Genomic DNA, 72089 nt, shown 5'->3' on the forward strand with positions numbered 1-72089 from the left:
GAAGAGATGAAGAAGAGTCAACCTTTGAGTTTCCTATACATGAACCACAAGAAGATGATGAGATCAAAATGAAAAACATACCTCCATTCGTGCTACCAAACTTTTATGGTATGGCTTCAGAAGACCCAGACTCATTCTTGTTCCAGTTTGATATTGTATGTCGAACATACGGTTACACAGATGATGCCCATAGGCTTAGACTCTTCCCAGTGACATTAAAGGCATCAGCCTTAAGATGGTTCATGAGGCTTGGTGAGCATGCGATAATTGATTGGGATGGCATGAGAAGGATATTTCTAAAGAAATATCAACCTTATTGTAGATCCAAAGATTCCAAAGATGATATCTTTAGAATGAGCCAACAAGAGGATGAAACCTTAGAGGAATACTTAGAATGGTTTGTCTACAACTTACAAAAATCCAAACACCAAACTATGCCTCTTGATTTGATTCGCACAATATTCTTGAAAGGCATCCGAGAGGAATAAATGGATGATCTTAATTTGATGGGAAAAGGTGACATTTCTACCTTACCTTTTGAAGAAATCACTGAATTATGCGAAAAGTATTCAAGAAGCAAAGCTAAAATTGGAAAAAGAACCTTGTCATCCAAAGTCACAAAATCTGCTTCAACAAGTGTCACAAGGGCTGAAATAGGGAATCTGTTAGAAGAATTTAAAACAAATCTGTTAAGCACCTTAGGGAACCGAATTGACACTCTAAAAGCTAAGAAGAAACAAGAATATGAAGATCAGATAATGGCTATCTTCTGCACAAAATGCTAGAAGAAACATGCCTTAAAAGACTGCCCATTAGAAAACATCCAAGTTTGTGCCTTCTGTACTGAAAATCATGATATATTTAATTGTCCTAAAGTTAAGGTTTTGCAGAATTGTAATATGGCAGCTAATGAAGAGATGGAAAATGTGTATTACATGGGCACAAAGACACCATGGCAGCCAAGGCCAGCACCTCAAGGTATGTTTCCAAATCAAAATTTGCAATTTCCTGTAAATGACCAAATGTATGCTTAGAATTCATGGAATGTACCCATGCCATGGCAGCACCAAAATCACCCACAGCAACAATGGAGACCATCTCAACAATACTCTCAGTCATATCATACATATCCTCAATCATACCAACCATATTCGCAGCCATATCAACAATATCATTAGCCATACTCATCACATCCTCAACCATATCAGCAGTATCCTCAGCAGCAAGTTGTTTACCAACCTCAACCTACTCAACAAGCACTGCCTGTTGTCTAGTCAATTTAACGTCTTAAATTGCTCTACATAAATTATCAATCCGGGTATCGTAAACTGATGAAGTGTGGTGCACTATATGTGCTTAGTTAACCTTTCTCTTACTTCGTTGTTTTATAGTTTATGTTGTTTTTGGGGTTTTGTTGTTGTTGCTTTTCTAAAGTGTTTAATGCAACTAGTTCAATCGAAATAAAATGCACTAATCAAATAATGAGAGAATGACTATGAGACCCAGTATCCTTGCTGCTTCAGCAAAAGGACAAGATGATTCTATCACGTCATTAGTTCATTAAAAGGCTATGTGCATCACTAATCTACAATCAACTTGAAAGCAATTTATGTACAGCTAATATACATGGTGAAATAAAATGCAAAAATAAAATGACAACTATACAAGGCAGGGGCCCTCTACCACCTATGAAATCAAATGCTTAAAGGAAAAATAAAGACATCAAATAAATGACTAATGACATCAGCCCAGTATCTCTGCTGTTGATTTAAAATGAAAATGAAATCTATATTAAATTCAATTAAAAGTGAAAACAACTATCTAACTCTTCAACTTAATCTAAGCAATGTGAAATCTAAGTGACACTACATAAAGGAGACAAATCACACTACTTTAACCTTTTCTTAACCTTTTTGCCTTTCAGCTAGATTTATCATGTGAGAACAGTTATGAACAAGTCAGCAATGTGAGTCTTAAAGCAAACTAAACCAAGCTGTACTAAGTGATATTTTGGCTCCAATAAAGTTATTTGATTATGGAAAAAGAACCATCAATAGATGAACAACTTGATATCTAAGAGCAGAAAGTAAAGTACAAGTTAAAGAAATGATACTAATGAAAATCAAACTGCAGAAAAATAAAGGTCAGCAACATAGACAAGATGATCACACATGCCACTAGTCATGAAATCAAAGCAAAATTGAACACACTTGCATGAATTAAAATTGCATGAATGAAAAAAAATCTAATCTACCTTACATTCTACAAAGCAATATTTACAAAATGAAATCTACTCTACCTTACATCCTAATATGCTCCATGACATCTACTTCACATCTCCTTCCATGTTGAGAACATCAAAGCTTTATTCAATTTCTTCAAAAGTGCAAAGTACAACAAATTTCTCCAAAGCTTTCAAAAGCCATCAAGGAAGAACTACCAACTTAAGAACTAGGGACTAAAAAAACTAACAAATGAAGGAGAGAGATCTCCTATTTATACAAAAAGATGAGAGCCATCTCATTAATGAGAATCCATGAATCTCTCCCTCTACCTCTAGAGTCCTAATCAAAATAGGAACTGATAAGACACATGTCTTCTTAGAGTTATAATACAATTAAGAGATGTGACACATATCCTCATGATCCCATGATTCTTTCCAACCAAATTCGAATTTGGCCTTAGAGTGCCACATAAGGGTCTTCTAGAAGTCTCCTTTCAACCTACACATGTCAACAACCTCAACCCATTTGTTAGGTATAAGCATATGCACATTATTTTCTAATTTTTAACCACAAATTCACTTAAAAGGCTTAGAAATAATAAATATTGGAAAAACATAAAGGTGGCCCAATGATAATGAAAGTGAGATGAATGTGGTGACATAGTAGTGAAATGGAGGTGATATAATGGACATAATAGTGAAAGTGTAATGGAAATGAATGACATTTTCAAGACTCAACATACCCCCCAACTGAAGCTATTGCATGTCCTCATGCAATATATATTACATTAACTCTTTTGATCCTTGAGCTTTGGCTTAACTTTGCATGATATCATTTGATAACTTCATATTTCTGCAAAGTGTTTTACTTGAATTGCAACATGGTTGGTTCTTGTGTTACAACCATTTTTTTTTTGTTGCCTTCTACTTTGATCTTTGAACTTTGCATAATGATATTTTGATTATTGTTGCAAAGTATATCTTTATTGGATTGCATGATGGTTGGTTCTTGTGTGACAACCATGTTTTTGTTTGTATCCAATTTATCCTTTAAGCACTTTTTCAAAAGCCATTGTATGCTCATAATAGCAATGTAATAATTAATATATGTTGGAAGTATGTGAGCTCCTGAATATGATATGGACATGACAAGATATGAATATGAATGTATTCCTCCCCCAACTGATGGTATTGGCAATTTTATGAAATGAGGAAGATAAATGTTTTTCCAACAATTATCATTCTAGCTTTTATGGAATTCTATGGTCAAAAGTTAGAAAATGACGTACCTTCACTTACCCTTTGGAATGGATGAGTTGTATGTGTGGTGGCTGAAAAATTCTGATCATATTCTTCTTCAAGTGGCTGAACAAGAGGATCCATGGATAGAGAGATAAGATGACTTTTTATTGCTTCTACTAAAACTTGCTGAATCTGCTCCAAAATGCTGAAAATAATAGTCTTCACGTCTTCAAAACTCATTGGCACAATTCCTACTATGTGAAAATATGTTCTAATGTCGAACATAGTAGGAAATTGTTGGCTTAGTGGCCATTAATGGATGCCACTACTCAACACGAGAACTCTCACCATTGATGACAATGAGAGTCAAGATGCCCAAACACATCTTGCTAGGTACGAATGAATTTGCTGATGTCGAGTCACCTAGAAGATCTAACGAACAAGGGACATTAATGTATTCCCATTGTTTGTTAGCATGAGGACTTGCCATTAAGGCATGCAAGCCTCAAGGTGTTTTTACAAAGAACTTAGACTCAAAGGACTATGGACTCAATAATTTGCATTGAAGCAGGGCTTATTTGCGGAATGAAAATGACAGGAAATGGAAGATGAAAATGGAAGATGGCAATGGAGAGTAGAAATGGCAATGGACAATAAGCATATGAATGAGCCTCTTGCTTTTATTTGTGGGTTATGAATGGACAAAAAGAGATGGAAAGTGTATGTGAATGTAAGTGGAAAGTATGGAGTGGAATAAGGTGAATGGTTTATTATGAAGTATGGATGTGATGGATGGATGTGATGGAGACAATAGTATCTGAAAGTTTTTCAAGTGTTTGGATTTGATTTTGCATCAGCATATTTCCTCTTTGTTGCTGATCATCCTCTTATGAAACAAATTGGTCTCTTAGAGAGACACCATTCTCTTGTAGTCATTTGTCCTTCCTCCTGAAACCTGCAAAAAAAACTAATACTTCTTCTGCAATGGAATGTAAGATTATCAAAGGAGAGAGATGGCCAATCTCTCTAGTTATGATATTTACACACAAAACTAAGAATTTGTATTAATGAAACAAGTTCTCAAAGGAAAAATCAAAAGAATTTATACCTGATTTGGAATTAGTGCCTCAAGTTGATGTTGCTTCTTTTCAGCAATTTATTTCATTATTTGCCATTTCAAACTCAAATGATGGGTTTCTCATTGTGTAGATCTTGTTGAGATCTTTCCAATGGTACTTAAATCATCAAAATCTGATTTTGTATGAGAAAGATAAGCTGATTTGAACAATGAGGTTTTTCTGGCTGCGGAATCAGAGAACAGCTGCGGAATTGGACTTTAGCTGCGGAATGTGCACAGTTTCTGTAGCTAAAAATCTTGAATACAAAGTTAGCCATTCATCTTTCATCATCAGTCCAAAATTAATCAATACCTTCAGAAAAGTGAGCAAATAACTTGTTCATTTCATTGATTCAAAATTATTGTTTTTTTCTTGACATGTAGCGACTCAGTGTGGCGACTTAGTGATAACACACAATTTGACTTCCCTTTGACCGGGGTCTTTTTCATCAAATTTGATCGAATGAATAGGACACCATCCATGTACCAACATTCCCCCAGCTACCCATGTGACTTGTTTTGCTTGATGACACCTGCAACCTAGAGTTTAACAAAACAGCTGCGGAAAGTTGGGCTGGCTGCGGAAAGTGGCTAAAACAGTCGATCATCAATTTTGAATTTTTTTTTTTTTTCTCCATAAATATCGGAAATTTATTAATAATACCCAAAACCTTTTACAACAAAAACCTCAGATCATATCAGAGGATCATATGACAAAAAGTCCATAACAAAATTATTTTGATCCTTTGGAGTCCAAATCCTAATGTTTTGTTGTTTTTTTTTTCTTTGTGACATGAATTTCCTATATGGGAAGATGACCGCATCATTCTCTGCTCTCTCAAGGGCAGCAACAGCAGAGTATATCCATGCAGCACTCGCAGGTTTCGTAAGCAGCACATGGTGAATAGGCAGGCATACAAACAACCTTTCTCCTCATGGCGCTTCTGAACATGTTCATAGTAAGTCATTTCCTGAGCACTTGGTGGAGCATACATTTTCACCCCTAAATCACAATAAACGCAGAATGCAATAAAGAAATTGACACAAGTGGTGTATACTGATCTGGACTTTTAGGACGAGTAATCTGAAATGCGAGGGAATCCTTCATTTCCCTGAGTTCTTCAAACATGATTTTCTCCCAACATTTAACCGACAGCGACTTCATGGGATTTAATGGCAGAGAGTCGTGTTCAATTGGAACACGTCTCTAAACAGGTTTGAATTGAATAAGATGGAAGGCGTGTAATTGGTTTTAGATGCCAGCATGTAGTTGATCCCAATTAGAATTCCTTCCCTCAGGCACGCGGAGTTGAATCACGCATTCAAACTATCAGTTAATCAATTCAAATCCAGTTTTTTTTTCACGCGGCGGCAAAAAAGAGGCTCCAAAGAACCGAAGATTTCTCCCAGACCGCCACAAATTTCCTCAAACAGTTTCTGGGTTATCTAACTAACCCACCTGGAAAAAAAACCCATGTTTTAGTTTTTCTAAATTCGTCTCTGTTTGGTCAAATCGAATGTTTGAAGTTTGACGTTTTTTCTGCTGTTTACGCATTTTTCCTGAGTTAACAATTCTTTGTTCTGCATTCTTTCTGAGTTGATGTTTTTATTGCTGCATTCGTTTTTCTTGTTTGATCTACTGTTCTGCAGGAAGTCTCAAGTATAAGGTCTTGTTCAGAGTTCTGGGATCGTCCACTGCCCTGATTGTGTATGTTCCAATGTCTTCCTCCTTCACATACACAGCTTTAACATTTCCATCTCCAAAAATGACTACTTTATCCCTTGGAGGAGCTGTAAGGCCAGCTTGTGACAGTGTCGGAAGGAAATAACCAGCAAAAAAAAGTTGCTGGAGACATATGTATAAGTGATTCCCGCTGCCTCGATTGCCCTACGGATTTTGACTTTCAGCTCAAATGCACTCTTGGCAGGCTCCACTGCATGGACGTTATCAACATCATTCCCAAACTCAGATGGAAAAAACCTCTTGATGGTTCCAACTTCTTTAATTGCTTGGATAATATTCAACTGATTGGCTGTCTGTTCTCCTCCTACTGTGGAGATTACCACATCCACCTTCTTCAATGCCTCCACAAGGCTTGCATGATCCTCTAATGATCCATTGAGTATGTTAGCTCCTGAAGACTTGAAAGAGTCCAGAAGCTGGGCTCTCTCAGGCTTAGCAGAAGCCGGTGAGTCTCGGACGAGAAGGAAGGTGGGGTGGCCAAGAGCAACGCTGGCATTGGCGACATGACGACCAATGTAGCCTGTTGCTCCAATTATCAAAATTCGGCTGATGCTTCCCATGTCTACTTTCAAATTCTAACTGTTCTGCAACAAGATAACGACAAGTGCAGTGGGGAATATAAACTCACTTCTATATGCATTTTTTTTCTCTGAATTTTTGAATTTTTATATTGCTTAGTCATACCTGCATTTTCATTTTATTGCACTAACATCTTGACTGTAAGTTTGAAAAACAGAGTGGTGGCTGCGGAAACCGGTGTCAGCTGCGGAAACCGGTATCAGCTGCGGAAACCAGTGTCACAGCAACCACTTAGCTAAATAGAGATAGTTAGGCAATCTTAATGGAAATGATCATGGGGAAATAACTTTTATTGATGAAATGGATGGCATGGAGTGAAAATGGAAATGAAATGAAGTTTATTTTTTCTCTTCTCCCTTTTTTTTTCTCTCTTCTTTTTTTCTTGAATCAATTGAAGTGATGAAGTTTATTTTGTCTCCTATTTTTCTTAACAATTCTTTTTCTGATCCTCCAGATCACACAAAGTGCAGGAGGAGAGCATACTCAAGAATTATTAACCTTTTTTTTCAGATGTAAGAAATAAGGTCTCCTAATTACACTTCCCCGGCAACGACGCCAAAATGTCTAGTCAATTTAACGTCTTAAATTGCTCTACATAAATTATCAATCTGGGTATCGTAAACTGATGAAGTGTGGTTCACTATATGTGATTAGTTAACCTTTCTCTTACTTCGTTGTTTTATAGTTTATGTTGTTTTGGGGGTTTTATTCTTGTTGCTTTTCTAAAGTGTTTAATGCAACTAGTTCAATCGAAATAAAATGCAATAATCAAATAATGAGAGAATGACTATGAGACCCAGTATCCTTGCTGCTTTAGCAAAAGGACAAGATGATTCTATCACGTCATTAGTTCATTAAAAGGCTATGTGCATCACTAATCTACAATCAACTTGAAAGCAATTTATGTACAGCTAATATACATGGTGAAATAAAATGCAAAAATAAAATGACAACTATACAAGGCGGGGGCCCTCTACCACCTATGAAATCAAATTCTTAAAGGAAAAATAAAGACATCAAATAAATGACTAATGACATCGGCCCAGGATCTCTGCTGCTGATTTAAAATGAAAATGAAATCTATATTAAATTCAATTAAAAGTGAGAACAACTATGTAACTCTTCAACTTAATCTAAGCAATGTGAAATCTAAGTGACACTACATAAAGGAGACAAATCACACTACTTTAACCTTTTCTTAACCTTTTTTCCTTTCAGCTAGATTTATCATGTGAGAACAGTTATGAACAAGTCAGCAATGTGAGTCTTAAAGCAAACTAAACCAAGCTGTACGAAGTGATATTTTGGCTCCAATAAAGTTATTTGATTATGGAAAAAGAACCATCAATAGATGAACAACTTGATATCTAAGAGCAGAAAGTAAAGTACAAGTTAAAGAAATGATACTAATGAAAATCAAACTGCAGAAAAATAAAGGTCAGCAACATAGACAAGATGATCACACATGCCACTAGTCATGAAATCAAAGCAAAATTGAACACACTTGCATGAATTAAAATTGCATGAATGAAAAATCTAATCTACCTTACATTCTACAAAGCAATATTTACAAAATGAAATCTACTCTACCTTACATCCTAATATGCTCCATGACATCTACTTCACATCTCCTTCCATGTTGAGAACATCAAAGCTTTATTCAATTTCTTCAAAAGTGCAAAGTACAACAAAGTTCTCCAAAGCTTTCAAAAGCCATCAAGGAAGAACTACCAACTTAAGAACTAGGGACTAAAAAAACTAACAAATGAAGGAGAGAGATCTCCTATTTATACGAAAAGATGAGAGCCATCTCATTAATGAGGATCCATGAATCTCTCCCTCTACCTCTAGAGTCCTAATCAAAATAGGAACTAATAAGACACATGTCTTCTTAGAGATAATACAATTAGGAGATATGACACATATCCTCATGATCCCATGATTCTTTCCAACCAAATTCGAATTTGGCCTTAGAGTGCCACATAAGGGTCTTCTAGAAGTCTCCTTTCAACCTACACATGTCAACAACCTCAACCCATTTGTTAGGTATAAGCATATGCACATTATTTTCTAATTTTAAACCACAAATTCACTTAAAATGCTTAGAAATAATAAATATTGGAAAAACATAAAGGTGGCCCAATGATAATGAAAGTGAGATGAATGTGGCGACATAGTAGTGAAATGGAGGTGGAATGGAGGTGATATAATGGACATAATAGTGAAAGTGTAATGGAAATGAATGACATTTTCAAGACTCAACACCTGCTCCTCCACCAATAAATCCACCACAATTGCAATTTCCATCTAACTCACAACCTCCCAGACCTACTCAAATTCCTGCTCAAACTGTTCCAAATCCAAATAACAGAGCAGAGAGGCCAGCCTACAATGTAGAAGAGGGAACCTCATATCTCACACTACCCTTGCAAAATATCAACTTGAGGTCTGGTAGGGTACTCCACAAAGATTCTCCAATAACTGATAAACAAGAAGAAAACACAGAAAATGAAAACAAAATGACAAATCAAAGAAAACTAAATGATGATACCAAAGATAAGCAAATGCAACCATCGCATCCACCTTTTCCAAACCGATTGGTCCAAATGAAACTTCCAATGTCTATACCACAGTTTGATGTTTTAGATGAGCTCAAGAATGTCTATATAAAAATTCGCTACTGCAAGCCATAAAAGACATTCCCATATACACTAAAGCAATCAAAGAAATGTGCCTTAAGAAGCCCACTAGGAAAAGGATTGATCCACAAACCATTCATGTTATAGGACATTTAGCTGGCCTTATGACAAATACCATCTCGATGGAAAAGAATGTTGATCCTGGTATCCCTAGAGTTACTACAATCATTAACAACATACATATTCCAAACACTTTAATAGATCTTGGGGCCGTAATAAATGTCATGACTCTTGAAACCATGAGAACACTCCAGCTCATAAATTTGCAACACACAATGATTGTTCTAGAACTAGCTGATAGGTCTAAAGTGATTCCTGAAGGGATTTTGGAGGACATAATTGTTTCACTAGACTCTTGGGAGTATCCAGTGGACTTCTTAGTTCTTCAACCCAAATCCAATTTAGGACGGCACCCTATCATCCTTGGTAGACCATGGTTAGTGACTGCTGATGCATTCATAGGGTGTCGATCGGGCAACATGATCATTTCAAGAGGGACCGAAAAGAAACAACTCACTCTTTATCCATCGGCACAATCACCAGCAGTAACACACAATTTATGGCTTGATGATAAATACAATGATAAAGAAGAAGTACAATCTATTTTTAGCATTGACCAAATCTATGGTTTCCAAGAACAAAATAATAATGATTTGGTAGAATTGTTCCTTTCTCAACCTGATATTTCTGAAAATTTGATAAACGACCAATATCATGCTGCAGATGTACTTTCAGCCCAAAATTTTCAAGAAACATGCACCATTCAATCTTTGCAAACCACATTTCACGATATTTTTCCAGTTCAATCCATCACAAACACACAGAGTCAGATCATAGAGATTAGTCTAGGGAAAACTCTGAACATAGGCAATCACCTAGACTCATCTCAGCAAGAGAATTGATTCGACTATTGAGAAAATACCAGAAAGCATTTGCTTGGGACTACACCGATATGCATGGGATTCACCCCGACACATGCACTCACCATATTTATACAGATAGTACTATCAAACCAGTGGGGAAACCGCAGAGAAGAATGAACCCCATGCTCCAGGATATTGTCAGAGAAGAATTGCAAAAACTGTTGAGAGTTAATTTTATATATCCTATTTCTGATAGTCAGTGGGTATCCCCATTGGTTATAGTGCCCAAGAAAAATGGTAAGTGGCGCATTTGTGTTGATTACAAACAATTGAACAAAGCAACGCTCAAAGATTACTTTCCACTGCCATTTATTGACCAAGTGTTAGACACATTAGCTGGGAAATCATCATTTTCTTTTCTTGATGGTTTCAGTGGCTACAACCAGATCAGGATAGCCTCAGAAGACCAGGACAAAACCACATTCAATAGTCTTTGGGGCACTTATGCTTATAATGTTTTGCCATTTGGACTTTGCAATGCTCCAGCTACATTTCAGAGAGTTGTATTAGCTATTTTCACTGATTTAGTTCATGATTGTGTTGAAGTTTACATGGATGATTTTTCAGTGTACGACAATTCATTTGAACATGCATTAGAGAACCTTGAAAGAGTTTTGAAAAGATGTATTGAAGCTAATCTGTCCTTGAGCAATGAAAAGTGCTTTATGATGTTAAATGAAGGGATAGTATTAGGCCACTATATTTCTTTTCAAGGCATTAAAGTTGATCCAGCAAAAATCCAGATCATTGTTGATTTGCCAATTCCAAATAATCAAAGAGAGGTAAGAAGTTTCCTTGGGTATGCAAGCTATTACAGAAGGTTTATTGAACATTTTAGTAAAATATCTTTACCTTTGTTTAAGCTTCTAACAAAAGATGTACTTTTCAACTGGAATGAGAACTACCAGCAATCATTTGAAGCACTCAAAAAGAAGTTATCAACCGCACCAGTCTTAAGAGGGCCTAACTGGAGCCTACCATTTCATATCTTTACAGATGCATATGACACTGCAGTAGGTGCCTCATTAGGCCAAAAAGAGGAATCTTGTAACTATGCCATTTATTTCATTAGTAAAAATTTAACACCTGCAGAATCAAACTACACAGTCACAGAAAAGGAAACACTTGCCATCATATATGCTGTGAATAAATTCCGACATTATATAACTGGTTATGAAGTCTTTGTACATACTGACCATTCTGCCATTAGACATTTAATGAATAAACCAATAACTAGTGGCAGAGTTACCAGATGGTTATTATTGTTACAGGAATTTAACAACACTGTGTTAGATAGACCAGGTAAAGAGAATGAGGTGGCAGATTTTCTTTCTAGACTGCAAAATCCAGGTGAGGTTGTTCCAGTTGAAGATTCTTTCCTAGATGAAAATTTATTTGCAATTTCCATAGTGAATCCTTGGTATGCTAACTTGGCCAATTATTTGTCTACAGGAAGGACACCTCCATACTTTACTCCAAAGGAAAAGAAGAGACTAGTCAAACAAAGTGCTCGATACTCATGGATTAATAGCGATTTATTTTACATTGGTTATGATATGATTATTAGACGATGTGTAATAAATGATGAGATAATTGATATTTTGAAATCTTGCCATGATGAACCGTGTGGTGGGCATTTTGCAGCTAAGCGAACAACATTCAAAGTTCTTAGTCTTTGATACTACTCGCCATCCATTTTTAAGGATTCCAAGAAGTATGTGAAGAGTTGTGACAGCTGCCAAAGAATGGGCAGGCCAACAGCTACAGATGAGATGCCACTTTAGCCACAAGTTCACCTAGAGCCATTTGAAAAATGGGCTCTAGACTTTATAGGACCCATTAAGCCAACCTCCAATGGTAAGAAGTACATCTTAGTATGTACTGATTACGTCACAAAGTGGGCTAAAGCAAAAGCACTAGTTAGAGCCACCGAACAAACAGTGGTAAACTTCCCTTTTGAAGAGATTTTTGTAAGGTATGGAGTACCAAGAGAAATAGTGACTGATCAAGGTACTCAATTTACTTCAAAGTTAGTGAAGGACATCACAGACAAATACCAAATCAAGCGCAGAAGAAGTACACCTTACCATCCACAGGACAATGGGCAGGTGGAATCCACAAACAAAACTTTGGAAGGGATCATCACTAAAACTGTGGCAATGAACATAAAGAATTGGGAAGAGAAGCTCAAAGATGCACTCTGGGGTTACAGAATTACGTGGAAGAATACTACAGGATTTACACCATATCAGTTGGTGTATGGAAAAGAGGTAATGCTTCCTATTGAGTTTCAAATACATACTTTTAAACTGGCTGCAGATTTGCAAATTGACCCGGACCAAGCACAACAAGAAAGAATTCAGCAGTTGAACCAGCTGGATGAAATGAGGCAGCAAGTAGAAGAAACCACAATCCTCATGCAAAAAAAAGGAAGCAGTGGCATGATGCACATATTAAGAAGAAGCAGTTCAATGAAGGAGACTGGGCTTTACTTTTTGACTCTAAATTCAGAGATCATAAAGCCAAGTTTACCAGACATTGGATGGGCCCATACCAAATTATTCAGGCTTACGACAATGGTTCAGTCAAGCTCAAAACTATTGATGGAGAAGGTCATTCCTTTACTGTCAACGGTCATCGCCTGAAACTTTACACTAAGCCCATCAGCAAGCAAAATTTTCTCCAAACAGTATCTCAACAAAGAGAGGTTGAGATACTGCAGCCTTCAGCTGCAGTATCCCTGCCTTAGTTCATTTCATTTCAATTTAGAAATTCAAAAGAAATTAAAAAAAAAAAAAAAAAAACAAAACAAAATCTAAAAAAAAAACACACACAACAAAAAAATAATAAAAATGGGTTAGATGTGAAAACCAGACCCTGGCACACTCTAACCCCGAATTCTTACTTGAAAACCAATTCGTTGGCGGGTATGAATTCCTTTTCTTTTGTTTCCTGTTTGATTTATCAACTGAATAATGACTTGAGGACAAGTCAAAACTTTAGTGGGGGAGAGAAGCATCAGCATTTTGTTTTCTTATCTCTCCATTGTAAATTCTTAAAGATTTCTTATCTCATCTCCTCACTGTAAATTTCCAAAGAAGTTTGTTTAAGCACTGCAGATTTCAATAAAGAAGTTGTTTTGTCATTGTTTTATCTCAGAGGGACCTGGTTAAAAACATTATGCAGGGGGACTTGTTCTGTCCAGAAGACCATGTTACCAACACTAGCAGTAATGGGACCTGTTTAAGACACATAAAAGGGACCTATTAAGAGACTGTTACTTCAAGATTACTTGAACAAAGCTTCATCAAGTTTCAACAAGGATCCATAGGTTGCTGGGCACCAAGACTTCATCAAATACCAAAGATCAAGGAACCTGTATACATATAATTCTTTTTCCGGATTTCAAAGACGCTGCATGAACATTTTCAAGATCTCAGAGGGACCTGTTGCATTCGAATCTATCTCATGGGACCTGTTATGAACAACAAAGAATAGTCAAAAGAGACTAGTCCTACCTAGCATGCCAATGCAACGCTTGAACAACCAACAAAAGTGTAATGTATTCCTTATTCTTAACATTTAAATTCTTAGATTAATTTTTAATGTTAAATTTAATAACTGTGACTGCTACGATCAATTTCAAAGACACCTCCATACCTATCACTCCTTATGCTATTGTTAATCCCTATCATCTTCCAATACTCCAACCCATCTCATACTTATATGATTTTGTTAATCCCCTCTCATATCACCTTTTCAATCTCTATTACCAACCAATTAGACCCTACAACCATCCCAACATTTCTATTTGGTCGGGTACCAATAGAAGCAGGACACGTGGTGAATTGTTTGGAAACCAAATGTTATGCGGGCTTGTTCATTATGTTTGAAACGGCCAAATTATGATTTAACCACCCGACGAAGCCAAATGATGCAAATGACTACCTGAAATCATATCCCAGTACTTCATATATGGTTCTCGTGCTTCTATGATGGCATCCATACTACCAGTACATCCATTCCTCTATTTCAAAAGATGAATATGTTATGAATTGAGTTAATTCAGTTATTTCATTATCATTTTCAGTTGTTCTATGTTAGCATTCGACTCCTGTGACTTCAACAGTAAAGACTGAAAGTAGCAAGCGCCACGAAAGGAAAATGTAGTTAATTGGGTTCGACCTCCATTACAAGACAGTCAATCGAGCATCGCTTGGGTTACTAAAGGAGCTAGTGTTAAAGAGTCGAGGACGCCACCAGGTCAGCAGTATTGGGGCGGAAGACAAAAGGTAACAAATCAAAACTTCTTTGTTGAATTTGCAAAACATAAACAAAGAAGAGTTAGAGCACAACTCTCTGCCAAAATGACCAATAGGGTCGAACCAAGCATATTCGACAGTTCCCAGTATCACGAAGATTGCATTTCAATTCTTAAAGAAATACAGTGGCTGCCCTTTTTAGAGAAATTTCGTGGAAGTAATGAAGAGGTCACCAAACAGTTCGCTTTTACATTCAACGGAGAGAAAGCTCTGATAGGTAATTTTTCATTCAGAGTTTCGGAAGACACCATAGCTCAGTCCCTAGGGATCAGCCCAGAAGGGGAGAAGTACTTCAAGACAAAGCAATTTAAAGAGAAATCATGGACTCAATTTATGTCCAGATCCAGGGTTTCATCCGTTAATTGGAAGAAAGGCGTCCCAAGGAGTTGGCTGGTGCATCCCTGGGACGAGATGGTCTATATCATCCAAAAGTTTGTGACTTGTGAAGGCTGCTATAGTATTGTTTACTTGTACCATATCAAGTTACTGTTACATTTGAAAGGGCAGTGTGTTATCAGTTTGCCATGGTTCCTCTTGCAAAGCCTAACCAAAATGTCGAAGACCATCCAAAAGCAGAAAGGTAACGAAGACAAGAGCTTATATCACTTTGGGCTAATTAAAATTCTTATTGAGTATGAATTACAGAGAATAGGGAAAATGTGGAAGGAGTTCTTGGCTGCTAACCAAATTAAAGACGAAGAGGACAAGGAAGAACCACAGGAAAACTCAGGATTTATGAATGATATCGATGAAGAGATTCCTATACACAAAGCAAGCAAGGTACCTCCACCTGTTAGCAGTATAAGGACGAGGAAAATGAGAAGAGAGGATGCTCGGAAAGCAGAGCAAGATAAAATTTTTACCACCTATTCAAGAAGAACCAGGAGAACATCAAAGGCTCAGCTACAAGAAGACCAGCCTGAATCAAATGCACCTATGCCGATGGATATTGAAAGTAGTGCCCACTCACAACCTGGACCAGGAGCTGAGATGGAGGTTGAAAGCAATAACAAGCAAGAAAAAGATTCACCACCTGCCATAAAGAAACTGGAGAAGCAAATTGAGAAGTTAAAGGAAGAACTAATGGAGGCCAATATGCTAGAAAAAGTTATCAAGAAAGAAAATGAAATGCTCAGAGCACAGAGTAAAGAGACTCAATAGAAAAATGAAAAGTTAAGGGAACAAATTAAGGAACTTGAAGTTGAACAAACAGATATTTGTAAGTGGGCCACTAAATGGTACAACCAAAAGAAGGTCCTCAAGGAGAAGTACAAGAGTTTAAAGCATGAGCTCCATGGTCAGAAAGATGCCCAGGTGAAGAAGAATGTAGATACATTGCTGAAGGTAGCAGAGGTACAGGCAGGGAAAAAGTTCAGAGGAAGCACATCGGGGTTAGCATGAGATCATGCTAATTCATTAAGTCGGGGAGAGATGTTGGTACCATTCCTTGACCTCCTTTTTCCTCTTGAAACACATCATTTGCATACCTTTTTCCTTCATACATCTCTTAGACCCCTTGAAATTGATTAGTTAACAGTATTATAGTTGTTAAATTCATTAGAATTGATTTATGAGTTTTATGTTAAAGAATTAGGGATTTTTGATAAAAATACTACACGAAGTTGCAACATCTTGTAATTGGTTTATTGTTTGACATATGGCATGATAGCTAAGCTAGAGCAAAGGGTAGAGATGAAAAATAGAATGTACAAGCATGGACGAACACCTATCCTACAATAGAACCAACACTCCTGAATGCGCGGTCAATGATGGTCAAAGCACAGCATGTTGGCGACAAAAGCAGCAACGGCATAGGGTTCTAAACCGATTTAGTTTTGTTCCTTTTTGGAATCGGTTCAGAATGGAAACAACTTAAAAACTATGCCATAGCAAAAGCAGCAACAGTCGCATCATGAATGTACATTCGTTCCGAAATGTAAACGTTGTAAAACATATGTAAACACAGTTATGTGTTGTTAGTTAAGTTGTTATCAATGTATCATTCTGAAAAACAGAGCTTTTGAACTAAATACTAGAACTCAGTTGCAGTCACGATTTTGTTATTACGTTGATTCTATAGTTGCTTGAGCGCAGTCCAGTATACCTTTGAAACGCGGACGGGCCCTGCGTGGAACGGGTATACTGTCATTTCATTTCATTTGCAACTTCTGAATATTCAATAGTATGCACAGTGATTAGAGTTTGGTTTATGCTTTCATTGATTTAATTAGAAATTTGTATGAGTAATGTTTATGATGGTAGCTTGAAGGATTCATCGCTGAGATCGTTGAATTGTATCCTATAAGGGATCTGATCTTTTGTTATTTTTAAGAGCATCTTCATGAACCCTGTTTCTCATATATTTGAATTTTAAGTGTGCTTATGATTTTAATATGTTTCAATCTTTCATGAATGATAAACATTGAATGCTGAGTGTTCACTGAACAGGGGTTTTATGCATAGCATACTCGTAAGGGGATTGAAATCTTGGTTTAAGTAATACACAGTGTTTTTAGAATAGGTAGATGAATTGAGTGACCTGAGTGTCCAGGTGATAGGGAGCATACCTCAACCTTCCGTAAAGAAGTTCTGTAACCTACCATCATGAACACTTAGTTAGGAATCCTTTATGTCTATAGATTGTAGACGCATGCCTCGAAGTTTACTGATCTTGGTCGATAATAAATATAGCCTAATCTAGCACCCTAGATAGGACACTACAAGGGCATCTAGAATGTTTGTAAGTCAAATGTTCAGTTCATAAACTTCAGGCAACATTCATCTACTATGCAATTGTAGAGCAACAACAGTTTGAAGGCTATCTGGCTAACTTCAGGCAATGCCTATAGGTTATAAAACAAACAACAATAACAAATAGCATCTATTCAATCCCCAGTGGAGTCGCCATTTTGTTTCTCGGAAGGCTAATGTATTTTTGATCGACTATCCCTCTAGGATTGGCAGCTACCCTAGAAACAAATAGTTTAAAGCAATTTAGGATTTGCTCTATGTATGATAGATAAGAGAGAGGCAAAGGAACCAACCTGGATCTTTGGCTTAACTCCTTGCTTGATCTCTCTCCCCCTTGACAGAGCTTGCAACTTCTCTTTATACTTATCCCACTTGGAGAGTACCTGTAGAAACACAGTAACAAAGAACTATCAAAGCATCTCGATCTATTATATCATAAGCATTGCAGAATTAGAAATACAATGAACATACAATGGCATTCGCAAATACAGGATTATATGGAGGAAAACTCAAAGAACTTTATTAAATAGAACGGAGAATTACAACCCATCTGTCTAATCCAGCATCATCCTCCCAGCATGAAAGCCCTCTTCACTTCATGGAAATCAAGATCACCCAACAATACAATGGTATTTCTCAGACACAAACTATTAGCACTTCCTTACAAATTACAAAATTTCGGCCTCTAGATCACTCAGATGAGGGATCCATTTATAGATGTGTGCAAGGGTGTCAGTCATGTCTGGGTTTTTTGATTATTGTCATTCCACTTGTTGTTTTTGGTTCCACTTGGAGATTTCTTGGATCTCTTACTCATCCCTGGGCAAATTCAGAGAGGCAAGTGTCATAGGAGAAGTTTCTAGAAGATTCCATGAGCATCGACTTACCAAACTATCTCAGACATTTGTCCATCCTCACTCATCACACCGTACAGAAGGCCTCATCGGTATGCATCACACCTAGATAGTGTAGAAGTTAGTATGCATTGCATCCTGACAGTGGAGCAGTCAATATGGTCCTGTTTTGGCCAGTTCTAGTTGGTTTTTTAGGTGGACCTTTTGGGGAATGATGTAATCAGTTGACCAGGATGTTTTAGGGCATGAAGCAACACTTTTAGGGGTTGAAGAGCCCTATTTTATCGACAAATAAGATTGGGGTTGAAATTCCCAAATATGTCTATAATAATGGGTTAATTAAAATTTTAGTGAAAGAAGCCCTCCATACATTCGCAATCCCCATAGTGTGGGAAATTTTCTGAAACATGATAGTAGAAGATGACATCAAGGCCCTCACCTATGATATCAGTCCTTCTAATAGTGAGGAGGAAGTGCAACAAGGGGGAGAAGAAGAAGAAACTAAGGAACAAGAAGGGGAGAAGAAAGAAACCAAAACAGAGCAGGGAGATACAAAATAAATAGAGACAGAGGAAAAGACGGAAGGAGGAGAAAGGGGGGCAGAAAAGATAGAAGTGTCTCCTGAGACCCTAGAAAAAGAGGCAGTTGCTGCTCTCACTACCCTCAGCACCCCAATTAAACCAAAACAAAAGAGGAAGAGGCAGAACTCAATGTATTTCACGGCTAGGAAGAGAAAAAGGATCAAAACAGGGAAATCCCAACCTTCTTCTAAAGTGCCTATTGTTATTGAAGATTCACCATCTGCCCAAGGAAAGGAATCCCCTTGCAAGGCACCTATCACTTATGAAACAGGGACTCCTAGATCTCCCACATGGAAGGAAAAAGTAGAACTACAGAACTCAAAAATAGTTCTATAGGAGGCACAGACTATTCTACAGGAGACCTTGTAAAGACTACAGGAGACCGAAAAACTTGAAAAAAGGATATAAGGATAGCCACAAGGGAAGGAGGAAGCAATAGAGGAACAAGAACCTGACCCCTAGCCTAGTCTTGGCTCTTACTAGAATCTTCTTTGGGGGGGGGGAGAATCATTCCACAAAAATTTGCAATCCCATTATTCTTTGAGTTGGAGAAAGAAAGAATAAGGGACCATAGGTGGATGCAAATCACTAAATCCAAGGGAGTTAAGGATATTGGCCATATGGATAATAACTTAGAGAAATGGGCATGGAGTTAAGTACTGTCAGACATAGAGAAGCAGTTGCAAGGAGCCAACTTGAAACAAAAAATGAATTACTAAGGAGGCAGCTATAGGAGAAAGACACCCAAATGGCACACATGGCCGGCTGGTCCATGGAGGCATTGCAATGTAGGCAACCAACAAAGTCCTAAGCCCTATATATGAAGGACCAGTGAATGAAATTTTAGATCAAGACCTTGGCATAAAGAGGCACAATTCCTTTTCAAGATTACAGAAAATTTATGGGCCTGTGTGACCAAAGTACAATAGAAGATAAGGAAAAAACGGTAGAATTTTACCTGCATAATATGGCCCTCACAGGGATAAATGTGTGGGACCCCAATGCTAGGCTAGGGGACCTACAACTAATGGCCATGGCTTCCTGGATGAACCATGAGGAGTTAAGGGCAACTGAAGTAAAAATGTTGATGATCAAAGAGCAGAATGAGCCACTAATGATTAGAGTTGAGCCATCAGATCCCATGGCTCTCATCAACACACACCAGTTGCTTGCAATAATCCTGAAATCGGCCCTAAATACATAAGTGATCAAGCACAGGCCATTGCACATTTTGAGGACATGGAAAGGTTACTTGGGGATGATTGTGTGCATGCATGTATGAGGAGATGGAACACCTTACCACACAATTTGAAGATCAGGGAATATCATTCCCCAATGAGGATGGAGGCACTAAGGAGAGTGCCAATGTATAAGCACTCAATGCAAAGGCTACAGATCAATTGGATTGGCCTCAAACTGAGTCTGCCACTGCTGTTAGGCATGCTAGAAGGGAGAACCGAAGAGGAAGATTAGAGGCAGTGGGAAGAGATAGATAGAAAAGCAAGCTTCTATGACAAGGAATAGGAAACAACATCAGAAGCTTGGGATGCTAGAGAGGCCTCCAGGACCATCAAAGATGAGGAGATGGACTAAGTTGCTCAGAGCATGAGAAACACCTTCAGTAGGGGGGTGATGATGAGCACCATAAATGGGTAATTATATGGCCTCATTTTGCCTCCTGAAATAGTTAAATCAACCATTCTCTTAGCTTACTGCATTTTTTTTTATTATATTTATGCTTATGGAGTGAGATGGGTTAGTCATGATGCCATGAGGTCTAATATGTGTTTAATGCAGATTTTGTTGAATTTTGAAGACAAATTCAAAGATTCAATGGACAATTGGCAGCAATAATTCGAAGTGGACAAAGGAGAGGATTTATAGGAGGGAATCCCCTTCATTTATTACTCCCCACTTCAAATTCTCCTTCATGCAGCTTGGAGCACAAACAACCAAATCAATGCACTAGGAGGTAGCCTAGCAAGTGGAGGATAACTTATGTTTATATCTAGTTTTGGGAGCCAAACCTCCTTGAGTTTAAGGAAGTTGTTGGGAGCTTCATTTGTATAAGTAGAGAGGCCTAGGGCCTCATTAGGGAGTTGGTCAAATTTTTTTTGAACTTTTGTTGCAATTTTTCTCTGCTCAACTTCGAGCTTACTTTTGGTGACAGTTTCATGTAATCTTATTACTATTTTGATAATAAAGATGAGATTCTTCTTGCGCTAGCACTAAGTTACCTCAGAGGGCTGAAGCTCTTGGGTTAGGGCCCAATCCATGTAGCCAAGCTCCTCTTCTTTAGATTTATATGCTTTGTTTCAGTTTATGAATTAGTTGTTGTTAAATGAATTTCTTTCTTAGTTAAGAATAGGTTGCTTTTGGTGATTTAGAAGGTTGTTTCCATTTGTGTTTTCTATAGTAGGTTGAATAGTGGTAGATAGAAGATACAAAAGGCCAACAATAGTGCACTGGCCTCCTTTCCTCCCTTTGGGAGCATGAGCTGAGGCCAAGACCCTCTTTCTGCCACAAAAACACAGATTTTCCTTCTCCATAGGATTTCTAGTGCTACACCCTGTTAGAAGGTTGATGCTTTACTTTAGATCTCGTCCACCATGCTCATTGTTGTCTTTTCAATAAGTCTTCTTCCATGCTTTCTCTCATTATAGCATTTTTTCAACACTTCTTTCCATAGCTCATAATTTAGATTAGCTTGATGTAAAATTCTGATTTTTTTTTATGAACATAATTTCCTTACTTACTTGATCTCCTTGTTTGATTGTTAGTTCTTTTGCAGAAAATATCTTCTTACAGTAGGTTAGCCTATCATCCATCACATTCTTTCCCTGATCTATACCCTACAGGTCGCTCAAAATTCACCTCAAATTTGCCTTAGTTTTCTGCGTTTTTCCATAGGATTTCTTCCTCCCTCCTGACCATATTTCCCTCTCCTAGTGATCCTTGGTGAACCCTAGGCACCCTAATACATCATCCTAGCCTTCAGCTACCCTTTCCACCCACTCTCACACTTTCAAAACCTTCAAAACTGCTCTCGACATCCTCCTGTAAACCTCCTGTAGATCCCTTGCAACCTCCTGTAGATTTTACTGTAGGCTTCCTTTTGAAGTCCGATTGTTGGAAAAGCCTCCAGAAGGCCACCTGAGACCTCCTAGGATCCATCCACACCATCCTACATCTTCTCAAGTCCAAAAACCACACTCCATCGCCACCTAATCGCTACCACATTCACAGACAAATAAATTACGTGCATGACAATTTCACATAAAAATACATAAAAATCCAAAAAGATGTTTTTTGCTCATTTTCTTCTAGAAATAGCTTGAATAGATGCTGTTTACTTCCTAAGTAGTTAATGGAATTCATTTCATGGTCTCCATCTTTCTTTCTGCAAAAGTAGGATTAGTTGGTTAAGTAGGGTTTGCTAGGTTTACTTTATATTTCAATCTTCTTTTCCTTTCTGCAAGTAGAGTAGCCTCCGTAGAGTAAGCTTTCCTTTCCTTTGTCATATATAGAGCTTCTTCTGGAATCCATAGAAGTTGGCTTGAGCTCCTAGTGATCTTGTGCCAGCTGACCAAGTGGCAGCCTACGATAAGAACTAGTACTTGTGCATATAGCATCGTCGCTCCCATGTTTGTTACAAACTACTGGGTTGATAAGAGTAAAGTAGGCAACCCAGGAGTTGCAGCATTATTGTTGCAATACTAGTGCTCAGCAGAGTCCAATGGCTAGAATCCTTGTGTACGATAGCTTTCAATTTTCAAGAACATTTCTTGAATTCTTTTTGGGAAGGAAAGGAAGTTGAATTGAGGGGTATTGAAGGAAAAACTGGAAAGATAATTAACTCTAACAACATCAAAAAGCTTCTAAATAAAGAACAATAGGGTGTAATTGCACAATTATGTTCACTAGAGGATCCCACATCGAAATCATGTATTTCTCCAGATCTCCAAAAAGTTTTGGACAATCATTCCAAGGCATTTGAGACTCCCAAAGGCCTCCCACCTATTCGTGATCATGATCATCCTATTCATTTGATTCCACGAAGTTTTCCTCCAAACATTAGGCCTTACATATATCCATATGCCTAGATTGGGAACTCATTCAAAAGTTGTAGAAGATCCCATGTCAAACAGTATTGTGAGAACTTGACAAGGAAGGAAAAATCATATTGGAACATGAAGCAGTCACAGAACCGAGAAATCAAAAGCTACAAAATAGATCAGTTTCAGAGTATGTCATCAAGTGGAAGAACTTACCCGCTGAAGATTCCACATGCGAGGACAAGAATTTATACAGAAGCATCAAGAACTACTCAAATGTTGAGGACAACACATGTTGAAGGAGAGGGGCATGTTAGGTCCCTATACTGCTAGTGTAACCCCTTATTGTTATTAGTACAACCCCTTTATTATATTTTTGTGCCCATGTAGTCCCCATATTGTTATTACTGTGCCCCATAGAAGCCCACTATTGTTATTATTGTGCCCTTACATTATTATTGTTATGTCAGCTCTGATTATATTATGACCCCTTAGACTGATCTATATAGAAATGAGGTCTTTTCATTTGTATCATCCAAGAATTGTTCATTTGTGTAATGTAAAGGAGGTTGCCCCCTCGAAGAGGCTTATTTCTAAGGCGTTCATCTATCTTTTCTATCTTTTTGTGAGCTGGTTTCATAACAAAGCTCTAAATATTTTTGAACAATAGCTTTCCCTATCATGATATCAGTAATTTTTCCTACCAATTGGATTTTTTTAGCATCTTTCTAGTGATGTACCATAGGTTTTCATCAGAGATGTGGTTAGATTACATGGTGTTTGGAAGAAGATTGTGCCATATAGATAAAGTCAACTAGGTATTGGAGGACATTTTGAGGATGTATGTGATGTATGAACAAAGAAGATGGGAGGAGTATATTCCATTGGCTGAGTTCTCTTATAATAATGATTATTGAGAGCCTTTGAGCATGAGTTTGTTTGAGGAACTCTATGGACAGAGTTGTAATACTCCCATCAGATTTAATGACTCGGTGAATAGGGTATTGATTGGACTGGACATGTTAGCATAAATGGAAAAATAATGTAGGTAATCAAGAGGAATATAAAGGTAACACATGATAGGTAAAAAATCTATGCAAATCAGAATATGTTGTTTAAGGAATTTCAAGTTGGGGAATAAGTGTACTTGCACATAAAGCCAAAGAATATTTCCTCATGGATTGGATTGTATTGAAAGATGGAACCTCGACTTTGTGGACCTTTCAATATTCTTGAAAGGATTGAACTAGTAGCCTATCGACTTGCACTGCCTCCAACAGTGAAATTCCATGATGTTTTGCATGTGTCATTGCTTAAGAAGTATGTTATAGATGTTGATCATGTGATTAACTGGTCTATATTGCTAGTGGAGAAAGATCTAGAAGTATAATTGGAAACTCAACATATATTGCAGAGAAAATATCTCATGCTTCGAAACCAAGAAATCGAGTAGGTTAAAGTGTAGTGGAAGAACTTTGGGCCTGATGAAGCTACATGGGAGATGGTGCATCAGATGCAGGCTATGCATCCTTCCTTATTCCTTCGTTGAGCAAATATTTTTGGTAAATGTCTGGTATGATGTTTCTGGTATATGTACATATGTATGTGGATGTAAATACCGCCATGACCTATGTTATAAAGCTTCAATAAGCGGTATGGGTGTCATGTCATTATGGTTATCATGTAGTTATGTTGTCATGTTGGTTCACATCTTCACAAATTGATCATTGTAAATACTACATTGAGCTAAGTTATAAAGCTTCATAAGAAGTATGTTTTGATTTCAGCAATATTGTGAGTTGTAGGTATCATTGAACACCGAGGATGGTGTTACCCCAAGGGGGAGGATTTTGTAACAACCCCTCTAAAAATTCCATGTAATAAAAGTTAATGAAGGAAAAATAATAACCACAGTTATGGGACACTTATTCCAAGATAGTTGTTGGGCAAAAACAACTTAGGGTGGGTGTTCATTTTGTTTATTATGGCCAAGGAAAATGGAAAAGAGAATGGAAAAGGCTTTGGAAAGGTTAAATGGAATTAATTGGAATTTTATTTATGAAAATAAGGCAAATTAGGACAAAATGAATATGAAAGGTCACAGGTTTCATGTGAGGAGGAAAATAAAGGAAAATAATGAAAAATAAAGAAAATAGTGTTCGCATTAATAAAAATCCTTCTAAGGATTAGTTGGTACCATTTGTCAATTCAGTTTTGGAGCTCTCTCTCTCTCTCTATTCTCTCTCTCTCACTCTTGGACACTTAGATTTTTCTTGGAACACTTTAGCATTGGATCAAGAAAGGAAAAATAGGGCAAGATGAAGAAACGATCAAACAAGGAAGAGTAGGATCTAACATCTACAATGACATTATTTGTAGGTATTAATTTGCATGTATGATTTCCTTGCTAGGTTTAGCATGCATGATTATATATGTGTGTTCTTGGTTCTCTTGCTATCATGGACATGGGATTTTCGAGGTGTGACAATGTTTTTCAATCTAGACTTTCCATTTCTTGATAGCCATGGTGTGATGGATTCTTTTGTATCTGATTGAGATGGATTGTGGGATGGAATCGAAGTTGAGTTGGGTGGTCCCCAGATTAATCACAAGGCCTCAGAATCCTGGGATAGGATACATCGTAAAGCATGAATGTGAACACATTTATTGACACTAGGAATCCATTGACTAGTAATGGTGAGATACATGGTAAAGCTCAGTGTTGAGTACCATTAATTGGGCCTAGGAATCCCAGCATGGGATACATGGTAAAGCCCAGAGGGTGGAGATCTTGTAGGCCTAGGAATCCCTCAACCAGTAATGGTGAGACACATTGTAACGCTGAGAGGTTAGGATGGATAAATTCCTCACGATGTAGGTGGAGAGATCTGGTGGCATCCATGCTTGTTCTTGGCATAGTGATCCAGCGAGGGTTGCAGTAAAGCTTGATGTTGTATGTCTATTGTTTATGTCATAGTGATCTAGTGGGGATTACGGTAATGTCTGGTTCTATTGTTGAGGGTGATGTTGTGTAGCCTCAAGAAGCCCGGGTTGATTTTGTTTATTAGTCCCATATTCATGCTTGGAATATGGCATGGGGGTGATTGGTTGAAAGAAATATTTGGTTCAAATAATCTATGGTTGGGTGGAATGTGGTAGTCCCACACTGGGTTGGCTTTTGGATTCATTAATGAGAACTATTTCTCCTTGGTATTTTATGAGAAAATGTATTGGTTCATATGAGACATTTATGAATAATGTAATATTGATATTTCTATTAGTTATATGTTGGTTATGAGCATGTTTTATGACAACAATGATGTATGTCTCTCATCATGTTTTGATTTGTAAATGAATGTACAATGAACATATTACCGAATAGATGATAATTCAACTAATGTGATAAGGCATCAATGCTTCTTAGCAATTCTCAGATAAGTATGAGAACCCTATGCTTAGATATGTTTTTATGACCTATAGAATGCATATTTGTGACATGTTTGACATAATTCCTGTCATGACTAGTAGGGGCCCAATCAATTCCTTGTTCAAGTATTTGTATTTTTATCATTTTTTTCATGTTATTTTTCATTTCTGAAAGTTTCATAGAATTCTGGGTAATGGCCTGAGTCCTAGCCTTGAAAAAGTGGCACAAAATCCAAGGTCCCAGGCTCAAAACTAGTTGAAAAATACCTTAGTCACTTTCATGTCCATGTTGTAAGAGTGACTCAAGGGCCCCAGTCACATGCATTCCCATTTCATGGGATACATTGAGGCTCTAGGGTAGTTATGTGTCAAGTTGTTGCAGGGGTCGATCAGCTAGAAGAGTTGGTTAGCTCATGTAGGTTCTGTGGTATGTGCAAAAGGTCAGGTTGGTTGTGTTCCATCAATTCCACTTCGTTAAGGTGACCTAAGAGGTTGAATCACATTGTAGTAGCCTCTCTTCACATGTTTACCCCAACGGACCGGTTAACATGGGTAAATGTGGGAGGAGGGTGTTACAAAGTATTATCACAAATATTTGTCCAAGGAAAAAAAGTAAACTTTGAAACGAGAACTATAAACTGAAAATGATAAATCTAGCCAAAAAACAAAAAAAAAAACATGAAAAACAACCTAAAAACGAAAAATGTTGATGCTGGAATACTAGAATGTCAAAAAACCTTAAATTTTTGACAATTTTTCGATCATCACATTATCGAAATTTTTTATGACTATAAAACCTTTAAAAATGAACACCTAAATGAAAGAGTCATTATACCAAGGGTAATTTGTTTTTTAAAAGCTAAAAATATGACGACTTTAAAATCTTAGCCTAAGACAACTTGACACATTCCAACAAAAATTGAAAATTCAACCATCAAATTTACACACAATGTAAGCAAACTCGACTCATTGTAATGAAAACTTAAATACCGACCATGAAATTGACACATTGTGAGGCCAGAATTGATCCCTTATAACGAAAACTTTAAAATCAACAACCAAACTGAGACACAAAGGGATTTGGTTACTAGTTGAGGATAAACATAGATCCTGTAGGTAAAAATAAAATAAAAAAAAATAATAAATAAATATATAAATAAATAAAAATGAAAAATATAAAACAAAGAAAAAATTAAAACATTGAAAAAAAGAAAAACACAAATATAAAAATATATATATCGAAGGCAAAAAATAGATCAAACATGAAAAATTACCCAAAACAAACAAAATTAACTTAAGAATATGAAAACTAAATTAAAAAAAAATAAAAATATAAAAAAATAAAAAAATATACCAAAAAAAAAGGGAACAAACATAATTAAAAAAAAAAAAGAAAATTAATCCAAAAAAATAGGAACAATTTTAAATAATAATAAAAAAAGCTCAAAAACAAACCAAAAAATAAAAAACATTAAAATTAAAATTAAAGTAAAAAGATAAAAAACAATATAAAAAATTACAAAAAAATTAAATATAGAAAAAAAAATAAAAATTAAATTGAAAAAAAAAACATAATTAAAAAAATCATGTATGAACATTATTAAAAGAAAATTAAAATTTTGAAGACCTAGGCTTGAGTGGCCAATTCTGAAAATCAACCTAGGCGTTAGGCGGATTCCATTAATCAGCCAGCCAACCTAGGGTTGCTCACCCACTGGGTTTTTCAGCCTTGGTAGTTGTGCATAGCTGCCAAGGCTACCTAGCCCAATGACTCTACCACCCTGGGCTATTCGGCCTTGGCAGCTGCACGTAGCTGCCAAGGCCGCCTAGCCCAATGGCCCTACCACAGCTTGGCACGCTGATTCCGCAAATTTTATTTTCACTGTTTTTTATAATGGTCATAAATGTTTTTTTTTACTTATATTTTTTTAATGTTTTAAAGTAAAAACTAATTGTGTTTCCTTTTTTTTTTTTTGGTTAATTGTGTTTTTTAAATAATGTTTTTCATTTTTTATCTTATCTTTATAATTTAGTTTCAATTTTTTTTTTAGTTTTTTTTTTCTAATTATTTAAAATTGTTTCTATTTTTATGTTTTTCGGTTAATTTTCTAATTATTATTTTTTAAAATTAAGTTTGTTTCAAAATATATTCTTGTATTTTGTTTTTTTTACCCGTTAATTTTGTTTAATTTTTGTGTTTTTTATATATATATATAAATAATATCATTCTTTATTTATATATATATAAAATATGTCATTCTTTTTATTTATTTTGCAAAGAAAATTGAAGCTTTTATTATAAAAAAACAGTGAAACAAAAAACAAAAAAATGCATGTTGGGAAAACGCTTAAAAAATTAACATCATAGGATGAAAAACAATAAAAGAAATAAGACAAAAAAATTGTGCATACTAAAGACATAATAAAATTTAAAGTGCCAAAAATGCCTTAATTTTCTTTTTGAATTTATTCAAAATCCACATGAAAATCACCAACATTTAAAAAAAAATATCCATACTTAATACATTAGAAAACTTAAAGTGTCAAAAATAAACCCTGTAAAAAAATAGGCTTATGTTGCATCAACACTTTTCAAAATCAACATGAAAATCACTACCATTTTAAAAAAATGTTCATACATGATAATTAAAGTGTCTAAAATATGCTCCCAAAAAAAAGGTGTATTTTGAATCAACACTTTTCAAAATCGGATGATTTTTTGCTACCTCAAAAAAAATAAGTACTTAATACAGTTCTTGTTTCAAATTTTACATTGTTAAAACATATTTCATATCTTGTTGGGTGATTCCTAGAACCCATGTTATACGTCATGTATCTCTATCAAATTCATCTAATTGATGTCCTCATCACAATGCAAAACCATTAGATTAATTTTACACTTAACTATATGTTATCTCTAATCCTTACACATGATTCACTTCTTCACATGATAGATTAACATGATAATCTATCATTAGTTCAGGCCCTACAAAGGTACAGAAACTTTATTACTCTCAACTTGACACAAACATTGAGATTTCCCTAGTTCTAGGTTTCACACAAACTAGAATCCTTTTAGAGACAATTCTTGAAAATAATAGGTATATGAAAACCTATATCATTAAATTAAATATGTGCATACACATATAGTTAGAAACTTGTTGAAAATGCACCAAGAAAATCCTAATTTATTTTTTCAATGAATTAAAAAAGGAATTAAATTGTAATTCCATATCTCATTATAACTTGTAATAATTAATTAAGTAAATTTGACTTAGTTAGCTCAATTAAATTCAAGTTGGGAGTCTAACTAGAGTCATGTAGAGTGCCTCCTACAATTAGTAGCACTAGTTGAGTTTATTTTGAGTTGTATTTATTTAAATTAGTCTAATTGAGTTAAATTATGTTAAACTACTTCCAATTGATGTAGGAATTAGTGGTAGATCAGAAACTGTGGGGTGTAACCAACAGTAGTGGGGTGTAACCAGAATCAGTGGGTTGTAACTTACTGTAGTGGGGTGTGACTTACTATAGTGGGGTGTAACCTGCGGTAGTGGGGTGTAACCTGCAGTAATGGGGTGTAACCAACACTGATCAGTAAACTGAAGATTCACTCATAACTAACTCATGCATTCCATATCAGAGAAAGACCCGGTTGACATTGGATTTCACGGCATCATACTTTCAGTTATACAATCATTCGAATTGTACAGGTGTTGCATGCAATTAGAGGAAGGACTATGAGGATTGCACAATTCATAACTATGGGATTTCCCAATTAAATATGGGCTAATTCCCAAGGGAACAACGTAAGGAAATAGGAGCTTGGAAGGCAACAAAATTGGCTAAGTATCAGCTTGAGATTGTATGGGAATCAATGAGATAGATAGACATAGAGCAGAGGTTGTTCGGGTTTGAACAAAGCATTGTAATCATCTCGTATTTTTTATTAATGCAATACACATATAGTAGGGGTTTTTAGTTGTGGCTTTCCCAATAAAATTATTACGTTATGTGTGATTGAATTATTTCTCTTATATGATTCGTGATTTGACCGATTGTTTATTGTTTCTACTGATGAGTAAAGTAGTTTCAAATCAGTTGTTTTAGCATACTACAATCTGCAATTTGAATCTACAAGAAATTTCTACAAAACTCTCTGTGGCTTGATTCTACATTCATTTTACTATCATCCATTTTTCTCATACTTACTCTCTTTTTATTTCCTGTAGGCTTAGAATATATAGAATACAGAAACATCACATATTTTCTACATCCTAAAATCATTAATCTATCTCTAGAATCACTCCATAAATCTCTCATTCTTCTTATGATAATTAAAGGAGTTAACATTGTTTACAATAAGGAATTAAGAATTCCTTCTTCATGTCAAAACTCATTTTGAAACTTTTTCTCCAAAAAGATTTGATAGTTTTGGGAGAAAGAATGTGTTTGCATCAAAACCTCTCTATTTCATTCGCTTAAGCTAACTCTTGGGACAAAGGGGTTTATTGTGGAAAGTTTTTGTTTTATGGAACTACTAAATATAGGAATAAATTTTGATGAAATATTATAAACGTACAACTAAAATTTGCAAGACCATTGAAAATTATCAGAATAATTTCATATTTTTTGTCTTGTATTCCAAAATTTAGTGGTGTTCTGATAGTAATTGTGTTTGTCAGAATATCAACTAAAATGAATCTTCATAAAAATGGTGAGAATGTGAAACCTAACCACTTGAAAATGAAAGTAAATAAAAAACTAAAAGAATATTTGTTTTCAAAGGCACAATATCAATTACATGTGGAATGTCTTTCTAAATATTATAATTACAAATATAGTGATGGGGATTCCAATAATGGTAGAAGCATATGTTTACAAAGAGGTGGCCTATTTGAGGTTTGTATTCTCCGTGTGGATCAGTGGGGGTTTAGAACATGCTTTGGGCTATCTACTACCTGCGCAGTAAAATATTTCTTCATTAGCGTATGAAATAGATAAAGGATGTCAAAGAAGAAGGATTTCAACAATCCACCATGACTCTCAAGGACTTCCACAACAATTCCATTCAATCAGATCTTCATTTTCCCTCAACCCCTGACAATGGGTAAGTTCACTCTTTGTTTATTTGTTGCCATAGTTTCATTTTTCTAAGGGTATATGAAATGATGATTTACAATGAAATTTATTGACCTAGCAGTGGTTTGAAATCTCTTGGATGACATGCATAAAAATTTAGGGCAATGGTTTCAGAAAGGAATCTATACAAATGTCACTAATATAACAAACTATCGTGGTATTGTTATTTTCTTAAGGCTTTTTGAGTTGGGTTTGAACTATGTATAGCTTCATTTCTTGTAGGGTTTTGAATGATGTGAATAGAGGTGTCCATGAGAAGCAAAAGGTTGGAACAAAGTGGGGTGGTTCCATTAATTGATGTTATGCAATAGGTAATCATTGTGAAAGGAAGGGCTTTACAACTAATCCACAACAAGGTTTAGAGAAAAAGTTATCATACCAATATACATGCTATATAGGGTAGATTAAAAGTTTGTGCATCTCAAAGCTTATTTTAAGTTTGTTAGAATTTTGGTCATGAACTTTTAACATGTTTTTATGGCCCTTTATAGCCTTGTGATGGGTGCTACTTTTCATACAATGGATAAGTTATTTTTCTCATCGAGTACTTTCCAATGAGCTATTGTTCATATGCAAAATCTATGGCCCTAACAAAATAACTATCCAAATATTCATTGCATGTCCATATGGTACCCATGTTAACATACATAATTCTAATATAGGTGTTCATTAACATGTGGGAATCTGATATACACTTTTAAAATCACCATGAAATTTACAAGAGGATTTCAGAACCCTAAACCCAATGCCAATTATAATGCAAGGGTTATTTTTTTCTTTAATTGCTAAGTGTTCCATAGAATGAAGATGAGTGTGGCAGAGATATTAATAAGGCAAAGAAAGAAACTCGTAGAGTAGAGGACTACAAAACACTATAATGTCTCATAACTTTGTGGTAAGCTTAAGCACATTTATATTATAAATTTCAAAAAAAAAAAAGAACATAGTAGTTGATAAGTCCATAATATGAGGCACTTTTAACAACATAAGTGAATGATAAACATATATTTTGTTGTGTTACCTATAAAATTATTATTCCATTATCATCAAATTTTGGAGACCATGTAATCTATAACAAATTTTAAATTTTGAAAAAATAAACCATAAATAAAATATAGCAATTGGAATTATTTTCCAATTAGTAATGTTGGGATTATATGGTAACTAATTTTGATAATGTGTTTGTACTAACATTTTGTTTATAAAGTATATTTATATTGAATGGGTTCCAACAAATGTAAACTATATCCTATTTTCATTCCTCATTTTGGTCATGTAATTTTATCGAATTTTAATACTTTCCACATAATATGGAAGTAAATCTTGTTTCTATTCTTAAGTCCTATTTTCACTCCATATAATCGTGTGATTGGTTGTATTTGTCCGTGCTTAAAGAGAAGAGTCAGTGTGTTATAAGATAAGAGATAGAATTAGAGTTAGACATGTAAATCAAATTGAAGATTGGAATTCATATTGAAGACACTTCAAAGGTAGTAAAATTCTCTCTGTAGTTCCATTTCAATTATTCTTTATTTTTAATTCATTGTAACTTATTCCTATGATAAAAATGATAATTTAGTTAACTATTTAGTGAATGTTGATTTTCTTACACAGGTTTCTATCAAAATGTGGTTTTTCTATTTTGATCTCTTTGATCGTTCTTATGCTTTTACTGTATAAGAGGCTCTCTATTTATATCCATCCATCACTCATCCTTGTCATCATCAGTTTGTTAGATATCAGGCAGGTTTATATCAGGCAGGTCAATTCTGTTAACCCACATTGATTTCTAAAATAGAATTGATTTTAGTTTCAATTCAGAGAATTCAGCTTTGGCTTGGACTTGATAATGACTCAGCAATCTGTTTGTGATTTTGTTTTAGATGGGTTGCACATCTCTCCCTGCATTCTCCTTTGCCTTCCTGATACTCATCGCCTTGACATCAGCGAGCGATTTTGGATACTCCCCTGAGGATCTTCTCAGTGAGGACAGAACTGTGAGTCTCTATGAATCATGGCTTGCCGAGCACAACAAGGCCTATACATTAGCAGACGAGAAGCAACAGAGATACGAGATTTTCCGAGACAATCTGAGATATATAGATAAAGTTAACCACCGGAACCTGAGCTTCCGGCTTGGCCTTAACAAATTTTCAGATCTGAGTGATGACGAGTTCAGATCAAGATACCTAAGAAATATATCAACCCAACCTAGAGGTCACGCCAAGAAACTCAAATATGAAGACCTTATTGATCTGCCCGAGTCTATAGATTGGAGGACGAAAGGTGCAGTGACCGCTGTGAGAGATCAAGGCGAATGCGGTGAGTTTGTTCATCTGTGAAATCTAAATTAATTTCAAGAAGCCTCGAAGCTGATAGTGTAGCTCAATTTCAGTTAGGTTTTATGTATAGTAAAAAAGAAAAGGCACTCGCTTTTGTGGGTGAATCTCGTTTCTAATTTGTGGGTTTACTGTTATATATTATCCAGGTAGTTGTTGGGCTTTCACCGTAGCTGGAGCAGTAGAAAGCGCCAACCAAATCGCAACTGGCAATCTTGTTTCCCTTAGCGTGCAAGAGCTTATCGATTGTGACAAGCCTCAGAACAACGGCTGCGACGGGGGCACTTTAGAAGCCGGATTCCAATTCATTGTTAGTAATGGAGGAATTGATACAGAAGCAGATTACCCTTACCAGGGCGGAGACGGACAATGTGATACACAAAAAGTATTTTGTTTTGTTTTAATTTTGATGAACTTAGATTTCCAGAATATTTCAAAATCATATCATAGAATTTTAGGAGTTAGATTGGAAAAATGCTAATTGATACAGAATTATTGGTGGGGTAGGGAATAATGTGATATAGAAAATGTATTTTATATTATTTCAATTTAATTTAACTGATTATAGATTTTAAAAATATTTCAAAAAAAAAATTTCCAGAGAGAAAAATCAACATGTATATTATATTAAGTATATTATATTAAGGAAATATAATGAGCTGAAACATATAAAGGCGCATTAAGCCAGCCAAGCCAAAAAACATTCCTGATGACAAAAGAGGGACTGCCTCTGCGCCTATATTTCAAAATTTTATTATAGAGCTAATTCAAGTAATTGGCAAAATCAAATTACTTCTTTTCCAACTGAAAAAATCTTACTTAGAAACTCTCAAACATACATAATCTTGAAAATGATTGGACCACATCACCTCTGGAGACCAAACTTCCCTACTTAATAATTTCCATAATTAATAATTAGACCAGGTCTTCAGCACTAGAATTAGATTACCCTTTGCAAGCCTGAAAAAATAACTTTTATCATTTAAGCTCAATCTGATTTGATTGTTTGTAAATTTCCAAAATCTCCAAAATCTACAATCTAATGAAGATGTTTTTCCTGTCTATTGATTTTCTGCTGCTGCAAGTTCATATTCAGTTGTATTCCTGATTTTCTGCTGTTTAATGTTCATTTTCAGTTGAGTCAGAAGGTTGTATCGATCAATGGTTACGGCCGTATGCCGGGAGTTGCCGTCAATGACGTTATAGAAGCAGTTGCTAATCAGCCTGTCGCTGCGGCAATCGACGCCTCTAGCCGTCATTTCCGGCATTACCATTCTGTAAGAACTGCACATTAGATTATATTCAGTCTGACTGTATCTCTGGCATGTACGTTTTCACAGTTATAAACATTATGATAAATATTTGGGAACATTGTACTTAGTTTTTGGTAAATATTTTATTTATCACTAACTAGAAAGATTTATAGTTTTGAAAGTGAAATGTTTACCAAAAACATTCAATTTCATAATAAATCATAAAATATTTCAAATTTGTTTATTTTATTTGCTGATTAATATTAATAAATTTTATTGAATTTAGACTTTTGTGATTTATATTAAATTTATAGGAAAAGTTTTCTACTATAATCATATCAAAATTCATTTGTTTAAAACCAGGGAATGTGGTTCATACTGTTTTGATGGTGAATGCATGATTTCCTTTTGTTGTCTTCTTCTTCTCTTTTGTGGCCTTGGTGATTGCCTAATGGTCTTAGAGTTCTATGTTTTGATTAAAAATCTCTTAAGCACTACCATTTTGGGTTTTAGCACAATTTGTTCCTTTCCTCCTCCTTGTAGCAGTGTTTTGCCTTCCTGTAGCAGTCATTCCTTCTTCCTTCAGACTCTTCTAGTTGTATGGGAGTTATGATAAATGATGAAGAGGGTTTGGATGATGCTGCTAGGGCTCAGAGGGAGTAGTTTGTGAAAATGGCAAAAATGCTCTATTTGTTTCTCAAGAAATTCAAGGATGAGAGAACGTAGGGTTTGTTCTTGAAATTATGAAATGGCACTAGTTCATTAAACAAATTAATTTTAATATAACTTTTGATGTAATAAACTTTGTTTAAAAATGTAGTGTTCACCAAAAACTTTCAACTATTCAACCAAACCACACTTTGCATGCGAATCCCATCCGGGTTTGTGTTTTTCATTGCAGGGCGTTCTGTCAGGGAAATGTCGAAAGAAGATAAATCACGGCCTTGTACTAGTTGGCTATGGCAGCGAATGGGGATCACCGGATTACATTATCGGAAAGAATTCATGGGGAACACAGTGGGGAGAAGATGGATACATCAGGCTTGACAGGACCGTTGGCGGGAATGGACAGTGTGGGATCTACAAGGATGTTGTTTTTCCGGCCATAATTTCAAATTAATGTAACATTACATATATTTCAATTTCAACTTTTCTTTGTTTATGAAAATTTAAAACATAATTAATGTAACACTACATATTATATTTTCTATTCTTCTTTGTTTATGAAAATTAAAAACATTCAAAACATATTTTAATCGGATAACATTGATTTTTCTGGTATTAACAGATTTCCCGGGCGAAATATTGCATCGATTTCGTGGTCAAAGTTTTTGGGAAAGCAAGGCCAGGCGGTGAACAATAAAATAGCGGAGTAAAGTGCGATGAAAACGAGTTTCCACGGCTTAGCTGTGGCACTTTTATGTTTTGATCCTTTGTATTTGTATGGATTTGCTCAGATGATAGTAGATGTAATGGTGTTGTCTTCTGGTCGAGGAATGACTTCCTAACTTGGGCATTTATTTATTTGAATATTCTTTTATTTTATGTTAAAATTTTAATTTATTAAATGATAGGAATGACCTTTTAACTTGACCATTTATTTATTTGAATATTTTTTATTCTATGTTTTAAAATTATTAAACAATAATAAATATAAAGTATTAATAATTTGAAAATGAATAAGATATTGATTAAATATGGATCTAGGGGATCAAATATCTTCATATGTTTTTTACAATGCAAAATATCATTTCAGCAAACACATTAATGGTGTATAATAATATTAATAGGGAAGGTCTGAGGTAGGTGTGAGCATCTTACTCTAACTTTGGCTAGAAAGTAAAGGTGAGGGAAATATATTTTTTTTTCTTTTTTCACTCTCAGTACTTACAAGGTAACCATGATTTAAAGACCTAGGTAACCAATCTTATTTTGAAGGTATGAATTTGAAATCTTTTCAACTTAATAAATAATTGTTGTTAATACTTAATTTTTTATGATGGTTACTTTTGCTTACCACTTCAAATGTTTTAATCATACATTTTCTTTACAATAGTTTTATATGATATATATACATATTTCTTATAAAACAATATGTAATATATACATAGTTATTAAAATAATTTACATAATATGTGAATCAATACAGATTAGAATGTTTTTTTTATTAATATATTTTTAAGAATAAGTCAAATAGTATTAAAGTATTTTATTGATAATCCACATTGAATATTTTATTGGCTACAACATTAAAATATTTTCTTTTAATAACTTCTAATTACTTTACATAAAATGATATTAAGTCATATGGAAGACAAACTAAACATGCATAACATATTCACTTTTTGTAAATTTTTTCATCTATAAATTTCTTTTACAATGTAAAATAATATTTCGACAAAAAAACATATTAATAATGTGTACTCATCTTAATGGGGTAGGTGTGAGCATCTTATTGTCACCTTCTTGCTTCAAAGGAAAACTACGACTCCAACCTTCTTGATTTAACTTATACAAAGCTAAAATAAAAGTAAGGGAGATATGCTTGCTTTCTTTCTCACTCTCAATACTTACGAGGTAACCCTGATTTAAAGACCTAGGTAATCAATCTTATCTTGAATGTATAAATTTGAAATCTCTTTAAACTAAAAAAAAATAGTCGTTAATGCTTAATTTTTTATGATGGCTATTTCTCCTTCGCAAATTGTCAAATACTAATACCGCTTCAAATGTTTTAACCATACACTTTTTTTTCAATATCTTTATATGATATATATACATATTTCTTATAAAACAACATGTAATATATGCATATTTATTAAAATAAATTACACAATATGTGCATCAACGCACGTTAAAATGAATTTTTTGTTATTAATATATTCTTAAGTATAAGTAAATTCGTATTAAAATATTTTATTGATAATCCACATTGAATATTTTATTATCTACAACATTCAAATATTTTCTTTTAACAGGTTTTTACTTCTAAATACTTGACATGAAATTATATTAAGTCATATGGAAAACTAACTAAACATGCAAAACATATTCATTTTTTGTTTTTTATTATTGTTTCTTTATTTAGAGAATATTTTATTTTTATTTTAAGAGGGACATGTGTCAACTCCATGTTGAGCATAGATCGAATTACACATCTAACTCATGCTTGTTGTAGAATGACACTCTGAGCTCAATAAGTGATTAAGTAATTTAAAAGAAAGAGACATGATATAACAAAAAAAAGTTTTAATTTTACGATGAATTGATATATTGATTAAGTTTAAGGAATATATATACATATATATTTTATAACGAATTGGATTTATTGGTTGTCATCAATGTTGTTGGGCATTTTACTAATTTCTTACTAATAAATGAATAGTTTGGATTCCCTTTAGTTAAATGCGCTATTTTACACTTATTTTTATTAAGGATTTTATCCATGAATGTGGGGAAGCATCGCTTAGTTTTTCCTTAGAATATAATGGGTTATCTCAACTAGATATTGACAATGTTGGTTGACATTAGGCTAGTTACATGCTAGTGTAAGCCACCTAAGGGCCTTCAAACGAGGAACCTAATCACATAGAACTAGCCAAATGTCGACAAACATTGAAAACAATTGGTTGAGCTAACCCCTTAGGCTAAGTCATTTATATATCTATTTAGTTAGAGAAGAAAAATCTTGTTGTCAAACTCAACGAAAGTTTCCTCACATTCATGGGTGGCATCATTAGTAACTTTGTTGGTGCAAAATAGTGCACCTCGCCTAAGGAGACTCAAGTAAAATATCTATTGGATTAAAAATAGCTAATTTCTCAATAATAATGGAAACTAGTTGAGATAACTCCTTAGGTTCATTCATGTGTGTGCGCATGCACATGTGTCTCTCCAACAAAAGCCTCATGGGTAAACACAATAGATATTTTCTTATATTCATATATGACATCCATAGTAAACCCATCAATGTGTAATAGTACACCTCACCCAGGTGATCCAAACTTATGCACATAAACACATAGATGCAGTAGAAATAAAATTTCATTTCACTAATATCAAAGAACTGAAATATGCTTGCATATGGAAATGGGAATAAACTAGCTTGAGTGATGGTAGCTTATCTCTGAGAAGAGATGTGGTAGTTACATGCCTCTTAACTATGTTATAATGAGGCTCCAAGGCCTATTTTTATTGAGAATCAATGGAGAACCCTAAACATCCAAAAGCCTAACCCTAGGAGATGAAGTGCCAAAACTATGGGCCTCATTTGGGTAAATTGGCACATCAACTTCTCGAGGCCATAACTTTGGCATATGGTATTTTTTTAGCTACCATAATACCTCATTTCAAATACCTCAAAGAGGAGGCTAAAACAAAATATGAAAATTGGTTTGGGACATTTCTGGTCTCTCCATTTTCCCTAAAAATATCATTTAGCCACTCAAAAATGCTCCAGATGTTTAGGACCCAAAAAACAACCAAAAATAATAAGTTGTGCTACAATTAAGGAAACTGGAAAGAAACAATAGTGGGGGTCCAAGGGGAATAGGCGGGAAGCCACCAATATCCACCTAGATCATTCCTCCCTGCTTAGGAAGTAATCATCCCCATTGTGTTGAGTGCCTCCATGAGATGGGGAAACTTCTGCTGAACTTGGTCCTTGGTGAGCCACTTGCCTTGGTGTTGGAGTTGGCTAGCTTTGACAATGTGATACAAATGAATCTTCTGATGGCAAGTGTCCTTGATGTACGTGTCCATGATCCGATCAGTTGTGGCATGTTCCATGTAGTCTAGGTTTAACTCTGTTGGTGTGAGTTGTTCTCCAATGTCTAATGTGTCCAGTAATGGTGGAAAATATGATCAAAGGTGTTACATGGAAAAGTGTCTATGCAGAACTGCTAATCCCACTAAGGCGTGGTAGCTACCTTAGAAACAAACAAAGTAAAACTACTTTCGTTTTCCTTTATGAAAGATAGATGAGAGAAGAATAAAAGAGACCAACCTCTGTCTTGCGCTTGGCTCCTTGCTCGATTCCTCTCTCTTCTGATAGTCCTTTGCTACTTGTTTTCTGGTATACCCAGCTTCACAGAGTACCTGTAGAACCAAAGCAGCATAACACTATACAAGAACATGCATCTACTATCATAAACAATCTAGGATTAGATGTAAATTGACCATACAAATGCATAAAACATAAATGACACAAGAGTATCGAGCCAGGAGAGTTACAACCAGTTGTTCTGACCCAGCATCATCCTCTCAGCAAGTGAGCCCTTCTTAACCTCATGCAAAGCTTAGATCACCCAACACTATGATGTTGCCTCAAGAAACCAACAACAATTCCTTACAAGATGCAAAATTCCAGCCTCTGGATCTCTGGCATGAGGGATCCATATATAGATGTCTACAAGGGAGATGAGTCAGCTTGTGATTTGATTAGTGTCTTCCCTCTGATAGTTCTTGCTTCCACTTGGAGATTGATGATCTCTTACTCATCCTTGGTCAAATTCAGAGAGGCAAGTGTCACAGGAGAAGTTTCTGGAAGATTCCATGCTTCTCCACCTCGCGGATTGACACTGCCATTTGTCTCTTCTCGCCAATCGGACCCCATAGAAGGGATTTTTGAAATGCAACACACCCACTGAGTGTACTTAGGTGAGATGCAATGAACTTTGCCTATGGAGCAGGTGAAATGATCCTGTTTAGACCAGTTCTGAGTAGTTTTTCATGGAGAACTTCTAGGAGAAGCTGTAATCAGTTGACCTTGTTCCTTTAGGGGCTGGAACAACATTTTTAGGGACTTAGGAGCCCTTGGTTTATGGACATTTTATGCTTGGGGTTGAAGTGCCCAAAAATGTCTATAACAGTTGCCCCCTAAAGCATGAGGTCATTAATCTTTTTTTGATGTCAGGTGAAATGCTTTATCATGAGGATCCGAAGTTCTTTCAAGCTGGGAGGAGACCTGTAATAAGATACAATACAATACATTATCTTCATAATATTTTCATGATCTAGCTGAGGCGGGCATTCCCATGCTCAGCTTTATAAATTCATTTTCATGTGCATAGGACAGACAATCGTCTTAGTGTAGACTGATGATTCTGGAGGAGCCATCATCCCATAGATTGGATGATTATCTATGCAGCAATGATGTACATTTGATGTCTTTATTTTCCTGAATATATATCGCATCCCGGATGGATAAAACTAGATCTGGGTTCTTCAATCTCGTTCGATATTCACTCAAAGTACAAGTCGATCCATGTGAGAGATGTTCTGGAGTCGAACATGGAAAGACATCGCCTGATTACCAGCCAATGATGTAAGCTATTAACAGGCGCAAGAGGAATCATCGATAATGATAATGATCCTCAAGGTACTACAGTACAATTCACGTGGTGTGAATAAGGGACTTGGCGTCAAACACCACGTAAAATCTTTCGGTCGAAGGCCATTGATGTAAACCTGTCGCCGAAAGTGAGAAACTTTCCATTGAGGCATGCAAGTTTCAAAATACTAAAAGGGGTGTCCCTAGATTGACTTCTTTGATAATGAACTGATGTCGACAAGAAGTGATCCGTCATAGGAGGGCCTTAATGAATCCCACATCAATGACATGGAACGGAGCAAATGATTTTAATGGAGGTGAAAACGATCTGGTGATATAAGGTTCAGGGTGGCGGTCATGAAAGAATGGAGCGTAAATGTATTGCAGCGGGTGAGACACAGGTGAATTCTCTGAGTGACTTCTCTTGAACATATCAGTGACACTGACATGACGGATTGGTAGCATTAACCCCAAATGTGCATGGTGTGATGTGACCATGGTGATGTGACTGGTGAATGAAACAACCCAACCCGACTTGGATGCAGAGTGAAAGTGTCATGTTCAAGAGTGACTTGCTACCAACAAAGTTTCTTCAAGTTTTCTTCCCAATTTTTCCCCAGTTATTGTTGACCAGTACCTCTTTATTTTTGTCAAGCTTGAGGAGGATAACATATGCTTGTTCTATAATTTTCCCTTCGGGAAAACCCATCGCTATGTTTTAACAAGCCTAGCGATAGTGAAACTCGTTCTTTTCTGTTATGGACAAGTTTGTCGCTATTAGGTTTTAACGAGTTTAACGACAAAGATAACTCGGTCCTTTTCAATTTTAGAGAGTCTGAAAAGGGACGTAAAGGAAACTCCAAAAATCCTTTTTCGTCATCTAATCCCTTAAGTCCGAAAAAGTATAAAACAATACATAAGGGATGAATTTTTGATAATTTTAACGACTCGAATAAAACAAGCGCTCGATCTTTTTGTGTAATAATCCCTCAGGTCCAAAAAGATTAAAATCTAAAGGAGGGATAGCACTTCCAGTCCCTTTAACAAGCTGGAGAGGCCAATGGCTCGACAATCTTTTCATATTTTACGAGTCAGTTGAAAATAAATTAAAGGAGACTCCTCTTTGAGGAACGAGTGATAAAATTAGGTAGCAGTTGATTCCAGGTAAGGTTTGGAATTTTCCAATCACGGTAGTGTTACAAGGATGGCTAATAGGATCACTCTTCGTAGTTGTTCCTCAAAAGGGGTAAACAATCAAATGGAGGTGAATGATTGGCCAATACAGAGTGGAGGTGATGATGAGAACACGACCAAGGCTTTAAAGGCTGAAGTACTACATTCACGATGGTTATTTACCGGGAATTGGTTCATTTTTTATTAAGCTTAAATGCTGGGGGAAACATTTGCTCATTGCTTCTGTTTATTTTTTAACGAGCATGAAGTTCATGTTTAAACTGCTCGATTAATCCAGTCATATAATAAGAATGTCTGATATATGAAAATGGCAATTTTTAAAGTTTTGCCCCGCATCCTTTCTTTATGCAAGTTAGGAAACGACCAATCCTACGAGTTTAAAGGGTTAGAGGACCTACAAATTTAAAAAAATAAATGGTCGCTCTTCGCTTGCACGCCAAAAGGTTTGCATGCCCCCAGGTATAAAATAGAGTTTCAAGGTTACCTCTCAATCTACCGACAAAACATTTGTTTTATCGAGAAAGGTTTACCTCTTTCAGGTTACCAAAGATTGTTTTATCTGCAGCGCAAACAAAACACTTCTTCAGCGATGCCTACCGAAATAGACAAAGGCGAGTGGCGCAGACGCCTCTACCCACATAACTTTGACAAGGGAATCTTATTCCAGTCCAAGCCCCTTTTCCAATCACGGACGGGATCGTCAGACTAGTCATATATCCCTCGCGGAAACCTATTCTATACCTGAAGTTTTCCTGCCGAAGCAGACCAGGGTGCATGCCCCCTAGGTTTCAGTCATGTCCCCCGAATCACTCGCGCTCATCAGGTGGACGGACTGGGGATTGAGACATTCCTTGTGTGAAAAGACCATTTAGGGATGGTATATGACTATTTGTTATGCGTGAACCGAGGAATGAAAGCTGGTCTACGAGCTTGACCACTCTTCCTTCGTGCGGAAAACACATTACTCTAAAGAGTGATGAGACAATGGCTCCCATGCAATAAATATAGTCTCGTCCAAGGAGTATATTATAATCCAGGGGTCCTTGGACTACCATTACCTTCATGTGAACGGTTTTCCCTCTCAATGTTATGGGCACATTGGGAAGGATCCCTAATGATCGACTGGTTCCTTTGTCAAAGCCTGTTAGATTTCTCATCTCAGGCAAAAGCGATGGCGAACCAAGCGCTTTCCAAGCAGTTGAGGAAAGGATACTCATAGAATTCCCTTCATCTATGATGGTACCGGCCATAACCATTCTATATACTTGAGCAATGATTCGGAATGGTACACTAGCCGGTAAACAGGGTCTGCCTAGCTGATTCCAGTCGAAGGAAACAACTAGGTTGCTTGGAGGTGGGACAGAATAGACAGCCAGGTATGACTCTGATGAACTTCCTTCCTGTGGTAAAGGAATGGGTAAATTTCCCCCATGTTCGTCGGAGTCTGTGCTTACGAAAAGAATTTGTATGGTGTCATCCTTGTTCTCTTCGGTGACTGTATCATCTGAAGATGGAACCTCTGAAGGCAAGACCAGGTCAACTGCCGCCTCGACCTTTTGACTTTCATCTGGTATGGGTTCAGATGGTTTATCTTCAATGGTAGATGCTTCGGCTGACCACCTGGGCGGGTCAGTCAGATTTTCAACTAGTGACGGACTCGGCATGAGTTTCTTATATCCAGGAGGAAGTCATAACGGTGAAACCAAACGATCGTCCAAAACTCTTTTAGCCTCATCTAAGAAGGGACAATGGTGGACAGCATGATTTCCTTCACACAGTTTACAAGGAAATTTGCACTTTCCTTTTTGTCCAAGGACTTCACTTTCACTAGTCGACGGTGTGCTTTCAACATGATCATCAGAGGTTGACGACACCGGGTTGTGCAAACGAGGAGACCAGTCCCTTAAGATCCGAGGGATGTAGGGACAATCTCTATGATAATGGTCTCCTTTGCAAATGACACATGGCGATTTAGGCCTGGTCGGTGCAGTGTGCGGATTTTCGCTAGATGACGCTTGGTTGCCCCTTTTCGCCTTTGGCTCCTTCTTCTTCTCTTTCTTCTTCTTTTCCTTCTTCTTCTCAGGTACTTGATTTTTGGCTTTACCAGCCTCATCAAGCGAAGAGGAAGGAGGAGAGGAAGAATTGGACGAAGTAGAGGGTTGGGAGGTAACTCTGGAATTGTCTAGTTGCTGACTCGATTGTTCAGGAATTGCGGTGTTCTGAACGACGGAGGTTGAGAAAAGCCATACAGGCAAACCAATCGTCAATCCTGGAAGTGACAATGTGGCCCTGTGGGGTGCACCAACATCTCCCCAAGAGGAGAAGAGACTAGGATTTCCTCCAAGGGGAACTCCTTGGTTGGTGGACTTCATTCTCTCAACCTAAGACCAACGTAGGAAAAGTGGTGATTATTCTGTTTAAAATAAATTTTAGATGCATTGACACAACTTGTTTTTTCAATTTTAAAGAGTCGAGAAAAAACAAAAGATGACTCTAGTCGCCTTCGATTTTTAATGAGCCTGAAGTGACAAGTGCTCAGATGGACCTTTTCCGTTAAGGAGTCTAAAAAGGAATGAAAGGGACTACTCTGGAAATCTAGGCAAAGGGATTACCAAACCAATCGCAAAACTGTAGAATAATTTTTATGGTACGGCAGTTAATCTTCCCGAATGCTGTGTTCAGTGCATTGCGATCGATAGGGCGGTAGACACGGCTTCTTATGGATAAAGGATTAATCCTATTGTGGTCTCCCAAAATATACTCGACGGTACGTGGGAGCACGAGTCCATACTGGAACTTATCGTCTCAAAGTGGAGGAATCACCCAACCAACAATGAGAACAACAGTTACCAGGCTTTAAGACACCAGAATAGGTCTCTAGCCTAGACTTCTAGATGTTGTGCATTAGGTTCCAAAGCGTTGTTAGATTCATTAAATTTATTTTATAGTTGATCTTGCTTAAGAAATTTGCCTTTCAGGTTCACCATGTGATGTAGATGTACAATTCCTAAAATGCAATCTAAGATGATAAACAGTCTTTTTATCTTCTTTGTGCAATGAAAATCCTAGCTACTAAGGAAAGAGAGACAATATTCTTTCAACAAAGAGCAAAGAGTACACACTATATGCACTGTCCTAAACCAAACCAATCAAATAGTCTAAATACAAATGCACATGCATGTATTTGCTTTCAGCCTTCTTAATATGTGAATGATAAAAGAAAGCTAATGCGCAAATCTGAATTATTTTCAAAGTGACAATTACTAACAAGTTTCTTTTCAAAATAAAAAATGAAAATAATGACAACACTTTACGATTTGGAAATGAAAACTTGGTTTTGACACTAGAAAAACTACTAATTTAGATCAAATACAATAGTAACAGGGTAATCGACTATCAAGAGAAATTAGACTCTCTTCTATGACTGAAAACGACACTTGCGACACTTTCAAATCAAGAAACGACAGTACAATTACGTTACCTTTTTTAAAAAGAGAACTGAAAATGACTCAGCAAATACACAAAAACATTTACAGTCCTTTGCACAATGGAGGCGGAATAACAGCAAGGAAAGGGGTTTCAAACAGAGGTGTACTGACTACAGGCACCAAAATTCTTGAATAGATCTGAAAAGAGTGAGCAGAAACCAAAATTCAAGAACAATGCCTAGTCTAATCAGCACACCTGTAACACAGTGAATTTGAAATGCAGCGCACCTACTACACTCGGGAAGTGCGCTGAATTTTAGATTCACAAAACAGACAGTGCACTGGACCAAAAACGAGACTTTGCTTGGGTTCCAGGTCACAGTTTGCAGTTCAGTTCAGGGATTTTGGCCGAGCAAGTGGTAATCGGTAAATCAAGAACAGGGGTAGATCTAAGGAGGTTACTAGAGCTACCACAACGGAAATTAGAGAGTTTGTAAATCAGTTGTTTAATTCCTAAACAAAACCCAGAGATTGACTGAAGCGACATTTATCTACTTTGCATTTGCATAGTAAATGCAGTTCGAAAGCTACCTGGCTCGACTTCAGGCTCCATCTGTAAGTTTATAAAGTAAAAAAATGTAGATAGACAAACAACCTAGTCGCTCCCCAGCGGAGTCACCATTTTGTTACAGGGAAAAGTGTCTATGCAGAACTGCTAATCCCACTAAGGCGTGGTAGCTACCTTAGAAACAAACAAAGTAAAACTACTTTCATTTTCCTTTATGAAAGATAGATGAGAGAAGAATAAAGGAGACCAACCTCTGTCTTGCGCTTGGCTCCTTGCTCGATTCCTCTCTCTTCTGATAGTCCTTTGCTACTTGTTTTCTAGTATACCCAGCTTCACAGAGTACCTGTAGAATCAAAGCAGCATAACACTATACAAGAACATGGATCTACTATCATAAACAATCTAGGATCAGATGTAAATTGACCATACAAATGCATAAAACATAAATGACACAAGAGTATGGAGGAAAACTTGAATAGCTTTATTGATAATCAAGAAAGAGCCAAGAGAGTTACAACCAGTTGTTCTGACCCAGCATCATCCTCTCAACAAGTGAGCCCTTCTTAACCTCATGCAAAGCTTAGATCACCCAACAATATGACGTTGCCTCAGGAAACCAACAGGAATTCCTTACAAGATGCAAAATTCCAACCTCTGGATCTCTGGGATGAGGGATCCATATATAGATGTCTGCAAGGGAGATGAGTCAGCTTGTGATTTGATTAGTGTCTTCCGTCTTATAGTTCTTGCTTCCACTTGGAGATTGATGATCTCTTACTCATCCTTGGTCGAATTCAGAGAGGAAAGTGTCACAGGAGAAGTTTCTGGAAGATTCCATGCTTCTCCACCTCGCGGATTGACGCTGCCATTTGTCTCTTCTCACCCATCACACCCCATAGAAAGGCTTTTTGAAATGCAATGCACCCACTGAGTGTACTTAGGTGAGATGCAACGCACTTTGCCTATGGAGCAGGTGAAATGATCATGTTTTAACCAGTTCTTAGTAGTTTTTCATGGAGAACTTCTAGGAGAAGCTGTAATCAGTTGACCTTGTTCCTTTAGTGGGGAACAACATTTTTAGGGACTTAGGAGCCCTTGGTTTATGGACATTTTATGCTTGGGGTTGCAGTGCCCAAAAATGTCTATAACAGAAGGGGTTCCACATTGAACACTTGGCGCATGCCAAGGAATGGTGGAATGTTGAGCTCGAAAGCATTATCCCCTACAAGTCTAGCAATTGTGTAAAGTCAATATCGAAGTGGGTGAAGCTTGTGTTGGAGCCCAATGATGTGCTCCTTTTGAAAATGTACCCAGACTTTGTCGCCCACATGGAACTTATGTGGCACCTGATGCTAATCATGATGCTGCTTGTACTTAGCATTGGCTTTGTCCAATATGTCATGGACCTACTCGTAGATGTGATGAATGCACTCAATGAATTTGTTAACCCTGCCAGCTTTGGGCTGAACATGAGTTGAATATGCCTAAATAGCTGCAAATGGTATGGCCACATCAACTGGACATAGTGGCTGGAATCCCAACCCCACCTAAAAGGGGTTGTGGCCAGTTAAGTTATGGAGTGCTTTGTTGTAGTTGTGTTGGACATAAGGGAGGATAACACCCCATGTGTGTGGATTCTTTGAGTTGTACATACACAAAATATCTAAAATAATATTGTAGACGACCTTTGTTTGCCCATCATTTTAGGCATGGAAAGTTGTGAATTTAGTCAGTTTGGTATCCAACATTGGCCAGAGATTTGACCAAAATGTACATAGGAACCTATTGTCCCAATCTGAGATAGTAGATTGTAGGATAATGAAGTGTGCCCACACTCGTTCAAAGAAGAGCTTAGCAATGGATTCTGTTGTGATACTCTTCTTGTAGGTTGCTAGAATGGCAATCTTAGAGAATCTGTCAAAGACCACGAAAACGCAGTTATTTCCATGCTTACTAGAAGGAAGGCCCAACATGTAATCCATGGAGATGGATTCCCAATGCCAACTAGGAGTAGGAAGAGGAGCGTATAGGCCTTGTTTCTTGATTGTTGGTTTGGAAATGGTGCAATAAATGTAGGATTCTATGTACTTCCCAACATCCTGCTGAAGGTTCAACTAATAAGAATACTTTTGCAACACTGCGATTGTTTTCTCTACCCCAAAATTTCCAATGGCCTTACTGTAGTGCGCCTCTCAAATGATCTTATCACACTCGCTTTGAAGTAACATAGAGGTGTCCCATGTGCATAACAGTACATCCTGGAGGTCAAAATTTTGAACTTGCTTACCTTCTAGGAGCTTCTGGTATGTGTTATCGAATTCTCGATCACTATTGTAAAGATGTGGCCACCCCACAATCTCGTGCCTGCAAGAGTCGAGCACACTGGTCAATGCCATAACCACCGGACGACTGAGGTAATCTGGAACATTGTTGGTTCTTCCCTTCATGTATGTAATTTTTAAATGAAACTTATGCAGGTATGTGGACCATTTCTAATGGAAATTGTTCTGTAACTTCCCTTGTGTATGTAAGAACTGTAGGGGTCGGTGGTCTATGTGGATAATCATTTACTTTCCTAGCTTGTAATGCTTCCATTGTCAGTAGACTGCATAATGGAATACATCTCTTTTTCAAAGGTGTCATACTTTCGAACTATGTCTGAAAGTGTCTCAATGTGATATGCCATGGGATGTTCCTACTGAATAAGAATTGCACAAATAACATAGTTGGGGGCATCTGTCTCAATCCCAAATGGTTGTTGCAGGTCTAGTAATGTGAGCATTGGTGCAAAGTAAAGGTGATGCTTCAACTCGATAAATTCCTTTTTTTGGGACTTGGGACAAAATAAATTTTCTTTCTCTCCTCCTATAGTGACTTCACTCAAAGGCAAAGTGATATGAGAGAACCCCAAAATGAACGTGGAGTAGAAGTTGGCAAGTCCTAGAAACCTGCGGAGCTCTATTAGAGTGGTTGGGGCTGGCTAATCCTGAATGACATGTATCTTGGTTGGGTCCATATGCACACCCTTCTCATCAATGATCTACCCCAGATATTGAGTCTGGGTCATACCAAGAGTGCATTTCTACAAATTGTCACATAACTTGTGTTGCCACAGTGTTCAGAGGACTTGCCAAATATGGTTGAGGTTCTCTTCCAAACTCTGGATGAAGATTAGAATGTCATCCAAATACACCAATATGAATGAGCTAGTGAAGGGTTGCAACATGTCTTCCATCAGCCTCATGAAGGTTGCAGGGGCATTCGTCAACACAAAAGGCATGACCAACCATTCAAAAACGCCCTCCTTGGATTTGAAGGAAATCTTCCTATCATAGTAGCTACTAGAACCCTCTGAAATTTTGCCTTGGCTTCGTTTTGGAGCCTCCCTACCAACCATCATTAGAAATATGTCTTGCACTATCGAGTACTTACACCTCATCTGAGTTTCAATGGCCTGTCGGCCTATGCATGTTAGCTTGTTTGTCTCCCTCCCATAGGTCGGCATTCTGGACTTGGACTATTTGTTGGCTAAGACACTCCCCCAGAAAATTGCACAATTCTGGAGGGGAACTAGCCTTCCCTCCAAAAATTATGCAAATCAGTTGGGCAACTTGCTAGGCTCAAAAGTGACGCAGAACAGACAGACAATCCTCCCTAAAAAACCTGCACAATCTGTCCCGACACTATGCCTTAGCCTAGAAATTTCACAATTCTGCAAGGCAGTGGGCTGCTCAACCTAGAAATTGCACAATGCCTGATAGACAATCAGCTCTTCTCAGCCCATTAATGACACAAATTTTCATCCCAGGATTGCAGGTTGATGCATGTGCATTCTTGTTGACTGGTTCCCTCTGGGACTAAGCAAATATGATTTGCATGCATGAGTTGCTTTTCTCGAAATAGAAAAAGGCATCATGCAAAGGCATCCCTAGATTTGAGGGATCTATTTTTAGCTACGAGAGGTTACATGCATAGATCATTTTATAAACCTCTCGCCAAGTGTTGCTCTTTCTTAGATTTGTAGCATGTGCATCATAGCCTTGATCTTATCAAAACTTATGAATTGAACCTTACAAAGCTCATTCACGACATCAACCTTACAGTTCTGACATCCCACATCACATCCAGGAGTCTTCGACAATTTCAACTTAGCTGTTTCAGGGTGAGTCGGCTTCTCATGTCTTGCACTTTGTTTCTGTTTCTTTTCATGATTTGCTTCATGTAAGTGTTGTATGCTTGATTTCAATGAACACTTGATGTTTTTTTAATGTATATTATCTTGTAGAAGCATCATTTCAATTTTCATTTGCATCTCACTTTTGTCACATGCATGACACTATTTTTGCACTGACAGTCATCGTTACAATGACCCACCACACACACGTGCATTTTTTATTTTTCTCTGAATCCTGCACTTACTATTTTCATGCATGAACATTCACTCTTGTTTACACTCAGCATCACCATGCATTCAGACTTCTCATGTTTTCAATTGTCCGTCGGCGGGTCTGGGCTTCTCTAACCCGAACCTTGCCTTGCTTGGCTAGCATTGCACATTTCTAGAACTGAAGGCTTTGCCTTCCCTCTAGAAATTGCACAATTCTAGCCCAACACTGACCTCCAAGATTGCATTGAGAAGTTCTAGGAGGCAGTGCCTTGTTAGCCCAAGAAATTGTACGATGCAGTTTGTTGGTTTGCATGCCACTGCTCATTGAAATTACGCATTACGCAGTTTCAGTCCTGAACAGGCTAGGATTGACTATGCATTGTGTAGTTCTAGCAGTTAGTTAGACTCCCGACATCTTGTGTTGTGCCTTGCACAATTTTGGCAGTTAGTCTCCCATCCTATGGGGGAAAATTGTGTAATCTTCATAGACAATCACACAGGTATGTTGATGTCAGTCCTTCAAATTTTCAACTGATAGATTGCTTGCCATGAGTGTTGCTATGTCTCTAGGTATCAGAGGTGTTTGTCCACCTCTCAGTAGCACAGGTACAATGGCTTCCAGGAGAGGAGAGTCAAAGACACCGTTGAGAGTGAAACTAGGGATGCAGTCAATCAAGTGTCTATGAACTTGCCTATATATGAAGACATCAAGTTGTTCATACACAAGGATATCAAGATGACATGGTAATGACATCACAATGAGTAGAACCATCGGAAATAGTAGAAGGTAGCAAACTTGCATGCGACAAATGCAAGAGGAAGGTTGTTGACATCGTAGAGGCGGAGCAAAGTTGCAAGTTCAAGCATATCCACTTATGATCAAAGCAACTTTGGAGATTGAGGCTATGAGGTGACAACATGATAAGAAGATCATGTGAAGGAAGAGAGAGAAACAGAGAAGGATTTGGAGGTGCTGAGGCGGAAAATAAAGGAAGAACAAGAGCTGCACAGACGAGAGATATAGTTAAAGTAGGAACAAGTACAACAAAAGGTGCAACATCCACAAACTGATGAAATTCTTCCCATACAAGTTATAGACCTAGCCCAGCAACTAGCATGGAGCAGACAGGGTGAGAAATGTCATCGATCGCATGCAAGGGTGTTTGGGAGCATGGATGTTATTATGTGAATGCATTCGATCCCACCCATTGGAAAACTTACCGATTCAAAGACAAGAAGAAATTCCAGCTGGAGTTGAACATGTGTTTCGACAAGTTGATGTGCATGGTCACTAGCATACACTTGGAGATCAGCACAGACACTGTGAATCAATATGTTGCTGGTCTAGTTGAACTTAAGATGATGATGCACATGTTAACATATGAGTTGGATACAAGAGTCGTATCACTGTACTCAGATGCAATGAAGGTAAGAGCTCGCTTTTAGCAGGATCTCACCATTGGGTACACGGACACCATCATGGACGACCAAGCTTGGCATCAGTTTGCCACCATCAGTCATCATGAGGATGTCAAAGAGTTGGTCTTCCCATATTTTTTCGAGCCTTATTCATGTCTTGCATGGCTTTCTCAAGCCAATTTGTCTCACATGGGTACATGTGCAGATTGTATGTAACATCTTGTAAAGTGGAAGCCCAAGTGTCGATATTGGAATGTAATAGTCATAGAGTAGTTGAAGAGTCATGAAGGTAGGTGAACAGTCATAGAGGGGAATGTCAAGGGTGACCACCCCACCTTTTGCTATTTATAGTACCTCATAACACACTGAAGAGGCTTTTGGGTAGCCAAGCTTCCGATAGGAGTATCGTAGATAAATATTTGAGAGTATTGTAATGAGCCTTGACTTCTCCACAGTGCAGAGCTAGTACATCTCTTTGGAGGAGCAGGCAGAAATGACTCGAACATTCCATTATCGGGACTAGTGGTTGGTCATGGTTGTATTGTATGATTGGGACATTCACTTCTTAATATAATAGAGCCAACACGTTTCATGCATGTGTTCTTATTGTATTTTAGTTATCTTATTTACTCTAATGATATAGGTATCTGTTTCCTTATGCATGTATGTATAGACTCTTTCTATATATGTATGTATGAATCTTACTGAGATGTGTTGTTGGTTTAACCATCACTTTGGATTATTGGTTCGACTACCTTCCAGTTGGTGATGCATCTTTTGTCGTGTGTTCCCTTCCAAACTGCATGTTTACAAAGGTTTCCAAGCGGCACACTCATCCCACTTTCCATGTTTTAGAGCCATTCATGCACTTTTCTTCGCTTGTTGCACATGTCACACCCTTGCTACCAACAAGGACATCCTACTTACCTCTGCGCACAACCATGATCAAGGCGATATTGTATGATCCACATCTGGGACTCCCACACCAAACAGTCTAAGGTCTAGTTGGGACTTTTTACCAGGGAGATCCCCTAGCATGTTGGCAGGTCCAACACCATCAAAATTTTGGCACTAGAAGTAGGGAGAGATGAAAATTTGAGCCCATACATTCTATTTTGAATCTTCGTACATCTATCATGGATACTATCAAAGTTATCCATCCGCAATGTTTTTCCCATGCTGAACCTCTCCACATCACAAGGGATTTTGTTGATCTCTTGTCTGAATTCAAGTATGATTGTGAAGGAAGAGTAGCATGGCATCAATACTTATATGACTTCTGTTAGCATCCTATACCAATAGGTTTTCATTTCTCATGATTGACAGTGGAAGTGCCAAAAATGTTCACCTTCCATGGTACTAAGGTTCCATTTTTGTGAAAGAAGCAGATAGTTAAAAAATGTAAAGAGGGTATGCCTTAAAAGAAAAATCAAAAGGCAAGAAAATGAATTGGTCAAAGAAAAAATAAAAGAAATGAACCCCAAATAAAGACCTTGGAAGTGGCTAATCCAAAATGCCACTGCTACTTTGATGGTGGTCCAACAGCTCAAGCTGGGCCTCACCATGTTTTAAATTGCATGTTGTAGACTAGAAAGGAAGTACCTGCTCAAACAGTTTAAGCTTGACAGATGACTAGGTGGATAGAGAAATGAAGGAGCCCAAATGCTTAATCTGGGCCCTTGGAAGTCATAAGGGCAGACCTAGATAGGAGGGCAGCAAAAAGAAAAGAGAATTATCAGGGTTTGCAAGGCTATGTGCACCCATCCAAAGAAAAAAAAAATTGTTAGGCATATTAGGCAGGGTAGGCAGTTGAAGGTTGCAGAATACAAGATCTAAGCATATGACATGAGAAAAATCACATATGATGTCACCAGCAGGAGAAAGGCAAGAGCAATGGCCTATTTGGCAAAACTACCAAACCATCACTAACTTCCCTCATCCCCTTCAAAAGTTTCTTACTAACATCCCCTTGAGCACTACAGGATCTGCCTGATCAGTCCTCCTTACATTTCTCATTTGTAAAAATTTCATGTCAGAAGTGACTTCTCTCTTTGAAAAGAAGCCACATTTCTTGTGTAAAATCTTTCTTCACTCCCATCTGCTTCTAAAACTAAGTTTACTCATTAAACTTAGCTCTTTACCCCTCTCTCACATCCCCAATTCATATTAATTTCTAATTTTACTATATAAATCCCTAAGTGCTACCCCTCCCCCTACTATTATAGCATTGTATGCAAACAACCCAAAAAATGTATAAATATCCCCCCCTTTAGCATTATAGCTAACTAGCACTTCTATGGGAGACATTAGTCCACCAGGGACTATAGTCAACCCTTGCTTTGGGATTACTCTAACCTCTGGTTAGATTAATAACCTACACTAAACCCTCATCTACCCTTTTTTCGAAAAACCCATGAACCCCCCCTGCTCAAACCTAATGTTACATATTGTTGGACCCCGACACATTAACCCATATACCTCTGAAATCCATTAAAACCCCCGTAACCAAAGTTCTAAACCCAAAGAATTTAAATGAATATTTTATTAGCTGGCGGGTCCCCACCCAAACTTGCACGCTGGGTCGGGGCGCCCGCCAGCCGTCGATCTCCCGCTGCCCCCAATCCAAAGGTGGGCGGTCAATTTCAGATCTGGACCTGCCGCGCTTTAGCGTCCGGGGAGCGGGTGGTTTTGCTCCCGTACACTGGACGCGTGGCGGCCATCGGAGTTGTTCAGAGCCCCCCGCCCCTTTACCGCCTTTCCCCAATAGCGGTGCGGGGAAACCACATACCGCCCTCCCTCAACCCGCCTCCCCTGTCACGTCAATCCCACGTCGCCATGACGTCATACCCCGGGCCCCGGCCACCTCGCCGCGTCACCCTCCACATCATCTCGTCGCCCCCGCGCCCCTCCACCCTGTCCCGCCACACTGGCCTCCAACTCAGCACCCACGTCATCATCCCTACCCGGGCTCGCCATGACGTCATCGACGGAAAAGCGCCAAAAGCCCATATTTTCTGAATTTATCGTTATAAACGGGCAATTGAGCCGTTTGTTGTCATTTTCATTCGAAAGGAGACAGAGCCGTTTTTCTCGTTCGCTCCAAAAATTGCCTCTACGCTGCAAATTCAAAGTTTGGGATGCCATCACTTACCAATTCAGCTGCATTCTTCATCCACTGTTCAACCCGGCAGCTCTCGGCGTCATCTATCCAGGTATTTGCCGAAATTCACCTATTTTGCCCGTGTTCATGCCATTTCTCTGCAAAGTTGTCCACTAAATACCTGGTAAATCCTAAATTAAACATTGTCATTCAGTTAATGCTGGACCAAAACAACCTACATTGCCCCCTGCTCCAAAATTCACTGTTGAGCAATCATTCGCGGCCTTAATTTGCAATTGGTCCTCCGTCTGCCCGGCATTGTTCCCTTTTGCCGAAGTACATAATTGAAGAACTGTATTTCACCAGCTTATAGTCCTGCCCTTCCTCTGCAATTCATCCTCACTATTCACAATCCTTGTGAATTTACCAGAGCAGAACAGAGGCAAGCCTGCTCAATCCACCTACTCCTCTTTGAAGAACATATCTGGCATCACCTGCATTCAGTCTGCCACTTGACTTCTAGAAAGATTTGCAAGCTATTGCACTCACATTGTTGCATTCAGAAACTGCATTTTAAAGACAGCACCCAAAAGCTATATAATGGCTGCTCCTGCACCTACAGCTCTCAATGTTGCCCCCATGAATCCACCTAACAAAGAGCTTGAGGCCCTGCCTCTTGCTGACAGAGATTACCTCATCCAAGACCTTGTGGGTGACAGGAACCATTTGCAGACCTTCCGGGAATTGAGGGATAACTATTTGAGCAACAATGACACATATGGGATATGGGAATCCAATCTGCCTCATTACTTTCTCCCATCTGTTAACATTTTTCCAGAAATCATCCGCTTATGTGCTGAGAATTATGATCCAAATCACAGAGCTGTCAAGTCTCCATCTGGGAGCATACTCTTCCACATCAATGCTGAGTCCATCAACCAGATGCTCAACTTCAAACAAACTCAGCTGCTGTATCCCTTCTCCATGAACTATCTGCTGGATACAGGTGCCAAGCTTTCCACTGCTGATATTCAGAAGATCACCAAGACATTTATGAGAGCTGACCACCAGCCCATAGGGCCACCTCCTTTCTTGCATGTCCATTTTACTGATGTAGGCCAACTTCTGGTTGACATGATTTCCTATGTATTGGGCTATAAAACCAGTGAGTTCGTTGATGAGACAGTGTTGGTGTTATTAGCTACTTACAACCCAGGCCAACCTCCTGCCTACAAGTATAACTTTGCTAAATTAGTAGCCAACAAGATACATGACCAACTTTTCAAAGTGGACAGGGAGGGCATATTCAAATATTCATCATACATCTACCATTTGTTCATGCATTATCAATCTGAGGCCTTTCAATGCCCTATCAAGAAGCTGGATTCTAGAGGAGAAAGAAGGTCTGTCATCTTCTGGACATCAGTTTTCCACCAAGTCCAAGATTCACCATATTCATACTGTGAATTTATTGATCAATTTGTCTACCCAGTCTCTTGCTTATTAATGAGGTCCCCTCCTCCCAGAGTGTCATTTGAAATCCAGAAAACTCTGCAGCTGTCCAAAAATTATAAAATAGGTGATTGGTACCTATACCAAGATCATACAGTCATCAGAATTTATGGCTGTGAGCTCTGTCCATATAGGCTCCCAAAATATGTACCAATGAGACTGTTTGCCTTGGAGTACTATAGGCAGCTTATTCACTCTGACCTCACCCACTTTCATAGTGCTAAGAAGAAAGCCCACCTCAAGTTTAAACACCATCTAGGCCCCTTTACCATGAACAAAAAGGAGGGATGGCAAGAGGCTGTGCAAATCCTCAAAGATAAATACAAGCTATCAAAAAGTTTCTGGTGGGTCCCTTATGACCCCGAAGGCTTCATCTGTGCTAGAAGGGTCAAGTACAGGCTGCTAGGCTATGAGCACTGTAAATTTCCACATATTGAGCAGTATGCCAATCAGCAAGAATGGTTGCAAGACACATTAATTGAGAAACTAACTGAAGAAGAAATAATGCAATGAAATGTCAAGGATTTGGAAAAAACTCTTGACTTAGATTCTGTGTAGCAGGTAATCTTCAAGCAACCGCATCCAGTTGGAGAAGGAACTTCAACTACAACAACTGCACCAGCCACCCAGGCACCATCTACAGCAGCATCAGGCACAGATAAGGGTAAGGGAATAATGGGTGCTGAAGAAGAGATAGTAAAAGAAAAGCCTGCCTCCTCAATTGGGAAGCAACAAGAGCAAACCCCTCCACCACAAATAGAACCACCAACAGCGCCTATATTGCAGACTCATGCACATGAGGAGAGGGGCAAGAAGAGGGACAGAGAAGAGTCCACTCCTGCTAGTGGATCCTCCCAGCAACCTGAGGCCAAGAGGCAAAAGGTTGACTCCCCAGTCATAGAAGAAATAAGTGAAGAAGTCCTTGAGAGCCCAAGGAAAGAAGGGGGAGACAGTCAGCAAACGGCCACAAGATCTTTCCAACAAGAGCAAGGATTACAGCTTGGCGTGGAGGTGTCCTCCTACACTCAACAGAGCAAGAAGCCTTCAAGCACCAAGGCTTCCTTCAAAGAAATAAAAGCAGAAAATGAGCTGTTGAGAATAGAGGTGTATAAGCAATTCCTCAAAGCAACACCAGCTAAGCAAGAGAGGCTGATGTCAGTGTATGACATACAAGAGGAGAAAATGATCCTCAGCCACTTCAAACCCAAGGTACCACAGCCTCAATCAGCTGCAGATTTTGTAAGAACAAGGGTGGAAGTCATGGCAAAGGACATTCACCCCATGGACCAGATAGAGCTGCACAAACAAACAGGGGAAATGGTCTATGCCACCTTGGTAGACAGGGCCACAATGGCCCATGAATTGAAAGAGTCACTGAAGAACACCAACATTCAGTTGGATTTCGAGAGAATGTCCTCCACGGCCAAGGACAACAGGATTAAGACACTGGAGGACATCATCATAGACCTAGGACATGATCCTAAGGACCCAAAGGGTGTGAGGGCCCTCATGAAAAAGAAGGAAGATGATATTACTGCATTGAAGAAAAGGCTGAAACTGCTTCCCACTGAGCACCCCCAAACAGCAGAGTTGCAGAAGGAAAAGGAGTCTGATGAGCAACTTGATCTAATAATGCAGCTGAATCAAAAAGTTATTGATCTAGAGAAGGAGTTAGAAGAGGCACTGCAAGACAAACAGGGAGAATCAACCTCCCAACCTCCTCAAACTACCTCAACCACTGCCACAACTACAGAGGCAACAGTAGCCCCTGCAACAGCTACAGCAACAACAACAGCTCCTGAGTCCAGCTTAAACATGGATGAATTAACAAAGGCTATCAGAGAGCTGGAGCTCCAAGCAACTGAGATCAAACAGGCCAAGGAAAAATTGGCAGAACTGGAGGCCAAATATGACAAATCAAAGATGACTGTAGCAGAGAAGTCTAGAGAAATTAAGGCCCTCAGAGACAAAATAAAGGCCTTAGAGAAGGAGCTCAAGCTTGAAAATACTCTCGCAAAAATAAAGAGAATTTTGTGGGCCCGGATTGACTACTCCCTTACTAGACAATGGAAGTCAATCAAGACAGTGCATGAACAAATGGATTTGATTGGCCAAGCGCAAATTGAGATCTAGAAAGCCAGAACAGTACTAGGGAACAGGCCTGAGCAGGCCAATAGAATGATAAAATTTCTCAACAATCAGACTAAGGAGGAGCTGGTAGCCCTGAACATCGTTAACAGAACAGATGCTGTCCTTACAGCTAAAAACGTGCTGACTCTCAGGAATTATGTACAAACTGTAGAGAGGAAATGCCATGAGATACAGGCTGAGGTGGATGAATACAATCTCAAAATGGGAGCACTGCAACAAAAGGGATTTCCCAGCCTACTAACCAGCACAGGAAGACTGCTCCCTCGTGAGCAATATGCTACTAAAATGACAAATTTTATTGAAAATCAGATCACTACATCTGCCAGTACTTCTGAGGAAAGAGGACCTCCAACAGGGCAGGGCCTATATGACAAGCTTGAAAATCTATTTTTTTATTGAACATGAAATCAATCACTTATTTGAAATTCCTCCAAATTTTTATAAATATATAGAGGCAGATGAAACCCTGGTGAAAATTCGAAGACACCAACTGCCCAAAGAGGATTGGTGGCAGGTAATGCTGCAAATTTTGCCTCAGTGATCTCAGTCGATCAATCCTAGTCAGCTTCCACTCAGCCAAAGGCAAAAAGCAGAATCTGGACAGCCTATAAGGCAGTCGAAAAAGGGTGACTCAACATAAAGACAGCGAGAGTAAGCCAAAACATAGGAAATGCGCAAATTTTTGGTAGCACGGCCTCAGCCGACTCCATCGGTCACAAAGTCAACATTCTCTGACCATTTTGGACAGCTAATACACTTAGAAGTTACTACAACATTTATTTTCTCAGCTACAACGCTCCAGGAGTTGGCACAATATTAATGAGCCATTAACTCACTAGCTAGATATTTTCTGATGTAAATTTTGTATATATACCTCCCCTGGCAACGTATTAGGGGTTGGTGATTTTCACTCTGAGGCAAATATATTGTATATTTTTCAGATGATCTAATGAAAAGGCTGGAAAAAGCTCAATGTTTCCTCAATGCTTGATGTGTCAATGATGCTCTGCGTGCTGTTGCAGAATTCCTGTGCTATCCAAATGGATCAATAAGTTTTCTCAATCTATGTTTTATCTTCTTATGTTTGTTTGAATCATACACATGCTTCACCAATCTAACAATAGAGAAAAAGAATAGTACAGGAAATGTTTGATTACATCTTGTGCTCAATCTCTGTTGCTGAAAATGTTTTTCTTCAGAATTAATCATGAACATGAATTCTTAATTGCTCATGTTTACATCAATTCTACAAATATGAACGTTATGTAGGAACTCTTCAGTGCTCCTAAGTAATATTCCCACTGTTCTCCATATCAGCTTACTGAAAGACCCTTAATTGCCTTTCATGCCCTGATTACATCACACCCCATTACAGATTTTAAAAAATTGTTCCTAGGACACTTATCTGGCTCTGTAGCATCACTGTTGCATCAACGCAGACATATCAAGAAATTAAACATCACTAACTCCATGCCCAATGGCCTAGAACACCTTGATAAACATATATCTATTTTGACTGAAATCATCATCCAGCAAATTTCAAAACAAAACCTTGAGCATCATAACTAGCCTAAAATAGTATACAAACAAAGTTAAATCATAAAGAGAGAGCCCTCTCTGGTCATAGGTAGGCTAGAACCTGTGACCCAAAGATTGGTTAGTGGTTACCTCGGCCGTATTCCCTTGGGAGTCAAAGGGAACATTCACTTGTGAAAAAGTCCGGGTAGCGGGTGGTTTGGCTCCCGTACGCTGGACGCGTGGCAGCCATCGGAGTTGTTCAGAGCCCCCTGCCCCTTTACCGCCTTTCCCCAATAGTGGTGCGGGGAAACCACATACCGCCCTCCCTCAACCCGCCTCCCCTGTCACGTCAATCCCACGTCGCCATGACGTCATACCTCGGGCCCCCGCCACCTCGCCGCGTCACCCTCCACATCATCTCGTCACCCCCGCGCCCCTCCACCGTGTCCCGCCACGCTGGCCTCCAACTCAGCACCCACATCATCATCCCTACCCGGGCCCGCCATGACGTCATCAGCGGAAAAGCACCAAAAGCCCATATTTTTCGAATTTATTGTTATAAACGGGCAAGTGAGCCGTTTGTTGTCATTTTCATTCGAAAGGAGACAGAGCCGTTTTCCTCGTTCGCTCCAAAAATTGCCTCTGCGCTGCAAATTCAAAGTTTGGGACGCCATCACTTACCGATTCAGCTGCATTCTTCATCCACTGTTCAACCCGGCGGCTCTCGGTGTCATTTATCCAGGTATTTGCCGAAATTCACCTATTTTTCCCGTGTTCATGCCATTTCTCTGCAAAGTTGTCCACTAAATACCTGGTAAATCCTAAATTAATCATTGTCATTCAGTTAATGCTGGACCAAAACAACCTACATTGCCCCCTGCTCCAAAATTCACTGTTGAGCAATGATTCACGGCCTTAATTTGCAATTAGTCCTCCGTCTGGCCGGCATTGTTCCCTTTTGCCGAAGTAGATAATTGAAGAACTGTATTTCACCAGCTTATAGTCCTGCCCTCCCTCTGCAACTCATCCTCACTGTTCACAATCCTTGTGAATTTACCAGAGCAGAACAGAGGCAAGCCTTCTCAATCCACCTACTCCTCTTTGAAGAACATATCTGGCATCACCTACATTCAGTCTGCCACCTGACTTCTAGAAAGATTTGCAAGCTATTGCACTCACATTGTTGCATTCAGAAACTGCATTTTAAAGACAGCACCCAAAAGCTATATAATGGCTGCTCCTGCACCTACAGCTCTCATTGTTGCCCCCATGAATCCACCTAACAAAGAGCTTGAGGCCCTGCCTCTTGCTGACAGAGATTACCTCATCCAAGACCTTGTGGGTGACATGAACCATTTGCAGACCTTCCGGGAATTGAGGGATAACTATTTGAGCAACAATGACACATATGGGATATGGAAATCCAATCTGCCTCATTACTTTCTCCCATCTGTTAACATTTTTCCGGAAATCATCCGCTTATGTGTTGAGAATTATGATCCAAATCACAGAGTTGTCAAGTCTCCATCTGGGAGCATACTCTTCCACATCAATGTTGAGTCCATCAACCAAATGCTCAACTTCAAACAAACTCAGCTGTTGTATCCCTTCTCCATGAACTATCTGCTGGATACAGGTGCCAAGCTTTCCACTGCTGATATTCAGAAGATCACCAAGACATTTATGAGAGCTGACCGCCAGCCCACAGGGCCACCTCCTTTCTTGCATGTCCATTTTACTGATGTAGGCCAACTTCTGGTTGACATGATTTCCTATGTATTGGGCTATAAAACCAGTGAGTTCGTTGATGAGACAGTGCTGGTGTTATTAGCTGCTTACAGCCCAGGCCAACCTCCTGCCTACAAGTATAACTTTGCTAAATTCATAGCCAACAAGATACATGACCAACTTTTCAAAGTGGACAGGGAGGGCATATTCAAATATTCATCATACATCTACCATTTGTTCATGTATTATCAATCCGAGGCCTTTCAATGCCCTATCAAGAAGCTGGATTCTAGAGGAGAAAGAAGGTCTGTCATCTTCTGGACATCAATTTTCCACCAAGTCCAAGATTCACCATATTCATACTGTTAATTTATTGATCAATTTGTCTACCTAGTCTCTTGCTTATTAATGAGGTCCTCTCCTCCCAGAGTGTCATTTTAAATCCAGAAAACTCTGCAGTTGTCCAAAAATTATAAAATAGGTGATTGGTACCTATACCAAGATCATACAGTCATCAGAATTTATGGCTGTGAGCTCTGTCCATATAGGCTCCCAAAATATGTACCAATGAGACTGTTTTCCTTGGAGTACTATAGGCAGCTTATTCACTCTGACCTCACCCACTTTCATAGTGCTAAGAAGAAAGCCCACCTCAAGTTTAAACACCACCTGGGCCCCTTTATCATGAACAAAAAAGAGGGATGGCAAGAGGCTGAGCAAATCCTTAAAGATAAATAAAAGATATCAAAAAGCTTCCGGTGGGTCCCTTATGACCCCGAAGGCTTCATCTGTGATAGAAGGGTCAAGTACAAGATGCTAGGCTATGAGCACTGTAAATTTCTACATATTGAGTAGTATGCCAATCAGCAATAATGGTTGCAAGACACATTAATTGAGAAACTAATTGAAGAAGAAATAATGCAAAGAAATGTCAAGGATTTGGAAAAAACTCTTGACTTAGATTCTGTGCAGCAGGTAATCTTCAAGCAACCGCATCCAGTTGGAGAAGGAACTTCAACTACAACAACTGCACCAGCCACCCAGGCACCATCTACGGCAGCATCAGGAACAGATAAGGGTAAGGGAATAATGGGTGCTGAAGAAGAGATAGTAAAAGAAAAGCCTGCCTCCTCAATTGGGCAGCAACAAGAGCAAACCCCTCCACCACAAACAGAACCACCAATAGCGCCTATATTGCAGACTCCTGCACATGAGGAGAGGGGCAAGAAAAGGGACAGAGAAGAGTCCACTCCTGCTAGTGGATCCTCCCAGCAACCTGAGGCCAAGAGGCAAAATGTTGACTCCCCAGTCATAGAAGAAATAAGTGAAGAAGTCCTTGAGAGCCCAAGGAAAGCAGGGGGAGACAATCAGCAAACGGCCACAAGCTCTTTCCAACAAGAGAAAGGATTACAGATTGGCATGGAGGTGTCCTCCCCCACTCAACAGAGCAAGAAGCCTTCAAGCACCAAGGCTTCCTTCAAAGAAATAAAAGCACAAAATGAGCTGTTGAGAATAGAGGTGTATAAGCAATTCCTCAAAGCAACACCAGCTAAGCAAGAGAGGTTGATGTCATTGTATGACATACAAGAGGAGAAAATGATCCTCAGCCACTTCAAACCCAAGGTACCATAGCCTCAATCAGCTGCAGATTTTGTAAGAACAAGGGTGGAAGTCATGGCAAAGGACATTCACCCCATGGACCAGATAGAGCTGCACAAACAAATAGGGGAAATGGTCTATGCCACCTTGGTAGACAGGGCCACAATGGCCCATGAATTGAAAGAGTCACTGAAGAACACCAACATTTAGTTGGATTTCGAGAGAATGTCCTCCACGGCCAAGGACAACAGGATTAAGACATTGGAGGACATCATCATAGACCTAGGACATGATCCTAAGGACCCAAAGGGCGTGAGGGTCCTCATGAAAAAGAAGGAAGATGATATTACTGAGAAAGGCTGGAAAAAGCTCAGTGTTTCCTGAATGCTTGATGTGTCAATGATGCTCTGCATGTTGTTGCAGAATTCCTGTGTTGTCCAAATGGAACAATAAGTTTTCTCAATCTATGTTTTATCTTCTTATGTTTGTTTGAATCATACACATGCTTCACCAATCTAACAATAGAGAAAAAGAATAGTACAGGAAATGTTTGATTACATCTTGTGCTCAATCTCTGTTGCTGAAAATGTTTTTCTTCAGAATTAATCATGAAGATGAATTCTTAATTGCTCATGTTTACATCAATTCTACAAATATGAACGTTATGTAGGAACTCTTCAGTGCTCCTAAGTAATATTCCCACTGTTCTCCATATCAGCTTACTGAAAGACCCTTAATTGCCTTTCATGCCCTGATTACATCACACCCCATTACAGATTTTAAAAAATTGTTCCTAGGACACTTATCTGGCTCTGTAGCATCACTGTTGCATCAACGCAGACATATCAAGAAATTAAACATCACTGACTCCATGCCCAATGGCCTAGAACACCTTGATAAACATATATCTATTTTGACTGAAATCATCATCCAGCAAATTTCAAAACAAAACCTTGAGCATCATAACTAGCCTAAAATAGTATACAAACAAAGTTAAATCATAAAGAGAGAGCCCTCTCTGGTCATAGGTAGGCTAGAACCTGTGACCCAAAGATTGGTTAGTGGTTACCTTGGCCGTATTCACTTGGGAGTCAAAGGGAACAACCTGAGTGATAACAACTTCTATGCATTACTTGCAAACTAGTTCTATGTAGAAGAGGCCAGTGTGTTGCCTGCATACACACTTCATGAATCCCCACAATAGTGGTGCTAGATTCTGCCACCCCATAGCATGCAGTCACTCAAGAAACTATGTGATCTCATTGAATCTAATTTCCATCATTTTGATACAGAACCGCTTGACCAAAAACTGTTAAAATGACGAAATACGCCATAGGAATCGCGTATGGATTTTTGGGACAACTTCTGTGTGTTACAGTTTAAATATCCAAAAGGTCAGATGAAATTCCAGTATCTCATGGACAGATTTCAATATTGTCTTACCAAACCTGTCAATCCCAAGAATAAATTCAATCTCAAACCCCACTCAACATACTTCGATGATGGAGCAGCATAATCACAAATGGACATGGTCACTGTTATCACTCAGATTTTCCCAAAAGTTGTAAGAAGAGGAAAGGTGTTCGAGGTAACCACAAATCAACTTTTAGGTACAGAATCTAGCCAGTTTGTATCCAAAGAGGGCTCTCTCTTTAAGGTTTAGCTATGTTTTGGAATATATTAGGCTAGTTATGAAAGCTTGGGGTTTTGATTGTGTTTGGTGGTGAAATTCAGTAGCAGAGGGGTAGGACTGAATAGTTTAGGCCATTGGGATAATGGAGTCAAAGAAGATGGCTCAGCTAGATTTGGTTTTTCAACAAAGGATGGCTTCACAGGGAAAGATAACTAAAAAGGGAGCAAATAAAGACTTGAAAAGATGGAATGGACTTAAAATGGATCAAGGGCAATTAAGAATCCCTCAACATTTTTTAAGAGGAGGGAAATTGGATGAGCACCAATAAAGAGCAATTAAGAATTCTTTACTAAATTATCAAAATGAGTAAACTAGGAAACAGGAGCAATTAAGAATTCAATGCTTATGGTAGTTTAGAAGAAAACATTTAGAATAAAAATGATTGAAGGCAGATTGCACTTAAGCACTTTCTGCATTATTCTTTTTCATTTTAATATTCAAATATGAAACACAATTGATATCATAAACAAGAAAACAATAACACATGAGATATAGAATACTTATTTGGCCGGTGTTTGACACATGAATCCTATGAAAATTCATTTGTATTAATTCTTCATCCAGCCAGCCATGCAAGGTTTGTCCAACAGCACTTTATTCCAAAGTAATCAGTTTTATAGCAATGTCTAAGAATCCACCCTCAATACTCCAAATGAGGGAGTATTTATACAAAAATTTACAATAAAAATATCTCATAACAAAGAGAGATATATTCTAGGATGACTAACTATATGTTACATGAAAATAGAGACAGATGGTCTCGTAGATAGAAGAAAGAGGCAAACTGATGGCTTGTTGTCCCTATTCTTGTGAATGTGCTGGAGTCAGGCCCTATGCTTGGGCATCTTGTTGTCTTCTTTGTAATTCTATGCTGGCTGCTTTGCTTTTCATCTTCTTACTGATACTCTTTGACCTACTCTGATACTCTTTACCTGTTTGATCCTTATTTACCTTTTGTTACCATCATTGACTATGGTAAAAAATGGAAATTTACCTTTTTACCAAGGGTAAATCACAAAATTTCTATCATATCTACCCACCATTTTTCCTATGGTATTCTAGTCCTTTGAAGTTTTCTAAGGATCTCATCAGCCTCGGTGTATTTGAAAAAATTAGGCTGAACTTGGAACAGATGTTTTATTTCATGCTCCACATAGAATAGGTTTTCTAGGTTGTTAAAGAGAACTTTGCCTGTAGGTATTGCTTTTGGTGCAACTGCAGTACCAGATGAGCTAGCCTGGTTCTCTGTATACTTAGCCAACTTGTCAACATAGTCTATCTGTGTCATAAATTTTTCATTGATAACTAAAGGACTGGGAAGTCCTTTACTCTGCAATATGCCAAATTTCTGCATAAAATCATCAATTTCCTCTTGCATGTTTAGGCATCTCCTTTCCAAATTCTGCATTAAACACCTTTTAGTTAAAACCTTCTTGATTTCTAGAATACTCCATGTTCTGTCTCCAATGCCTAGTTGTTCGAGCTGGTACTTATTCTTGGTATTCAAAAAATTGATTAGTCTGGTAGCTTCCTCAGGCATCCTTCCTAATTCTTCCTTAGTTCTCTAGACTTCTTCAAGAGCTAGCTTTACCAAATCAATCTGCTAAAAAATTATTTGTATGGATGGCCAAACATCATTTATTGACTAAGTGATGTTGATCCAAAGAATCTTCCTAATATTTGCTGAGGGTTTATCAAATGTGAGGTATTTTTCTAATGATTTCACCTTTTTTTCTAACCCTTTTTTCTCCCTCACCTTTTCTGCAAAATTTATCTTTGAAAGATCATATTTTTGTTCTAAGGTAACAAATTATTCTTTTACCTTTTGTAACTCTAAAACTTGGAGCTTCAATTCCTCCATTGATTTTATCAATTCTTCTGTGCTTAGGCCCGAAGTACCTGCTTCTGTTGTTCCTGTTGTTGTTGTTCCTGCTATAGCTTCTGTTGTGACCACTGGAACGTTTGGTGCCAGAGTCATTCCAAGGGTTAAAGGTATTGCAGTGGAAACCACTGGTATCAAATTGGTAGGCTGAGAAGTCGACTCTCCCTGCTTGTCCTTCAATGATTTTTCTTGTTCTTGTTTAGTCTCTTTCAATTGTTCATTAAGCTTGAGGACTAAATCCATAAGCTCTTATCTTGACCTTTGTTGTATGATCTCAATAGTCTGTGGATGCCTTGAAGGAGGCAACTTTAGCTGCTTTCTCAATGCATCTATGTCTTCATCTTTCTTATTAATTAAGGCTTCTGCAGCCTTCACATCTTTTGGATCATGACCCAACCCAATGATCAATTCTTCTAAATATTTTATTCTATTGTCTTTAGCTTATGAGGAGGCTTTCTCCAGCTATAATTGGGCAGTTGTATTATTCAAAGAATTTTCTAGTCTTTGGGCCATCATGGCCTTACTAGTCAATGTAGAATAGACCATCTCCCCTATCTGTTTGTGTAACTCAATCTAGTCCAAGGGATGAATGTACTTTGCCATGACCTCAAAATTGTATTTGAGGTAATCTGTAGCTGATTGAGGCTATTGCACTTTGGGTTTGAAAAAGCTCATTAGAATTTTACCTTCTTTGATGTCATAGATTGACATCAACCTGTTCTAATTAGTGGGAGCCATTTTCAAATACTAATTGTAGACCTGGATCCTCAATGGCTCATTTCTGGCTTTTATTTCTTTAAACTTCTTTTTGATATCTGGATTGTCTTTTCTTGGGGGCCTGAAAGATGATACTTCAGCATTTTGTTGTCCCTCCAACTCTTGCCTCTATGAGCTAGAAGGTGTCCCGTGTTGTTGGGAAAAGTATCCAATACGGAATGACCCTATCCCACTCTAAGGGTGATAGTTCCTTAGCAACAATCAAAGCAAAGCTATCTGAGATTACTTCTTTATGAGATGTAAAAGAGGGGAGAAAGAGATCCACTAACCGATGTCTTTCGCTAATGGTTGATCCAGTCTTCTCTCTTTGCTGCTTTCCCTCAGTTCCTTGCTCTTTCACTGGCCCAGCTACACCAAGATCCTGCAAAATGGCAAGAGAGGGAAACTACAAGAAGCATACATTCATAATTGATTCAAGGATTAGAATAAATCAAATACACAAGTATAACAATACATCATTGAGACACATGCATATAGAAGAACCTCAAATGCTTTATTAATGGAAGAAGTAAAGTTCAGGAAGTGATACAACCATAAGAGGCCCAATCCAGCATCACCTCCCAGTAGAAAGAAATCTCCTCTTCACCTCCTTCAAAGCAAATCACCCAATAGTTCTAAACTCAAACCAACAACACTTCCTTACATTCACAAGATTCCAGCCTCCCTAGACCTCATGAGAGAGATCTATATATAGGGTTTTGGAGAAAGGATGAGTCAGCTTGAAGCTGGCATGAAGCTGACTAGTGTCCTCTCCCACTTCAGTTATTCTTCAGTTCTTGAGTCCACTTGGAGGTTCTTGCTTCCACTTGGAGATCTAGACCCTCTTACTCATCACCAGTCGAATTCCCTGATCCAAGTGTCATTTTGGAAGCTTCCTGGGCATTGACACCTTGAGGAATGACTGTGCCACATGTCCCAACTCGCCCAGCGCAGGTAGCCTTCTTTGCAGTTGACATTCAGCACAGGTAGATAGTGGAGCAGTTGACATTCAGCGCAGATGCTCAGTGGAGCAGTTGACCTGATCCAGAATTGCCTTGTTTTTGAGTGTTTTCAGGTGGAGAACTGCTATTCAGTGCTGTGGTTTGCTGACCTTGTTCCTCTAGGGGTAGGAACAACATGTTTAGGGACTTTGGATCCCTTAGATTATGGACATTTCATGCTTCATGCTGTAAGGCACAAAAATGTCTATAACAGTTGCCCCCTAAAGTATGAGGTCGTTTATCGGGTGAAATGCTTTATCAGGAGGATCCGAAGTTCATTCAATCGCTGAGAGGTGACTCGTAATAAAATACAATACAATACATTATTTTTCATTCTGCTTTCATGATCTAGCTGAGGCGGGCATTCCCATGCTCAGCTTTATAAATTCATTTTGGTACATAGAACAGACGATCGTCTGATGATAGACTGATAATTCTCTGCTGAAATTATCATCCTTTGAGTAGGATGATCATCTGCTGCAATGATGTACATGTCAAATGTCTTTATATTTCCTGAATATATATCGCAGCCTGGATGGATGAAACTAGATCCGGGGTCTTCAAATTTGTTCGATCTTCACTCTAAGTACAAGTCGATCCATGTGAGAATTACACTGAAGTCGAACATGGAAGGACATCGCTTGATTACCGGTCAATAATGTAAACCGTTAACAAGCGCGAGAGGAATCACCGATAATGATAATGACCCTCAAGGTACTGTAGTACAATTCACGTGGTGTGAATAAAGGAATTGGTGTCGAACACCACGCAAAATATTTCGGTCGAAGGTCATTGCTGTATACCTGTCGCCGGAAGTGAGAAACTTGCCATTGAGGCATGCAAGCTTCAAAGTACTGAAGGGGATTGTTCCTAGATCAACTTCTTGGATAATGAGCTGAAGTCGACAAGAAGCGATCCATCAAAGGAGGGCCTTAATGAATCCCACATCAGTGACACGGAAAGGAGCTAATGATTTTAGTGGAGATGAAAACAATTTGTGACATATGATTCAGGGAGGCGGTCATGGATGGATGAACGATAATGTATGGCAGTGGATGGGACACGGTTGACTCTTTCTGAACAACATCTCTTGAACATATAACGACACTGATGTGATGGATCGGTAGCATTACCCCAAATGTGGATGGTTTGGCGAAACCATGGTGATGAGACCAGTGAATGAAACAACCCAACCTGATGTGATACGGAGGAAAAGTGTCATGTTCAAGAGCGACTTGCTACCATTAAAGCTTTGAGGTTCTCCCAATTTTTCCCCAGTCATTTCTGACCAGTACCTCTTTATTTTTGTCAAGCTTGAGGAGGATAACATATGCTTGTTCTATAACCTGCCCTTCGGGCAAGCCCATCGCTATGTTTTAACGAGCCTAGCGATAGGGAAACTCGTTCTCGTCTAAAGGCAAGTTTGTCGCTATTTAATCATTTTAACGAGTCTAACGACAAGGAAAACTTGGTCCTTTTCATTTTTAGAGAGTCTGAAAAGGTACAAAAAGTTAACTCCAAAATTCCTTTTTCGTCATCTAATCCCTTAAGTCCGAAAAAGTATAAAACAATACAGAAGGGATGAGTTTTCGATAACTTTAACGAGCCGAATAAAACAAGCGCTCGACCTTTTTGTGTAATAATCCCTCAGGTCCAAAAAGATTAAAATCTAGAGGAGGGATAGCTCTTCCGGTCCTTTTAACGAGCTAGAAGGCCAAAACTCGGTAAACTTTTCATATTTTACGAGTCATTTGAAAAGAGCTCAAAGAAGACTCGTCTTTTGAGGAACGAGTGATAAACAGGGATAGAAACTAATTCCAGGTATAGGTTGGAATTTTCCAATCACGGCAGTGTCACAAGGATGGCTAGGTGAAATCACTCTTCGCAGCTGTTCCTCAAAATGGGTAAACAATCATATGGAGGTGAACGATCGGCCAAATGACGGTGGAGGTGGTAGGTGCAAACACGACCAAGGGTTTTTATGGCTGATAAATTTACGATCACAGTGGTTATTTACCGGGATAGGTTCATTTTTTTTAACGAGCTTGAATGCGCCAAAACACTGCTCAATCTTATGTTTATTTTTTAACGAGCATGAACTATGTGCTAAAACTGCTCGGATCTCGCTTTTCTATTTTTTAACGAGCATAAATTCTGCTGTAAAACTGCTCGATCTTATGTTTATTTTTTAACGAGCATGAACTATGTGCTAAAACTGCTCGATTCTTATGTTTATTTTTTAACGAGCATGAACTATGTGTTAAAACTGCTCGAATCTTATGTTTATTTTTTAACGAGCATGAACTATGTGCTAAAACTGCTCGAATCATATGTTTATTTTTTAACGAGCATGAACTATGTGCTAAAACTGCTCGATCATGAGTTTGCATGCTCCCAGCATAATAACGCAAATCGAGGTGCACGCCCCCCAAGCTTCATTGCATTCAACTCGGTGGTTGGAATGAAGGTTTACCTTTGAGAAAGGGGATTTGTTTCATTTTTTAATGAGGTTGACACAAGATAAGAACCGTCCTCGGCTCCTTATTTCATTTTTTAACGAGGTTGACATGA

At 38.1% G+C, this 72089-nt stretch overlaps 1 protein-coding gene and 1 pseudogene across 1 annotated transcript; one reads left to right on the forward strand and one right to left on the reverse strand.

Annotated features, from left to right (window-relative positions):
• Window positions 1–6219: 6219 nt before the first annotated feature.
• LOC149235814 (phenylcoumaran benzylic ether reductase PT1 pseudogene) lies at window positions 6220–6941 on the reverse strand (annotated as a pseudogene).
• A 24422-nt stretch (window positions 6942–31363) lies between these two features.
• On the forward strand, window positions 31364–36627 carry LOC149235815 (cysteine protease XCP1-like). The gene is made up of 7 exons (XM_089368680.1): window positions 31364–31419; window positions 33274–33421; window positions 33543–33981; window positions 34148–34383; window positions 35135–35275; window positions 36153–36322; window positions 36540–36627. Exons 1-7 carry the CDS (start codon window positions 31364–31366, stop codon window positions 36625–36627), a joined length of 1278 nt encoding a protein of 425 aa, XP_089224806.1.
• Window positions 36628–72089: the final 35462 nt, after the last annotated feature.

This window comes from Pinus tabuliformis, chromosome 8, assembly GCF_031772625.1.
Source record: "Pinus tabuliformis cultivar Carrire ecotype Pingquan chromosome 8, CPIR1, whole genome shotgun sequence".
Lineage (NCBI taxonomy): Eukaryota > Viridiplantae > Streptophyta > Pinopsida > Pinales > Pinaceae > Pinus > Pinus tabuliformis.

What these genes read in the sequence shown, in the direction of transcription:
- LOC149235815 (XM_089368680.1), top strand. Translation starts at nt 31,364, where the DNA reads ATGGGGATTCCAATAATGGTAGAAGCATATGTTTACAAAGAGGTGGCC. An exon ending in GGCAGGTTTATATCAGGCAG is followed by an intron (nt 33,422 to 33,542) that starts GTCAATTCTGTT and finishes ATTTTGTTTTAG; the next exon opens with ATGGGTTGCACATCTCTCCC. An exon ending in ATTTCCGGCATTACCATTCT is followed by an intron (nt 35,276 to 36,152) that starts GTAAGAACTGCA and finishes TTTTCATTGCAG; the next exon opens with GGCGTTCTGTCAGGGAAATG.